Source organism: Glycine soja, chromosome 2 (genome assembly GCF_004193775.1).
Source record: "Glycine soja cultivar W05 chromosome 2, ASM419377v2, whole genome shotgun sequence".
Lineage (NCBI taxonomy): Eukaryota > Viridiplantae > Streptophyta > Magnoliopsida > Fabales > Fabaceae > Glycine > Glycine soja.
This window is the reverse complement of record NC_041003.1, coordinates 32404305-32476393: the sequence shown is the minus strand read 5'-3', so window position 1 is coordinate 32476393 and position 72089 is coordinate 32404305. Positions and strand designations below refer to the sequence as shown.

The window sequence follows — 72089 nt, the reverse complement described above, 5'->3', positions numbered from 1 at the left end:
GTTTTAACTGGTTGAAGAAAAACAATGCAGAATGAGCATTTTTCTGTCTTTGTTAATTGGTATGTGTACAAGGTACACGTTACTAATAGCAAGGTAGTTCATAGGTTCATACCAGATTATGCATTACCTGTAGCTTGGTGTGTAAAGGGTAGGACTAGAGTTTGACTTGAAATTTTAAATCACTGTTATTCCCTTTTTATTCCCCCGTCCTTTATTCCTTGGCCATTTGAAATTTTCTCTTTACAATTGGCTGTGATAGTGCTGAGAAAATACAAATGATTCTCTGCTTCCTTTTTGCTTGAGTACAAAGATTTGCCCGAGTTAAATGCTGAATACCTATGTAAAATCTTGGAAGAAGGTAGTTGATTTTTGTTTTTTCCTTTCTTAACTTTTATCTTTAGTTGGATTAGAATCTGATCATTTAATGTGATATAAGGCAGACTACGTTAACATGGTTTATTTATTTAGTTTATGCATACTTGATATGGCTTATTATATTTTGAATTTCGGAGATTGCTTAGTGGGATGAATTCGTGTAACACGAATTATTGTGTATAACTGATCACCTTCGAATTTTTCTTTTCTTCTTAAAACAATTTCTTACCAACATGTTTCGTATCATTTAGTATTGCTTTGCTATTAAAGATTAAAAGCAAATTTTATTATTTACAGTATTAACATCAATGAATGGGAAATGATGATAACATTTGGTTTCATGGCTGCAACAAGGTAAGGACGCCCTTTACCTTTTTATGGTTGTAACAATTGTTTTTGTCATCATCTACCAAATAAATAGTATATATATATATATATATATATATATATATATATATATATATATATATATATATAAGAAATCACAAAAAAATCAATTAGTTGTCATTTAATTTTCTATTTGTTTTTTGTTTGCTACTGAATATTAACTTTATAGTTCTAAATTTGCAGTGTTAGAGTGGCAAATGAACTTGGAAGAGGAAACTCACAACCTACTAAGTTCCCTATAGTTGTGACAATGCTTACATCATTTGCAATTGGGTTTATCTTATTTGTTCTTTTTTATTTTTAAGAGAAAAAAGTAGCTTATCTCTTTCCTTCAGACGAAGATGTGGGTACTGCTGTGGGGGATTTGTTTTGTAGTTTTTGTTTGCTGCCCCTCTAGTAGATATTGATGCTATTCGTGAGCCTGTTTCTCGATCTCTATTTTATGGAAACAATGTCATTTCTGGTGCCATTATTCCTACTACTTTTGCGGCTATAGGTTTCCATTTTTGTGTATTTGACTTTAACTCTATTTTACTGTTAATCAACATTTGCAAACTCGCTTACCAAACAACCCGTGCATGTGCACGGGTTGCAGACTAGTTTTAAATAAAGAGGCTCAGAATGAAGATTTATTCACATTAATTCAGTTGTGATGTCCGAGATACATAAATATGAGTTAGATCCGCCTGCAGTGTCGCGTGGGAATAAAGATCTCTGTCTTACCTTTTTTTTTTAGTAGTAGATTTCATTTTGGGATTTTAAATATTTTTTTAGGTCTCACATGGGTTCCACTTTTAAATATTTTATTTAATTAATTGTTAAATTAAATATAAATAATTAAGTAATTAATTTTAATGAAACATTGAAAAAAATTAGTAAATATTAAGAAATAGAAAAATCAACATAAATTTAATTTTTATTTATAACTAAATGTTAAAGAAATAAATAATACATAAATTATATAATAAAAAATTGAAAAAAATTAATATTTAAGAAAAATTTAATTTCATTATTGTTGTGACCGTAACGTTCCCAAATATGTTCCACCAAATCGGCTTGAAATTGTTGATGAATTCCTCTTGTACGCATAATGTGTCTTCTTTGCAAGTATGTAGCAAAGTCAGGAGGAGTACCACAAGATACTTCAACATTTGAAATGTCAATTTTTACGTGATCATAATCAGTATTGGCATTACCATTGAACGTATCTCGTTCATCTTTGACAATCATGTTATGCAATATAATGCATGCCAACATTATATCCTTCATTGTATCTATGTTTCAGGCACGCGATGGACCACGTATAATTGCGAATCGAGATTTGAGCACACCAAATGCTCATTCCACATCTTTTCTTGCTGCTTCTTGACATTTTACAAATAATTTTATTTTAGGACCTTGTGACATTGGTATGGTTTTCACAAATATGGGCCAATCTGGATAAATACCATCTGCAAGATAGTACCCCATATTATATGGAGTTCCATTAATTGTAAATTGTACTAGATGAGCTCGACCTTGCAAAACGTCATCAAACACAGGTGATTGGTTTAACACATTAATGTCATTATTTGAACCTGCAACTCCAAAAAAATGCATGCCAAATCCACAGGTCTTATGAAGCGACGACTTCAAGTATTATTGTGGGTTTGCGATGATCACCTCTACGATATTGTCCCTACCATGCAACTAGACAATTTTTCCACTCCCAATGCATGCAATCAATAGAACCTAACACACCTGGAAACCCTTGTGCATCTCCAATATGTAGTGGGAAATTGATGTCATTGTTGTTGGGTCTTCTCAAGTACTCTTGTCCAAGTATCTCATTGACACCCCTTACAAATTTTTGTAAGCATTGAGTTGCAATGCATTCATCAATTATAACGTACTCATCAACACAATCAGCAGGTGATCTATATGCAAGTATACAAATAGTTGTAGTGCACTTTTGTAATGGCGAGAGACCCATTCTACCATCAACATCATATCTTATTTGGAAACACTCATCGTGATTACTAAGAGCGTTGACAATTTGAATGAACAATTGTCGCCACATTCAGAACCTATGTCAGAATTGAGTCTCAGTGTATATCAAATTTTCTGAGAAGTATCATTCATCAATCGTAGATGTCCATCTTCATGATTGCGATTAATGAATTTTCTAGGCCTTCTTTGTTGACTGTTGTTGTCTCCTTGTTGTTGCATCGCACGTAAGTAGCTCATGATTTGTTCATCACTATTGTCTTCAAGTGTTTCGTAAATAATTTGTTTCCAAGCTTGGTCGAAGTCATTATTTTGACCTATTGTATAAACGATTGATTGCGCAAATAAGTGAAAGAGTATTGTTTGAAGGAGATGTACAACAATAAATGATAATTGAACAATTAAATACGAAATTGTACAACGACTAGTTCCATCACGGCTAATTTTATAACGACTAGTTCCATAATGGCTAGTTTCAAAAATTTTAAAAAATTGAACAAATTATAATACGATTAAAATAAAAAACAAATCAAACATGATTCCTAAAATACAAATTAAAAGATGGTTACAACAAATTAAAACTACCTAACAAATTATAACTAGATTCCTAACTTACTTCGAATTATTTTACAAAAGACTTCATGGTCTTTAAGTTGAGTCTCAGACATTATAAAAGTGTCCTTCACTAGAATGTCGTTATACTCATTTTCCAATTCTTTCACCCTTAAGGCTTCTAGTTTGGCATTGACAACATTTCTTTCCCTCATTGCTTCCTCCACACCACTCAGATCAACAGGTTTGGTAGATGTTCCTACTCCTTTTCCCTTGCTCTTCCTTTTGGTTGCCTTTTGACCCATTGGACGGATAATTGGAGACGGTGTATTAGCTTCGACTGGTGTTTCTGGATTAGATGATGAAGAATATGCCCCAGATGTCGAAATCTTCATCCTTTTAGAGCAATTTTCTGTAAACTACTCTAACCATTTCGATTGATCTTTCAAGAGTCTTCAAGCATGTTCCAAACCAAAATCGGTTCCTTCATCTTCCTTCCAAATGGCATACACATTAAGCATGACATCATTTTCCGTACAACCACTTTTCTTCAATGATATTGCTTGCTTGTATTGACCCTTGAATTTTTGGACGTCCAGATTAATTTTTTGCCATTGTGATTTCAATTGATTAACTGCTCTTTCACGAAGTTCACCTCGAAATTTGTTGTAATTTTCCGTGACTCTCAACCAAAACTTTCCTTGACTAACACCAACAATTGGATCTTTGAGATGTTGAGCCATGAACTAATGAAGTGTTTATCTTCTTCAACTGCAAAGGCTACTATAGGCTTCTTTTTTGTCGAAGACCCTCCTATTTCGTCAACGACAATCTTGTCTAGCCCAATTTGGGTAAAAATTGTGGAAATTGCAAACCAACATCATCGTTTGAAACCTTCTTAGGACTATTTGCTCGGATTGTAGGAAATGTATGCGAACTCTGAGAATTAATGGTACAAGGGGTTTGAGTATTTGACATAAAATAATTTGGTGGTGGTGGTGGTAACAAAGGAGGGGGGGGGGGGGAAGTAGGACGATTTTGTGAATTTTGGGTTGAAGGAGACATGTTGCAATTTTGTAAAAAATTTATATAACTTTGCCAATCAAATTGATTTGGATCCATTTGAAAAAAAAATTAAGAATGAATATGAAAAATAATTAACTAAGATTGAATATGAAAAAAAACTAAGCTAGAGTTTAAAATAAAAATAATTAAGATTGAATTTGGCAAAAAAAAATTACCTTGAATCTGGAAAAAAAATAACAGTGATTGAATTTGTAAAATAAAACTAAGCTTGAGTTTAAAATAAAAATAATTGAGATTGAATTTGGAAAAAAAATTACCTTGAATATGGAAAAAAAATTGCGATTGAATTTGGAAAATAAAATTAATCAAGCTTGAATTTGGATACTAGAGATTCACAAATGAAAAATTAGAATGTCAATTGGGTGTACAAATTATTACTGTTTGAACCCAATTTATATCGTGCAAATCTCTTTCCGACCATTAATTTTTTTTTCAACCGTTACACTGTTTTCTTTTACCGTTGCACTGTGTCGTTCGCGTTTTCTTCTAAAAAAATTTTACTGTTACTGTAATGATCACCCACATGCTCCATTTCCTTTTTTTTCTCCTCATTTTTTCCTCTCTACTGTCTCTTTACCTCCCCACTCATTTTCACCTTTTTCCTTTTCCTCCCTGTTAGACTCCAGACTCTTCATCTCCTCTTCATTTTTTCTCACTTTTCCCCTTCCCTCTCCCCCTCACAAGACCTCCTTTCTCCCCCTCCTGTAACGACCCGCCTCGTCGCTACGATATCCACACTCTAATATACACTAATTTCAATTTTTATAAAAAGAACTCCCTTAATTTTGCTTATGAAAATAGAAGTAATTTCATCCCACATACATTCATCCAACAACACACCATTACTTAAGTGAATATACATAATTATATAGAACAATAACTCGGTACACGTCATACACATAACGAAAATTAAATATGTTCATAAGTATAATTAAAATCCAAGTTTTACATCTTTAACCCAACAAAATAGAACTTGAAAACCAACTACGGAGGAGTTGATTACAAAACACAACTCTCTCCCAAAATAACGTCAACGTCATCACGTCAGCTCGGTGGCTCCTCACCAGAATCTTACTTCTTGCACCCTGCTGCTGTCATTCTGCTCCCACGAACAATGTTCGTGATCATCACAGGTGTCAACCACACGATACAAAATTACAAGGGTGAGTTCATTATAAAAAGAACCAATACCAGTTCCAAATAACCACAATTACCATGGAACATAGGCAAACATGATGAGCACACACAACACTCATATCCAACAAATATTCATCATCCACATCCAACAATTACTCATCATTCATCCATGGACCAAATCAAGACAGCACAAAATGATGCATGCACCTGACTCAACCACTCAGATGCAATATAGTACACACCAACAATAACCAAACCTCAGGAAATAGCCTAAGCGTGTCCACACGACACTTTCACTTAGGGAATTGTGCTAAGTTTGTCGAGACCACCCGGTTGTGCACGTAACAGCCCCCCTCCCATAGGTGATCAGCCTGGGAGCCCAAAGGTGTTCCCTACCAGGTGACAGCCCCATAGTACAAAGTACACTTGACCACAGTTACTCTATTTCCTGTGTCGTATGAGCTATGATCACGGCCAAAAGTAAGTGCCAAAGACCATGGACCAATTAAAGCGCCTAAACATCCCCTCAGAAATGTTTAGATTCTCTAACCACACTAGTTACCCACGTCTGGGCCATCCGACAAGGTCAGTGCACTCTACCTCCCATGACATACACTCCATACGACGTATGATCGTGGCCAAAAGCTAGTGCCAAAGACCATGGAAGGTCAGTGCACAGTGCCCCCCACAAATATAGACAACATCCAATGTATGAACGTGGCCAAAAGCTAGTGCCAAAGACCTTGGAAGGTCATTGCACATTGCCCCCCACGAACATATACAACATGCACATGCCAATGCATTTCCAACATCAATCAACATTCCATTTCCATGTCATTCACAACATAAATATCATCTCATCTCAATGGCGTTATCAACAGCAACCTCATTTCATATTCACATATTCATCAATAATAACAATTCATGTTGACATGGTCTTTATTAACAACGTCATCTCAAATCAATATCATCATAATTATCATTATCATCACATATCAATTAAAATCCTTAATAGCGACATCAACAACAAATCGCATTTTGTACATATATATATATATATATATATATATATATATATATATATATATATATATATATATATATATATATTTCTTTCATGCCTGAGATTCACACTCACAGTTCTTCAAACAACACAAATCAAACAAACACAACAATATCATTCATCACAATACATATATATATATCGCATCCCATTCGTCAAAAACATAGGTTCTCCTAAAAAAAAACAGCATGCATATCAATAACAATTTTATCGCATCCCATTAGTTAAAACGTAATTTTTTTTGAAGAAAAATCAGCATGCAATAGGGACAGGCAGATATCATCATAGTTAGGTTCCCTGACCCTAGCTATGGTGTTAAAACGGTAAATTTTATAATAAACTCCCCTCACCTATTGTGAGCTATCCGCAGTTTCCTCGTCACGTCACTTGGAGATGTCTTTTTCTTTTCCGCTCGTCGGTTCCATGCAATCCTCTACCATACCAAAGCGAAGGAGGCTTAATATGGATTTCAGAAAACAAAGCTAATAACAATGCTCTGGGTCAAACACCCACATCACTACATGAAAGAGCTGAGAGCACTTCGGGTTTTACAAAGGAATATCATTTGGAAATTCCGACCATGCCAATGTGACCGGGGTTCAGTGTAGGTTACGAAAATAACATGCATTTCATGAAAAGATAACGTTTACAAAGTCTCTTTCTCTAGGGTTTTTCAAAGAAAACGTAAAACATGCAATGGTGGTTCCAAAGTCAGAAAAGATGCAAAGACAAGCTGAAACTAACAAGGAACAAGCATAGAACCATGGTCACCTTGAAAGAAAATGAAAGGTCAGATTAGGGTTTCGTTCTCTACCGAAACTGCAAGCCAAGTTGGAAGATTCCGCTTCAGTTGAAGGGTTCCTCTCAATGTGGGGTTGCAACGGAGAACAACAGCGGTTTGTGGTGGCTAATGGTGGCTGTGGATGATGGAGAAAGTGCTTGGGACATTATAAATGGTTTTGGAAGAAAGAAAGAAGAAGAAATGGTGTTTTTCCTAAGCTACACGAAAGCAAAGGCTGAAAACGCTCAAATGAGAAATGCTCTCGGAAACGGAAACTTCGCGCACAGTCCAGACATATTATCAAAGATCCCAACGGTCAGATTGTGTAAAATTGTCTTTTGAAGCTGCAGACCAAATTTCGAGAAGATCCAACAGTTAACAAAAGCTGGGCAGCATTTTTACCGAAGCAGCTCATGTAGCTTCCTTAAGAAGTTTCATTAAGAGGCTTCCTCAAGAAGCTTCTCGTGGCTTCTTTGAGAAGCTAGATCCTTATCTACCCACACCCCTCTATTAACTAAATTAACCTCCTTGGAAATAATTACGGATAAAATAACACAACAAATACAATCAAACATCAAACATAATTATTAATATATATATATATATAAGGGTGTTACACCTCCCTCCCGACACTAGCGACCTTCCTTCTCCCTTCCGGCACATAGACTAGACTTTGATGCAAAATTTAAAAAGTTGTCAAATATTTTCTTCTTCACTTGCTTCTTCTTCTTCCTCAAATTAGGGTTTCTAATTGATGGGCTGCATATACCATGCTGAACAGTGTGTTCTACTTACTCTTTTTTTAGTGTTAATAATGTAAAACAGAATAATCTCTTTTTGTTATACTATACCATGCCTGCTACACCACTCAAGTAGTTCTTATCAATTCAACATCATAAGGAAAAGGTAATATAATTAAACAAACCAAATGATCAACAAACTAAAAGCACTCATCATGAATATGCCACCATTGTGGCGAGAGTGCCTCTCACCTGCGTTCCGAACAGCCCTAGCATGCACCATAGTGAGTTGTATCACCCTCATAGCCTTCCCAGCATTCTCATTATCATAAACGATGTGCTTTGGGAGACGCCTTCCACGTCTATGCCACCCTTCAGAGCACAGGCCCCGCCATCTTGAGCTTATGGGCTGTCGGACCAGGGCCGCTCTCTAAAGCCACAACCGCTGCGGTGGTGGCGCTCGCCACGTTTGTGGTGGTTCTTTCTTGGCCTCAGAGCATGAATTTGATAGCTAAATTGGGTCAGATAGCACCACCATGTTGGAAGTGAGAGGAGAGAAGCTTTAAAAACCCTAATTTGAGGAAGAAGAAGCAAGTGAAGAAGAAAATATTTGACAACTTTTTAAATTTTGCATCAAAGTCTAGACTACGTGTCATAATCTAGGACAATTTGCTAGGTTGGATAGTCTATGTGGCACTAAAATTGCCAATAATACACCTCACTAACAGTATTACTTTTAAATTTAATAGCAAGGACTATTTTGTAAAACTTATTCAAAGATAAGGACTATTTTTTATATTTCAAAAAGATAGGGACTAATTTGCAAAAGAGATCAAAAGTCAGGGACCAAAATACCTATTTACTCCAAAATTAACATGCACGATTTAACCTATTAGGGAATAATGAAAACTTTGACACGTTAAAAACCTAAAGTATGGTTCCAATATACTCTCCCACAAGAAAATGAAGGTCCCAACAAAGAAAAATGATGATTTGGTTGAGAAAAATCACCAAACCAATTGCTTCTTATAATTGTTAATTCCACTGCATACTATGAATCCATGTATTCTTCATAACCTTTTTGGTCATCTATAACATAATGTGACATGATGTGAATGTGTTATGGGTGGTTATTGGTATTTTACAAGGATTTCTTTCAAGAATTAATATATGATTTATTATTTTTTAATTTCATTCATGAATTTGTGACAATGTTATATTTGGGTACAATTTTAGAAATTACAAACCCTCCTTTTTTTTATGTCAGGCGATTTTGATTAAATTAATTAAAACAATATGTTGTCAAAGTAATATTTATTTGAGTAAATTAATTTAATTAGAATTACATAGATATTAGTGTGAAATTATTTATGTGAATTGTGTTCGGCACAAAGGAAAATGCAATTTGACTAAATAATATTATACTTATGATGATTAATATGTAACAATTATAAGGTGTTTTCATGTGAATAATAGTCGGTCCAAATAAAGACTATTAGTTGATAGAATTTTATTGTCAACATTTGATCATTAGGTTGAGAGTACCAATTATAAATTAATTTATCTGTCCAAAGACTATGAATTAATGTGGGTCTAAGTATCTTGTGATGGGTTTATTAGGTGAACTATTTTGCACATGTCATGTTATATATATTTTATATAAGTTGGCCTATTTGATAGCATGTAATATTTTTTTTATTCATTTTCTTTGTTACCCAATTTCTTTGTTACCCGTGATGGATGGGACTGGAAGGAAGTGGTAAAAAGTGTTGTCAGTGGTATTGACTTGGATTTCTCTAATGTGGCAAAAATTGAGAAATGGGACCGTTCCAATCGAATGTGCATTACATGAAGCGCTTTATTCCATTGGCTTTATTTCTGAGGGTGAGAATGCAAAGAAATTTATTAAGAAAATTGAACAATACTTTACCAAAAACAAGAAGGAAGACACGAGTAACCTTTTGGCTAAACTCATCTTCATGAAGTATAAGGGAGTACATAATGGAAATGTCTAACTTGCATCAAAACCAAAAGCCTTGAAGGGTTGCAGTGGAGGTTATAGGAACTTTTAGATTATAGTTAAAAATTTGATTTTATTTGGATTTATTTGAGACTTTTGTTGTACCGTCTTTTAGACGAAATCTGATTTCAATTTTTAGTTTGGACAAATTTGGTTTTTCTTGTTCATTTGGAAATAATAAAGTTAGTGTTTACCAAAATTCAAATTTGATTGGTTCTGGTTCTTTAATTGATAATGTTATTTGTTCCTATAACGAAATACTGCAAACAAACTCATGTGGTACAAAACAAAATTAAATGAGAATTCAACCACCTTATGACAGAAAAGCTTAGATCATATCTCTAAACAGAGAATTCAGATACTTATGTCGGATAAAATTCTTGAACCTTTAGATTTATCAAACTTTGAAGTCTATGTTGAATGAATAAAGGGAAAACAAAAAAACATGAGAAAATTGGGTGCCGAAAAAGCTAAAGATGTCTTGGAACTAGTACGTACAAACAACAATATTTTGTCTTGTTCATAGATGACTACTCTAGATACGATTACCTATATTTGATACATGAAAAGTCTCAATCCCTAGATGTTTTTAAGAGTTTCAAGGATGAAGTTGAACTTCAACTTGGAAAGAAAATTAAGACTGTCAAATCTGACCATGGTGGTGAGCACTATGGTACGATGGATCATGAGAAAAGGTTTCTTAATAGTCAATTCCTTCCTTTTAAGTAAAACCTTTAGTGACTAAACGAGCCTTATATCTCTCAACATTTCCCTTTGAATCCCTTTTGGTTTTGAAATTCTGATACTGGGGACAGATGTCGTACCGGATGTCACGACATCACGCTTCAGAACATGCAGATCGTATGTGTCCGTATGAACAGATTTAAACAAGTAAATAACACAAGAGAATTGTTAACCCAGTTCGGTGCAACCTCACCTACCTCTGGGGGCTACCAAGCCAGGGAGGAAATCCACTAAAATAGTGTTAGTTCAAGGTCTAACAGCCACTGTTTACAACCTTCTCACCTAACCACTACCCGTGCAATCTCTACCTAAGAGCCACTCTTAGATATGAGAACCCCGCTCACTCCCTCTCAACCACACTCCCGTGTTTACAAATAAATCAAAGACACACCAGAGATCAACTCTGAACAAAACGGATCAACCCTACACACTAGAGATCAACTCTACACACTAGAGATCAACTCTACACACACAGGTCCAACACTTGATGTTAGAATAACATCAAGGTGGCTCACAAAACACTCAAGTCCCAAAACTCACAAAATAACTCTTCAATCCCGGACTTGGTACAGAACTCGTGCAGCCTCCATGATTATATAGCAATGTGCGTTTCTGGGCTGCAACTGCTTGTGCTGGATGAGATCTATCATTCTTCCTGAAAATCTGCACTTAAAGATCTAAAAGATACAGTTTGATCTTTTAGTTTTTATCTTTAATCTTTAATCCCTGAACGAACTCTTCTACTTTGAAATTCGAACTTTAATTATCTTTTAATTCGTTCCTAAAGATAGATCATCTTATCTCTTGCTAACTGCACAATAATCTGTTAAAGATATAACAGATTTATATGTCCAGTATTATCGGGCCGGATGTCAGGACATCGTATCCGACATCGTGGATCCTGCAGCTTCACTTCTTCACTTGACTTTTATCTTGCATTGTACAGCAACTCCAGTATTCTCGGGCAGGATGTCCTGGACATTGTATCCGACATCGTGGATCCTGCAGCTTCAATGCTTTTAGCAATTCCAGTATTTTCGAGCAGGATGTCCTGGACATTATATCCGACATCGTGAATCCTGCAGCTTCAATTCTTCATTTGACATTTCATCTTGCCTTGTGCATTGTGCAGCCCGATCTTATTCTTTGACATAGCGTTGGACATCATGTGCAGCAACTCCAGCTTTCCTTCATTGTCTAAGTGCTTATGTTTTAACAAAATCTTAGCCAATCTTTTAAAACTCAGTAGAGCTAAACACTAACAATCTCCCCCTTTGGCAAATTTTGTCTAAAACATACTTAGACACTTCCTGAGCAGGTACGAGCAGTTATGCAAGTGGGATCAGCAACTTTCATTATCAGAGTAATCAAGCACAGCGGAAATTCTTCAAGTTGCAAATCTACAAGTCTTCTCCAGGATGTCAAGACATCTCACGTGACATCAGCTTTCTGCTTCTGCTCCCCCTGTCTTCATGCTTACTGCAGCATCTTCTATCAGCTACTAGTCTTTTCCAGGATGTCAAGACATCTCATGTGACATCCGCTTTCTGCTCCCCCTGTCTTCATGCTCTTACTGCAGCATCTTCTATCAGCTTCTAGTAGCTTACATCAGTCATCATCAGCAGCAGTCTCCCCCTCAAGATCATATACATACAACTCCCCCTCAAAATCATGAATCATGCATACATCGTATCCTACTGCCATACATCGTATCAATCATGCATGCATACATCGTATCCTACTGCTCAAAATCATGCATAATACATACATACTACTACTCCCCCTTTTTAGACATAAATTTGGCAAAAGTAGAATGCATGAGCTTAAGGTGCAAATATTACAGACCAATAGTAACCATTGTTCAAAGGGACATGCCCCTTTAGCTAATAACAGTAAAAGCAAAAAACATAAAGGTCTGATGATCATGGGGTGGCTTCAGAATCATCATCATCATCTGAATCTGTATCCTCTGCTGCATCTTCCTCTTCCTCAGCAGCTTCTTCTTCTTCCTCGGCTGCTTCTTCCTCTTCTTCAGCTGCTTCACCATCTTCCTCAGCTGCTTCACCATCATCAATGCCACTTTCTGAGAGCCTTTTGATCAGCCGTTCCAGCTCCATCTTCTTCTCTGTGTTGGCTTTGATGGTTGCTTCCAGCACCTTGCATGTGTCCTTGAGTTCAGCAATCAAGGCATCCTTGGACACAGCACCTGAAGCAGCTTTCCCTGATGTCGAGACAATGTCTGGGACATGTGTCCCCTCAAACAATTTGTAATGCAGGGATAGAGGAGATTCTCTCTTCATCACAGAGTCAGTGTAGTTTAACATATTGGGATGTTGACTCAACATAATGCCACACAATACAGTAGGGAAGGCAATGGGTAATTTGACAGCAAAAGATTCTGAATGCTTAACAGTTTGATCAAAAATATAGTTTCCAAAATTAAATTTGGACTTGGTTCCAACAGCATACAGAAATTTACCCAAACCTGTGGCAACAGTGGAAGTATGATTGGTGGGTACCCAGTTTGCAGCGCCAATCCTATGCAGAATTGCATACTTCACACTCAGCTTCCCTGCAGAAAGCTTCCCTTTCTTTGGCCAATGCTGGACTCGTTTGGCAGTGATTTCCTTGGCAATCTGATGCTCAGAAACATCAATATCCACCACTCCTTCAATAGGTCTGCCCAGGTACTTGTTGATCACAGCAGGGGAGAATCTAACGCACTTTCCTCTGACAAACACCTTTTGATACTCATCACTCTTTCTGTTTGTTATGTCAGAGGGAATGTTGACAATAAATTCCCTGACTAGACTTTCATAGCAATCTCCCAACTTGGTAACTGTCTTCAGTAGTCCAGCAGCCTTGATGAGTTCCATGGTCTCCTTGCAATCCAAGGCATTTCTTCCCAGTTCTCTTTCCAAGGCAAGTCTGCGTTGATACACGTATTTCCACCTTTCAGCATTGCCAATGGAGTGGAATGAGATGTTGTCCAATGGTGCATCAGGAACATTTTCAGGCACCTTTCTCCCAGATTTCTTGGCCCTCTTTGATGTCGAGACATCTAGTTCGACATCATCATCAGAATCAGATGAGGAAATTTCTTTCCTCTTCTTGGAAGGGATTGCAACTTTGCTCCGTCTGGATGTGGTAGGAGTGATTGGAGTGCTTTTCTTCTGGGCCATAGTCTTGATTCGTCCAGACCTCTTAATGGGGGTTTTTCCTTTTCTGCTTTGTAGTCTTTCCGCAATGCCAGGTGCCAATTTGTTGGCAATGGGTTCCTCATCAGATTCTACCTCTTCTAGGTCAATGAGGTCACCTGGAGCAGGTTCTGGTGCCCGTGGTGCAGGGGTCTCCTCTGTGGCTTGATCATCTTCCTCTGTTGATCTCTCTTTGCTGGGGGAAGAGAGTACTTCAGCATTTGGGCCGGAAGATGTTGGAACATCTTTCTCAACATCAGGCACAGAAACATTCGGGGTGGAAGATGTTGGGACATCTTTCTCAGCATCAGGAACAGAGGCGTCTTTCAAAATGCTACTCACAATACTGCGGATTTTCTTGTCCATCTCCGTGTCTACTTCCCTAGGACTTGTTGCAAGGCTAGGGTTTTCAGCAATCTTCACTCCCTGTTGTCTTCTGGGAACCAGTTTCTCAGGGACAGAAGCTTGACCAGGAATTATTTGTATGGGTTGGATGTTGAATTCTGATTGTTCCTGGTGCGGAGATGATGGTACAGCGGGTGAACGAGGAGCTGAAGTTTCTTTTGGTGAGGTAGCCATGGAAAAGCAGAGCGTTTGGAATGATTTCGTAAATTTCTGAGAGCTTTGGGGAGTGCAGAAAACGAGATTAACACGAAAATATAAGTTTGAATGAGGAATGTAGAGGGACGTGTGAAGCAACGGTCGAATTTGCTTTGTAGTGAACGTGCTATTAATGTTAAGTGATACGTTTGAGCACGTTCAGATTGCAGTAGCTGCTATAATTCCTCTAGCAGACAAATGCCCAGCTTGCCCCTCAGTTTTTCAAACTGTTTTGCATCCAATGCCTTTGTGAAAATATCTGCTATTTGTTCCTCAGTGTCAACATGCTCCAGTGTGATAACTTTATCATCAACAAGCTCTCTGATATAGTGATGTCTAATGTCTATGTGCTTGGTTCTGCTGTGTTGAACAGGATTTTTAGAAATATTAATAGCACTCAGGTTATCACAGTATAATGTCATGACATCTTGTTCGACATTGTACTCCTTGAGCATCTGCTTCATCCAAACTAGTTGTGAACAGCTGCTTCCTGCTGCAATATACTCTGCTTCTGCAGTAGATAGGGACACACAGTTCTGCTTCTTGCTGAACCAAGAAATAAGATTGTTGCCCAGATAGAAGCATCCACCAGAAGTGCTTTTTCTGTCATCTGCACTTCCAGCCCAATCAGCATCACAATACCCAACCAGCATTGAATCTGAACAATGACAGTACATAATCCCATAGTCACTGGTGCCATTTACATATTTCAGAATTCTCTTTACTTGAGTCAAGTGACTTATCTTAGGATTGGCTTGATATCTTGCACAAACACCTACTGCATAGGTGATGTCGGGTCTGCTAGCTGTTAAATATAGTAAGCTCCCAATCATGCTTCTGTACAGACTTTGATCAACACTGGTGCCAGCTTCATCTTTTGACAGCTTCAAGTGAGTAGGTGCAGGTGTTCTTTTATGGCTGGCATTTTCCATCCCAAACTTCTTGACAATGTTCTTTGCATACTTGCTTTGTGAGAGGAATATGGAGTCTTCCATCTGCTTCACTTGGAGTCCCAGAAAATAAGTCAGCTCTCCAACAAGACTCATCTCAAATTCAGATTGCATCTGTTGAACAAAATGTCGAAGCATCTCATTCGACATCCCTCCAAACACAATGTCATCAACATATATCTGTGCAATCATCAAGTTTTCAGCATCTTGTTTGACAAAGAGAGTCTTGTCAATTCCTCCCTTCCTATACCCTTGCTGAGTAAGGAACTCTGTTAGCCTTTCATACCAAGCTCTTGGAGCTTGCTTCAATCCATAGAGAGCCTTCTTGAGCCTGTATACATGATCTGGATGAGTTGGATCTACAAATCCCTTTGGCTGCTCCACATAGGCTTCTTCATTCAGGTATCCATTCAGAAACGCGCTTTTCACATCCATCTGGTACAGCTTGAATTTGAGGATGCAAGCTACACCAAGTAACAATCTGATGGATTCAAGTCTAGCAACAGGAGCGAAAGTTTCATCAAAGTCTACACCTTCAATCTGAGTGTAGCCTTGAGCAACAAGTCTGGCCTTGTTTCTGGTTATAACACCTTCTTCATTGGTTTTGTTCTTGAAGATCCACTTGGTGCCAATCACATTAGTTCCCTCGGGTCTCGGAACTAGCTCCCAGACTTCATTCCTTTTGAATTGCTCCAATTCTTCTTGCATAGCATTGATCCAGAACTCATCAGTCAGTGCCTCTTTCACATTCTTGGGCTCAATTTTGGAGACAAAGCATGAATTTGAGACGATCTCAATCTCCCTTGATCTTGTAGTGACCCCTCTGTTTGGATCTCCTATAATCAGCTCCTTGGGGTGCATCTTCTGGATTCTAATGGAGGGTCTCTTGTCAGGTTGGTTGATGTCTGATTCATCTGTAGCAGGATCAGAGTTTTCTGCATTTTCTGCACTTTTAGCTGTATCTGCTACATTGTCTCCCGATGTTCTGACATCTTCTTCGACATCCTTCTTTCTTGCTGGAGTTAGATCATCAACAACCACATTGATGGATTCCATCACAGTTCTGGTTCTGGAATTGAATACTCTATATGCTCTGCTGTTTGTAGAGTATCCCAGGAATATTCCTGCATCACTCTTGGGATCCATCTTTCTCCTTTGCTCTCTATCTGCTAAAATGTAACATGGACTTCCAAAGATGTGGAAGTGCTTGACAGTTGGCTTCCTCCCTTTCCAGATTTCATACAGTGTGGTTGGAGTCCCTCTTCTAAGTGTGACTCTGTTGTGGATGTAGCATGTTGTGTTCATGGCTTCAGCCCAGAGATTATAGGGAAGTTCTTTGGCATGGAGCATGACCCTAGCAGCCTCTTGCAAAGTCCTGTTTTTCCTCTCAACTATGCCATTCTGTTGTGGTGTAATGGCTGCAGAGAACTCATGAGTGATGCCTTCAGATGTGCAGAATTCAGTAAACCTGCTGTTTTCAAACTCTCTGCCATGGTCACTCCTGATTCTCTTGATGACACAGTCTTTTTCTCTTTGAAGTCTTAGACTCAACTCCTTGAATACTTCAAAGGTGTCTGATTTTTCTCTGATAAAGTTGACCCAGGTAAATCTAGAGAAATCATCCACGACCACATAGGCATACCTTTTTCCTCCAAGGCTTTCAACTTGCATAGGCCTCATCAAATCCATGTGAAGTAGTTCCAGCACCCTGGAAGTGGTCTGATGTTGAAGCTTCTGGTGGGACATCTTGACTTGCTTTCCAATCTGACATTCACCACAGATTCTGCCTTCTTCTATTTTCAGATTGGGAATGCCTCTAACAACACCTTTGTCAATGATTTTCTTCATGCCTCTTAAGTGCAGATGTCCAAATCTTTGATGCCATATTCTGACTTCATCTTCTTTGGAGGATAGACATGTGGAGGAGTAACTGGTTTCTTGAGGTGTCCATAGGTAGCAGTTGTCCTTTGATCTGCTGCCCTTCATTAGAACTTCACTCTTCTCATTTGTCACCAAGCATTCTGACTTTGTGAAGTTTACATTGAATCCTTCATCACACAGCTGACTGATGCTGATCAAGTTTGCAGTCAGTCCCTTCACCAGCAGTACTTTGTCCAGACTAGGAAGTCCATCATGGACTAGCTTTCCCATTCCAGTGATCTTTCCTTTAGAACCATCTCCAAATGTCACATAGCTAGTGGAGCAAGGTTCAATGTTCACCAGGAATTCTTTGACTCCTGTCATGTGTCTGGAACAGCCGCTATCTAGGTACCAATCTTCCTTAGCTGATGCTCTAAGTGAAGTATGAACAACAAGACTAACAGTCTTGTGTTTTGGAACCCACATCATCTTCCTTCCACTGCTGCTCCCTTGAGTTCCATGATGTGGATGGCCATGCAAATGATAGCAAAAGGGCTTTATGTGACCATACCTGCCACAGTAGTGACACCTCCACTTCTTTCTTTTGCTCCTTTTCTGCTGCGTTCCATGATGTCGAGACCGATGTTGTGACATCGTGGCTCCAGTGCTGTTTTTGGCAGGAACAAATTCTGTCATGGTTGTTCTGCCAGCAGACTTATGATTAAATCCAAGTCCTCTCTGGTTTCCAACATTCTTCCCAAGCTGTAGCACCTCATCAAGCACATCTGAGCCTTTATTCAGCATCTTTATTGACTTTGTCATATTTTCCAGTTTAGAATTCAGAAAGCCAATTTCTCCTTTAAGTTCAGAGATTTCCTCTTCATGTGCCTCCTTCTCAGCCTCCAGATTTGCAATGACCTTCTTCAGTTGTGCTTCTTGCTGAAGAATCTTCTCACTTTTGATGCATAGTTTTCTATAGGATGTAGCAAGCTCATCAAAAGTGATTTCACTGTCTGTATCACTTGAATCTTCAGCAGATTCAAATCTCCCAGTGAGTGCATTCATATCTCTGTCAGAGTCACTTTCTTGTTCACTCTCTGTATCATCTGACCGACTTACAGAAAGACCTTTCCTCTGCTTCTTGAGATGAGTGGGACATTCAGCTTTGATGTGTCCAAAGCCTTCACACCCACGACATTGAATTCCTTTGCTGTGACTGGGCTTTTCATCTGACCTTTTCTTGTATTCACTACCTTTCCTGATGTCGAAAGGGATGTTCTGGACATGTGGTTTCTGCCTCCTGTCCATTCTGTTCATCACTTTGTTGAACTGTTTTCCAAGGAGCACAACTGCATTAGTCAGACCTTCATCAGTATCCAGGTCATACTCATCTTCTTCTCCTTCATCATTGGACACGAAAGCCAGATTCTTGCTCTTCTTTTCAGCCCTATCCGAGAGTCCTAGCTCAAAGGTTTGAAGGGAACCAATGAGTTCATCTACTCTCATGTTGCAAATGTCTTGGGCCTCCTCTATTGCAGTGACTTTCATGTCAAATCTCTTAGGCAAGGATCTGAGGATCTTTCTCACCAGCTTTTCATCTGTCATCCTCTCTCCCAAGGCAGTGCAAGCATTGGCAATTTCAAGAATGTTCATGTGGAAGTCATGAATACATTCTTCCTCCTTCATCTTCAGATTTTCGAATTTTGTAGCCAACAGTTGCAATCTGGACATCTTCACTTTGGAGGTTCCTTCATGAGAGGTTTTCAGGATCTCCCATGCATCCTTGGCCACTGTGCATGTGTTGATCAGTCTAAAGATATTCTTGTCAACTCCATTGAATAGAGCATTCAAGGCTTTGGAGTTTCCAAGTGCCAATTCGTCTTCTTCTTTTGTCCAGTCTTCTTCTGGCTTCAATTCATTTGAGGGCTTTCCTTCTGTGTCCAGCATCTTGGGATGTTCCCAGCCTTTGATGACAGCTTTCCAGGTTCTGCTATCCAGTGATTTGAGGAAGGCCACCATTCTTGCTTTCCAGTATTCATAGTTGGTTCCATCAAGAATTGGTGGTCTGTTCACTGGTCCTCCTTCTTTCTCCATGTTCATCAGAATTTATCTCCCTAGATCTCACTCAGTGATTTCGAGTGCCTGCTCTGATACCAATTGAAATTCTGATACTGGGGACAGATGTCGTACCGGATGTCACGACATCACGCTTCAGAACATGCAGATCGTATGTGTCCGTATGAACAGATTTAAACAAGTAAATAACACAAGAGAATTGTTAACCCAGTTCGGTGCAACCTCACCTACCTCTGGGGGCTACCAAGCCAGGGAGGAAATCCACTAAAATAGTGTTAGTTCAAGGTCTAACAGCCACTGTTTACAACCTTCTCACCTAACCACTACCCGTGCAATCTCTACCTAAGAGCCACTCTTAGATATGAGAACCCCGCTCACTCCCTCTCAACCACACTCCCGTGTTTACAAATAAATCAAAGACACACCAGAGATCAACTCTGAACAAAAGGGATCAACCCTACACACTAGAGATCAACTCTACACACTAGAGATCAACTCTACACACACAGGTCCAACACTTGATGTTAGAATAACATCAAGGTGGCTCACAAAACACTCAAGTCCCAAAACTCACAAAATAACTCTTCAATCCCGGACTTGGTACAGAACTCGTGCAGCCTCCATGATTATATAGCAATGTGCGTTTCTGGGCTGCAACTGCTTGTGCTGGATGAGATTTATCATTCTTCCTGAAAATCTGCACTTAAAGATCTAAAAGATACAGTTTGATCTTTTAGTTTTTATCTTTAATCTTTAATCCCTGAACGAACTCTTCTACTTTGAAATTCGAACTTTAATTATCTTTTAATTCGTTCCTAAAGATAGATCATCTTATCTCTTGCTAACTGCACAATAATCTGTTAAAGATATAACAGATTTATATGTCCAGTATTATCGGGCCGGATGTCAGGACATCGTATCCGACATCGTGGATCCTGCAGCTTCACTTCTTCACTTGACTTTTATCTTGCATTGTACAGCAACTCCAGTATTCTCGGGCAGGATGTCCTGGACATTGTATCCGACATCGTGGATCCTGCAGCTTCAATGCTTTTAGCAATTCCAGTATTTTTGAGCAGGATGTCCTGGACATTATATCCGACATCGTGAATCCTGCAGCTTCAATTCTTCATTTGACATTTCATCTTGCCTTGTGCATTGTGCAGCCCGATCTTATTCTTTGACATAGCGTTGGACATCATGTGCAGCAACTCCAGCTTTCCTTCATTGTCTAAGTGCTTATGTTTTAACAAAATCTTAGCCAATCTTTTAAAACTCAGTAGAGCTAAACACTAACAGGTTTTAAATATTCATTTGTAACCAATAGGTTTCACATCTTTCGGCAATTCGACAAGATTCCAAATGTCATTGCCTTGCATAGATTTCATCTCATCCTTCATGGCATCGACCCAATTTTGAGAGTTAGAACTACACATAGCTTGACAAAATTTGATTGGATCATCCTCTGTTAAACTAATGTCATCCTCATGATCTTGGAGAAAGATAGTATAATCATCTGGGATTGAACTTCTCCTCTCTCTAATAGATCTCCTTAATGACACTTCTTGATGTTGTTAAGGTTGTTGTATAGGTATTTGAGAAAGAACTTCATTGTTGTCTTGTTCTTGTCATCAACAATAATTGAAACATTGTTTTCTATTACTCGAGTTATTTCATGAACAGTAATAGATATGAGGACTTAAGCACTGTTAATAACATGTTCTTCCTTAAAGATAACATTCTTTATGTTCTCTTCCTTCCCAAACTCAACTTCCTCAAGAAATCTCGCATTTTCTATTTTAGAAAAGGATCTTAAATTGGGATCGTAAAACTTATAGTCCCGAGAGCATTCCACATAGCCAACAAAATATTAGCTAATTATTCTTGAATCCAGCTTGTTTTCATGCGACCTATAAGGTCGTGCCTCAAGCGAACAACCCCAAATATGCAAGTGTTTAATGCTTGGCTTTTTGTCACTCCAAAGTTCATAAGTGGTTTTTTTGACTACTTTACTTGACACCTTATTAAGGATGTAAGCTATGGTCTTTAAGGCTTCTCGCCAAAGCGACTCTGGCAAAGAAGAATGACTAACCATACTTCTCACCATATAAATTAAGAGTTTGGTTTCATCGTTTTGCTACACCATTCATTATAGGTTTTCCTGACATGGTGTATTGCGGAACAATTTCACACTCTTTTGAGAAAAAAATGCAAAAGGTCTTGGACGTTGTTCTCCCGATCCATCATATCTGTTATAGTACTCACCACCATGGTCAAATTTGACAGTCTTAATTTTCTTTCCAAGTTGAAGTTCAACTTTAGCCTTAAAACTCTTAAAAACATCTAGGGATTGAGACTTCTCATGTATCAAATATAGGTAATCGTATCTAGAGTAGTCATTTATGAACGAGATATAATATTTTTGCCCATTCCAAGGTGTTGGAAAAGTACCACAAATGTTTGTATGTACTAGTTTCAAGATGTCTTTATCTCTTTCGGCACCTAATTTATGTTTGTTTTTCCTTTATGCATTCAACACAAACTTCAAAGTCTGATAAATCTAAAGGCATCCCCCACAACCCTTTTACCATCACACATAAATATGAATCTTTCATCATCACGTGATAGTCGACTCCACATGCAACCTGTATGGTTACACTATGTGAGTAGTAGCACCATAATCCACCCACCAAGTATCTTAAGGTACAAGATCTAAACTAACTTCAAAACAAACAAGAGCACTTTCAAATCTGTCTCTTTGCCGCCTCTCTTCCTCTTGCACACACAATGAGATGCACTTGTCCTTCTAAGTGTTATAACTCACTTTGAATTGTCCAAAGTGTGCAGGAAGTGAGATCAAAACTAAATGCAAGAGCAGGTCTTCACCATGCTCTAGTTTGAGTGCTTTTAGTTCTTCATGCCAATAAATTCTACCAAATAATAATCTTTCTTTGTATCGACTATTATTCACATGAAAATATCTTATAATTATCACACATTTATCATTACATCATTACATGTACAATATTATTTGGTCAAATTGCGTCTTCCTTTGGACCAAACATGATTCGCATAAATAATTTCATACTAATACTAATATCTATGCAGTAATCAAATTAATTTATGCAATAGAGATTGTTTTGGAAACATATTGTTTCAATTAATTTAATCAAAATCATCGGAGATAAGAAAAGGAGAGGGGTTGTAATTTCTAAATCTGCACCCAAATATAACACTGGATTTGTAAATGCAAAAAAACATAAATTATATATGCAATTCATAAATAAAATAAACAAAAAAAAAACTAAGATTTTATTCTCTTGGATGGAAGCAAATGCATATCAGTGTTAAAATTTCAAAACAAGACTTCAAAAATAAAATCTCAGCAAAAGACAGTACTAACAAGTAACAACATGAGCTTGAAATTGAAAATAGAAATACATATCTAAGAAAGCAACCAATAACTTAAATTGTCCCAGACTCAACGTAAATTGAAAAGTTTCCAACGCAAATATTGAATTCGAACAGCGTGTCACTTATCTAATGGCGTAGGGGGTTTCGTTAAGCAAGCGTATCACCCCGCAATATCATTCCATTCGGAACAATATGAGGTAGGTGTTGCAGCAATGGGATCCGGAGAAGTAAAAAATTACGGGGTGATATTGTGGGGTTATAAAGAATTCTTGGATCCATAGTATGCAGCAGTTATGAAAAAAAAATATAAAAAAGATTATGAAGAGGGATTACCAAGAATACTTGGATTCGTATGGAGTGGAACTAGCAATTATAAAGAATAATCAATTTGATGATCTTTCTTAACTAAATCATCATATTTTTTTTTGAGAATTTTATTTTCTCATTAAATGGGAGAAGATAAATTATTTCTAAATTTAATATAATGAATATTATAATCGTATTTTAAATTTTTAACCTGTTAAAATTCTTATTATTCTGTAACGTACCAAATTGATTTTCAATTATTAATCCATATCAATTTTTCTGATAATAATTTAATATACTTACCAAATTAAATTACTTATACTTAACTTATAAAAAATATAAATAATTAATATAAATATTATATAAATTAATTATTTAATTAAAAATTATAAAATTTCCAGTAAAATTGACATTGTTGTCATCGTGTTCAGGTAACTCTCAAAATGTAAGAGAATGTCATGGGACTCTTCAAATCCAATTGGATTTTCTCGGGCACGTAGGGCAGCGGAAACTTCCTTATAATATGTTATTCACATTAATTTAATTGTGATGCACGAGATACATAAATAGGAGAATTTGTTACAGGCGACAAAAAGATAATGACCGGAGATAAACTAGTAGTTCAAAACTAGAGATAATCACAAAAACTACAGATAATGACCGCAGATGACTGCTAATAAATCTAATGTTTGAATTTAAACACACTGAGAGATAAGTGATAACAAATCTGGATATGTTATTATCCAATATTAAAATGGTCATTAAATAATATTTTATATGAAAATAAAATAACTAACTCAAATCAGTTATGATATGAATTGAACTTAATTTTTTCTATCAGGATGTGTATCCGGGCATGCGCAATAAGATTATAATAGTGAAATTATCCGGTAAAAGAGAAAAATATTTTTTTTCAAATGTTTTTCATTAAAGATAACCGTATCTAAGACATATAAAATTATAAAATTCTTTCGTAACGTGGTCATATATTTAAGACTTAGACTCAATATATCGCTGATTAAACTAAAACAATTCATTCTTTGTAACATCTTCTAAGTATTTAATGTAATGGTATTAATAAGTCCACACTACACACACTTGTGCATAGGGGGCTACAATGGCCTCACCTACATAAATGTTTTATTATAAATAGAGCATATACAGATATAAATATTACATCATATGTTCAATCATACAGTAATTTATATATGCTAAAACGAAATTAAGTGAATCCATAGTAACATGGATAGCTTCCTTTAATATAATATTCTTCATTACGTTAATGTCCATAATTTACCTTTATGTAATTTCATCATTTTATGAAGAAAAAAAATCAAACTTAAAATTTCAAATTTTCATTTTTATCAATGAGAATTCAACATGAAGCTCTTTGTTCTTGATTTTGTTTTTATCAAACACAACCTTCGAAATTTTTTTTTTTTTTCAAGTCACACTACCTTAGAAGTAAAGGTGTGGTGGGAAAAAAATATAAAACAAAAATGGACAATATATGTATCAATTCTACTATTTAAGTTATAGAGTTAGACAGCCCGAAGAAACAATTCGACTATAAATAAACCATAAGCAGAAAAAGGGAAATAAATCCCAATTTGTCAAGGCATTTGTGGATGGATATATTATTTAGTATTTACTATTTATTTTTCTTCCTTTTTTCGGTCAAATGGATTATTAAAACATGTGCACAAACATAGCAACCGGTTGATACAAAATTTCTGTGCCACATATATTCCTAGTCCAACCAACACTGGTCACAGAAACCTTTTAAGCCACCCTAAAACCTTGCAAAACCACACATGCATGACCCTTTCACAGCCAAAAAAATTGGACCTTACCCCAAATAGCTCCAACCCCTACCCTATATATCCCTTTCCAACACCCCCATTCTCCCTCAGACCTGCAACAAAAGACAAAAAAATAACCACCAAATAAACATCTTTCTCCACAAACCTAGCGGGTCTCCACTTATCCAAAAAAAGAATTCACTATCCATCATGGACATTAGGAAGGTTACCTGTGCCGTTCTCATTGCCGCTGCCTCCATGAGTGCAGCATTGGCTACCACAGAGGTCTCTGCACCCGCCCCTGGCCCTAGCAGCGGTGCCTCCGCCGCCACTGTTGGCTCCTTGGTTGGTGCCTCAGTCTTGTCCTTCTTTGCCTTGTTCCACTAAAATGTGCAGGGTTATGGGGAAAGAATGTTGAAGGAACATGCAGCTCAAGGAAGAAGGCTGCATATATTTACTTAGATACACTTATGTATGGAATAAAGTGTGAACACAAGAGTTATGTGCATTGATATGTATCATCAACATTGTTAACAATGTAGTTGATTTGTGTTCATAATGAAAATTTTACTATACTAAATATTTGTTAGTTTCTTTTTATCTTATAGCTTGTTTGGTTCCACATCCACCGGCAAAAACTTGAATCTGTGTCGGGCAAAATCTGAAGCTAATATTTACTTATATTAGCTTTTAGGTCAAATGCAAGATGGATGTGGTTTTTGAAGGAAATTGACGCAGATGCAAAATTAATATATCGTTCAACACATATATCTCTTGATTATGGAAGATAGCTTACATCCTTACACCGGCTTAAGTTTTTTTTTCTTTTTTTGTGCATAACTATCATAATTATGTCCTATGACTTCTAGGAAGGATTCTGAGATATCCTCATAATTAAACTAGGTATGAAATTAATTAGATCCGAAACTTTCACAACCTTTAGGATTAAAATAATCATTCATTTTACCACAGCTTTAGCTATATTATATACACAAAGGAAGCTTGTAAGAAGGTTGCAGTAACAAGCATTAATTAACACGGTAGGAGAAATGATCATTTGTTCTTTGAAACTCACAAAACAATTAAATATAAATAAAAAAAATTCAGATCAGTTACAAAAATGACTTTTATGTTCTTTTCTTTTTCTTGTTTTTACTGTTTTCTTCTCAAAATATTAAAATAAAACGAAACACAATTCAAGTATTGCTTTAGTGTTTTCAAACCATTGAAAATTTACAAAACTACAAAGAGATAAGCATGGTAATACATCAAATTAGTTCTTCAAATTACAAGCATCAATTAATTTAATAATTCAACATGTCATTTTAGTCTCTAAAATAACGACAACATTAATTTTTTTTTAACCACCGTAATTAGAACCTTTGGCTTCCTAGTGAAACCTCAAAATATTCCAACAAGCTTCAACTGATAGAGGGTTATCCAAAGAGCATAAGGACCTAAAAATACTTCATGAGTTGAAGGGTCCAATGACAAGGTCTTGAGGGAAGCTTCTACAAGAAGAGATAACCAAGAGGATCAAGGATGGAATACTCATCAACGGCAAGGAAGGGGAAAATCATGAGGAGCCGAATTGGAGCACGTTGAAGATTACTGAACTGCTCGCTTAGCAGCAATTAGGCTTAGTGCGAGTGTCTAGCTTAGCACCTGGGCTTAGCGCGAGCTATCTAGCTTAGCCCAATTCCAACCCAAGGAAAAACTGGACTTAGCGCAAGATGTCTGGCTTAGCGCAAACCTTCAGCGTGAATTTACGAAAATTCTTAGTTCTTGTTTATTTGTGTAATGGGCTTGAGCTTGATGTAAATAGGCCTTATTAGAGGCTTGATTATCTTTTTAAGCCTAGTTCTATAAATACTTAGAAACTTTTAATATTGAAATTAAGCTTGTGACTAGAGAGAGCTTAGCCTCTTCTTTGATTTTTGACTGAAAACCAAATTGATTCTTATCAAGGAAGCTATTTCTTTGTGACAAATCCTCCTTCGTCTTATTGATTCTCCGTGGATCGTGGCGTCGTTTTATCCATCTTCTTCATCTTATCCATCTTTTATGTTTTTTTTTCTTGAGTTCTTGGAAGGTCAATAATAGGGGTTCTTGAATTTGCATCCGGAACGATCTAAACCAAGCATTTATGGCTTGGATTGCATCACATGGTATCAGAGCTTGAATCTGAAGAGCAATTCAAAATTATATCCATCAATTAGGTGCAGTTTATCATTTTCGTTTTTGAGTTTTTTCGAAAAATGAGAAACTGTTTTTCATTTGATTCTTGTTTGTTTATGTTTAATTGTTTCTTGTGTGTTTTTGAGTTAATCTTGCATGTGTCTTCGATTTCCCTATCTTTTTTGTTGAATTTGGAGTTGATTTGGTCATAATATGAGTTTGGGTTGTTCTTCATGAAATTCATAGCATTGTGGAAGAATTGTGAGTTTGATCCAAAAAAAATTGTTGGAGAGCATTAGGCATTTATGCAAATATAAAACATTTCTAGTCCTAAAATAGAAAAATATGAGGGGCCAAAGTGCAAAAAGCAAAAATATTGTAGGTCAAAATGAAAATATAAGCAATCTGAGGACTCAAGTGTAAAAAAAGTTTTAAAAAATTACAATAAAAATTTAATAGCCTTCTCTATTAGTGTGTGCTTATTTTTTCTTTTTAATTCTTTCATTTGTTTTGCATAATTGCAGTGATTTATACTTAGCAAAAAAAATTTACATTAGAGAAGAAAATTTTGTAATTCTTATATCTTCCTATTTGTCTTTCTTTGACATCCCTTTTTGAGTTGTGCTTTCTTTTTGAGCTTTTACTGCTTATCTTCTAAAATTCCAAGATTTTGTCTTAGAGTTTTCTTTCTTCTTTGACCTCTTAAGTCAAGTTTGGATTTGTTTTATCTTTCACTTTGGATACTCCTTGAATTGAAATCTTTGGTTGATCTCAAGGACTGAAGAAGAGTTAGAGAGTGAAAAAAGACAAAAGTGAACATTATAGAAAAAAGTCTTATAAGTGTGAAACACGATTGTTGAAGAGTGTAAACACTTAGTGAGTGGTAAGGTCCAATATTTGTTTTTACTAACCTTTTTTCTTGTAGCAATGGTTTCCGAAAGCGATAGTGATCCACCTTCCCCTAGGTCCGCTAAGCTAATGGCTTCATTGGCTAAGCAAATGGATAAGTTGCAAAGAAATGTTGAGAGGAGGATGGAAGAGAGGTTTGATGAGATACAAAGAAGCACTCAAGAGTTGAGTGGGAGAATGGAAGACATAGAGAGGAAGAGGCATCATAGGTCACCTTATTCTTCTCAAGGAAGTGATGATGACTATGAAGTGTTAGACAAGTGGTCTCAGATATCTTAAAAAGAGGGATTGAATTAAGATATCACAAACTTTTCCTAATTAAAAATTCTATTTTGATTTTAACCCAAATCCCAAGATTCCTTTCAAAATGAACTCCTAAATAATTATGCAAATCAAACTTACTGAATAGAAGCAATAGGCAATAAGCAATAAAAAAATAAAGGAGTTTAAGGGAAGAGAAAATGCAAACTCAGATTTATACTGGTTTAGCCACACCCTTGTGCCTATGTCCAGTCTCCAAGCAACCCGCTTGAGAGTTTCACTATCTTGCAAAAGCCCTTTACAAGTTCTGAACCACACAAGGACAACTCTTCCTTTGTGTTCAGATAACTTTACAACAAGAGACCCTCGGTCTCTTAACCCCTTTTCAGAAATAAGATGAAGAGAAGAAGAAATTTCTCTTGAAAGAGATAGATTGAACAATTGAGCACTCAAATAATTCCTTATTGAATTGCAAGTGTATTGGCCAAGGAATGTTTAAGAGAATAAGATAATTTTGCTTTTGAGAGACTAAAACTTTTTTGTTCTGAAAAACTCTAAACAAATTCGTGTTCCAAGTCACATATAAATAGACCTTTGATGATCATTCAAAAACCTTTTGGACAGATGTGACTTTTGGAAATTATTTTCTGAAATTTTCCTCTAGTAATCAATTACAAGACTTGTGTAATCGATTACAGGCTTTAAAATTTGAATTAAAACGTTCAATAACTATTGGTAATCGATTACCATCCATGTATAATCGATTACACAGTGTAAAATTTAAATTCAAATTTCTAATGGATGTTATAAATCATTTTGGCCACTGGTAATCGATTACATCCTCTGGTAATCGATTACCAGAGAGTAAATCTCATAAAAAAACATTTTAGCTTAAATTCATTGGCCAAACCTCTTGTTGTTTCAACTTGGAATTCCCTTCCTAAATCACTAGAGATCTACTTGATGATGTATCTTGTATTTCTTGGATTTTTGTCTTGAATTAAACTTGAGAAGCGCATGACCACATGGCATCATCAAAACATCAAAATCAAAGTCTTTGCTTTTGCTTCTACACGAAGAAGGTAGAAGGCATAGGCATAGAAGGAATAGGGATGGGATGGATGATGTGAAGGTCAAAATTCTCAAGTTCCTAGATACTTGTGATCTAGAGGCTTACCTTGATTAGGAGATGAAAGTGGACCAAATTTTCAATTGCAACAATTTTAGTGAAGAAAAGAAAATGCAGTTGGCTAGCTTAGAATTTGAAGGATATGCATTGGTGTGGTGGAATCAAATCCAAGTGGATAGAGAAAGATTGAGAAGACATAGAGTGGACACTTGGATGGTAATGAAGAGAATCATGAGGGAGAGATTTGTCCCACCTCACTATGTAAAGGAAATGCATAACAAATTACAAAGGCTCTATCAAGGAAGTAAAAATGTTGATGATTATTACAAGGAGATGTAGATTTCTTTGATAAGAGCAAACATTGAAGAGACCAATGAGGCTACGATTTTTTAATGGCTTAAATAAGGAAATTCAAGATGTTGTAAAGCTTCAAAGCTACAACAAAATGGATGAATTTATACAAAGGGCTGTGAAAGTGGAGCAACAATTGAAGAGGAAACAAACCTATAAGAAGATTTCATACACTTATTCAACTTAGAAAGATAAAGACACTTCCAAGAAGGATGGTTCTTCTTCACAACATCTTGAAAAGAAGTCTTCAAGAGGTAATCCTACTTCTCCTACTCAACCCCCTCCCAATAAAACTAGTTCCATTAAATGTTTTAAGTGTTTGGGAAAGGGTCATATTGCATCCCAATGTCCTAACAAAAGGACCATGATTGTGTTGGAGAATGGAGAGGTGGATAATGAGTCATCTAAGAGTTCTCATAGTTCCTCTAGTTAAAGGGAGGATGATGGTTTTCTTCCACCAAAAGAGGAAGATCTTTTGATGGTAAGGAGACTCATGGGAAGCTTGTGGAAATATAGAGATGATACACAAAGAGAAGAAAAAAAAATCATTCTAGATGTTTGGTGAATGAAAAGGTTTGTTCTCTAATCATTGATGGCGGAAGTTGTACCAATGTTGCAAGCACTAGATTAGTGGAGAAGCTTGGCTAAAAAACCACCCCTCACCCAAAGCCTTATAAGTTGCAATGGCTGAGTGACAATGGTGAGTTGGTTGTGGATAAGCAAGTGTTACTTACATTCTTCATTGGAAAGCATGTTGATGGTGTGCTTTGTGATATGGTTCTCATGAAAGTTGGACATGTTTTTCTTTGGTGACCTTGGCAATATGATAGAGATGTTGTCCATAATGGGGTCGTCAATCGATATTCTTTCTTGCATAAAGGTAGTTTTTTCACCTTTGTCTCCAAGTGAGGTGTGTCAGGATCAAATAAAAATGAGATTGAAAAGAGAAAGAGAAAGAAAATCAAAAAAGGAAAAATTCCTTTGAGAGAGAAAAGCCAAAAACAAAAAAAAAGCCAAAATAGTGATAATAAAGAACAAAAGAAAAGAGGAAAAAGGGGTGAAAAATAATTAGTGATAAAAGAGAGTTTGTTCCTAAGGAGGTAAAAAGAGTGATGCTAGCTAGACAACCAATGTATTTACTCATTCCAAATTACATGTGTTTGTCTTCTAGTGCCCTTGAGTTGCCTTAAGGTTTTGATACACTCTTAAAGGAGTTTGAGGATGTCTTCCTACAAGACATTCCCCATGGCTTGCCTCCTTTAAGAGGAATTGAGCATTAAATAGATCTTATTTTGGAAGCTTCACTTCCTAATAGGGTCACCTATAGGAGTAATCTGGAAGAGACAAAGGAGATCTAAAAGCAAGTTGAAGGGTTGATACAAAGAGGATGGGTGAAAGAAAGCTTAAGCCCATGTGCAATGTCGGTCATCCTAGTCCCCAAGAAAGATTGCATGTGGAGGATGTGCATGGATTGTAGACCCATCAGCAACATCACCGTGAGGTATAGACATCTTATCCCTAGACTTGATGATATGTTGGATGAACTTCATGGTTTTTGTGTTTTCTCCAAAATAGATTTGAAAAATGGTTACCATCAAATTAGAATGAGAGAACGTGATAAATGAAAAATTGCTTTCAAAACTAAGTTTGGACTTTATGAGTGGTTGGTTATGCCTTTTGGCTTAACCAATGCACCAAGCACTTTCATACGACTCATGAACCATGTTTTGAGGCACTTTATTGGCAAATTTGTAGTTGTTTACTTTGATGATATCTTGATTTATAGCTTAACAATGGATGACCACATATACCATGTTAGGAGTGTCTTGGAAGTGCTTAGACATGAAAAATTGTTTGCTAATAAGGATAAATTCACCTTTTGCACTAATCAAATAGTGTTTCTAGGATTTGTTGTGAGTGCTAAGAGAGTCCAAGTGGATGATGAGAAAATTAAAGCTATTAGAGATTGACCCATACCCAAAAATGTGAGTGATGTGAGGAGTTTCCATGGGTTGGCTAGTTTCTATAAGAGATTTGTCAAAGATTTTAGCACCATAGCATCTCCATTGAATGACATTGTTAAGAAAAATATGGAATTAAAGTGGGAGAGTGAAGAAGAGAAAGTCTTCAATACATTGAAGGAAAAGTTGACAAATGCACTCATTCTTGCTTTACCAAAATTTTCAAAATCTTTTGAACTTGAATATGATGGTTCCAATGTTGACATAGGTGTTGTATTGTTACAAGAAGGTCATCCAATTGATTATTTTAGTTAAAAACTTAGGGTGTCATCTTGAACAATTCCACCTATGACAAGGCACTCTATGCACTTATTAGAGCTTTGCAAACTTGGCAATACTACCTCCTTCAAGGAGTTTGTGATTCATAGTGACCATGAGCTACTCAAACATTTGAAAAGCCAAGGAAAGCTTAATACGGGGCATGCCAAATAGGTATAGTTCTTGGAACAATTTCCTTTTGTGATTAAACACAAGCAAGGCAAGGCTAATGTTGTGGCCGATGCACTTTCAAGGAGATATGCTCTAATCTCCATGCTTGAAACAAAGATGTTTGGATTTGATCACATAAAAGATTTGTATTCTCAAGACCATGACTTCTCTAAATTGTTTGAGTAATGTGAAAAGGGGTCTCATCAAGGTTTCTTTAGGCATGAAGGATACTTGTTTTAAAATAACAGGTTGTGTTTGCCTCAAAGTTCCTTGCGTGAACTCAAGATTTGTGAAGCTTGTATAGGGGGGTTAATTAGACATTTTGGAGTTCAAAAGACTTTGAACATTTCTTTTGGCAAAAAATGAAACATGATGTTATCAAGTTTTTTTCTAATTGCATTGTGTGTCATAAGGCAAAGTTCAAAGTCATGCATCATGGTTTGCATACTCCATTGTCAATTCCTACCTCCCCTTGGACCTACATTTCCATAGATTTTGTGCTTGCTCTTCCAAGGTCCAAGAGGGACAAGGATTCGATTTTTTTGGTTGTTGATAGGTTTTCCAAGATGGCACACTTCATTCCATGTCATAAGGTGGATGATGCTTGTCATGTGGCGGATCTGTTCTTCAAAGAGGTAATGTGTCTTCATGGATTGCCTAGGAGCATTGTGTTGGATAGGGATTTCAAGTTTTTGAGGCATTTTTGGAAAACATTGTGGGGAAAACTTGTCACCAAGCTTCTTTTCTCCATCACTTGCCATTCTCAAACCGATGGGAAAACCGAAGTAGTAAATTGAACACTCTCACAACTCCTAAGGTGTTTCATCAAAGGTAATTTGAAAACTTGGGAAGAGTTGTTGCCTCATGTCAAATTTGCCTATAATAGGATAACCAACTACCCTACCACTTCTTTTTCTCCTTTTGAGGTTGTTTATGATTTTAATCATTTATCTCCTCTTGATTCAATTCTCTTACCTAATGATTCTTCTATTTTGATTAAGGATGGGCTTTCTAGCGCCACTTTTGTTAAGGATCTTCATGAAAGAGTGAGAAATGAAATTGAGAAGAAGATGAAGCAATATGCACGTCAAACAAACAAAGGGAGAAAGTCTATGGTATTTGAACTCGGAGATTGGGTTTGGGTACATCTAAGGAAGGATATGTTTCCTTCACAAAGGAAATCTAAACTCCAAACTAGGGGTGATGGACCTTTGAAGGTCCTTGAGAGGATTAATGGCAATGCCTACAAGATTGATTTGCCAAGTGAGTATAGGGTGAGTTATACTTTCAATGTCACTGATCTTTCTTCTTGTGATATAGGTGTTCTAGACGCACATCCGATGATAGATTCTTTTCAAGAAGGAAGGAATGATAGAGGGTTATCCAAATAGCATAAGGACCTAAAAACACTGCATGAGTTGAAGGGTCGTCCAATGACAAGGTCTAGAGCCAAGCTTCTACAAGAAGAGATGGCCAAGAGGAACAAGGATGGAATACTCATCAAAGGTAAGGAAGGAGAAAATCACAAGGAGTTGAATTGGAGCACGTTTAAGACTGTTGAACAGTTCGCTTAACAGCAAGTGTCTAGCTTAGTACCTAGGCTTAGCATAAGCTATCTAGCTTAGCTCAATTCCAACCTGAGGAGAAATTGGGCTTAGCACAAACCTTCAGTGTGAATTTACGAAAATTCTTAACTCTTGTTTATTTGTGTAATCGGCTTGAACTTGATGTAAATAGGCCTTATTAGAGGTTTAATTATCTTCTTAAGCCTAGATCTATAAATACTCATAAACTCTTAATGTTGAAATTTAGCTTGTGCTTAGAGAGAGCTTAGCCTCTTTTATGGTTTATGACTGAACATTAAATTGATTCTTATCAAGGAAGTTATTCCTTTGTGACGAATCTTCCTTCAGCTTATTGATTCTCCACGGTCATGGCGTCATTCTATTAATCTTCTTCATCTTATCCATCTTTTATGTTTTTCTATTCTTAAGTTCTTTGAAGGTCAACAATGGGGATTCTTGAATTTGCATTTGGAACGATCCAAATCAAGCGTTCATTGCTTGGATTGCATCACTCACTTTGGACCAACTATGAAATTAATCCTCGGTCTGAGATTTAATCACACATAAAGTCCATCGCTTCTCCCCAAGGATGTATTCTGTGGGAATTGAACCTAAGTCTTTCCCTACAAACACAATGTGTCTTACCAATTGAATTATATTTATTGAATAAAAAATGATAAAATTATAATCCTTGAAATCATAAATATAAGTAAAATGACCAATGTGTAGTAACCAGAAAACCATGTTAATCAGGTCAACTAAATCAAGATATTTTATAAACAATAAGTTCACCAAATAAATTAAGCTCAAGGCCTTATGTTTCCAAGTTTGAGAGGGGAGGGGGACTATGACGATATCAATATTCATGCAATCAATGGCCATATCTTACAGAAAAACACCAACGAATATCAATTTAACCCATTTACAAAACACCTCTCTAACAGCAAAGGATTTATCGGATGTTATTTTCCAGCCTCCAATCTTCAACCAAGCAGAAGTTTCAAAGGAACAATCTTCATGTATCATTTGGAAATACACAATTTTCTTACAATAATGTATAAATAATGAGGGGCACCACACTCTCAAACTATATCTCAGGATTAAGATTTTGTGAGGCCACCAGGCTTTTTGTAAGCCATATTGCTGTTTCTCTGGATGATACAGATACAGCATCTTCTCCAAATGGTCTCAGCACAGCAGCAAGCTCTTCAAGCTTTCCTTGCTGAAGTAGCTGCGCACATAACTCGAGCAGAGATTCCAGAGCATCAGCTCTTTGATGGCAAGTATTATCACCACCTCTTGATATGCGTGTCCTTAATGAAACGCCATTTGGTGGCTTATCAGCCACGACAGCATTGTCAACTTCTTTATGCGTTGAACAACTGATTGTGTGTGTATCTGCTTGGCCTTCATCCTTACCTGGACGCATTTCATTACTCTCAGAAGCCAAGCTGTCCATGCATGAGTCTTCTGTCAACACTTTAGGGTTTTCATTTTCCTTCAAGCTGTTTCCAGTGTCAGTGTCATGCTCAACCTTAACCGCATGTGCAATTGGTGATGACCTTTCCTCATCAATGGACCCCTCTTTATCGTTGCTGTTGCTGTCTTCACTAGACAATGAGTTACTGGAGTCCTCAGGTTTATCATCTTTCTCTTGTGTTTCAGCTCTATCAAAACCTTCTTTGGAAAGTTTATCTTCATCTTCTGTAGTCACTGCATTTATGTCAATTGCATCAGACTTCTGAAAGAGTTCAGCAGGAAGTCTTTTTTCTTCACCTACAGAATCTAGCATACTGTTTGATGTGATCTCATAGCCAGATCCATAGTCATCATTATCGTTTCTGTTTTCACAGGAAATTATTGATTTACTAGAGCTCTCAAGTTTGGCATCTTCCCTCTGTGCTTCAGCCTTATCAAATCCTTCATTAGAAAATTTGTCTTCAACTTTTGAAGCCGCTGCATTTATTTCAACATCTGACTTTTGAACAAGTTCAGCTGTAAACCCTCGCTCTTCATGCACATAATTGAGCATACTCTTTAATGTGGTCTCATCAACAGCAACAATATCATTACCGTCGCTGTTTTCACTGGACACTATTGATTTTCTGGAGTCATCAGGTTTGGCATTTTCCCTCTCTGTTTCAGTTTGGTCAAAACCTTCATTGGAAAAATTATCTTCAACTTTTGAAGCCACTGCATTTGGGTCAATCACATCTGACTTCAGAAAATGTTCAGCGGTAAATTCGTGTTCTTCATGCACAGAATTGAGCGTACTCTTTAATGTGTTCTCATCAATGGACCCATCGTTATCATTACCATCACTGTTTTCACTGGAAACTACTGATTTTCGGGAGTCATCAGGTTTGGCATTTTCCCTCTCTGTTTCTGTTTGGTCAAAACCTTCATTGGAAAAATTATCCTCAACTTTTATAGCCACTGCATTTGTGTCAATCCCATCTGACTTCGGAAAATGTTCAGCTGTAAATCCTTGTTCTTCATGCACAGAATCTAGCATACTCGTTGAAGTGATCTCATTAATGGATCCCTCATTATCCTTAACATCGCTGTTTTCACTTGACACTATTGATTTTCTGGAGTCCTCAGGTTTGGCATTTTCCCTCTCTGCTTCTGTTCTATCTTCACTGAAAAAATTATCTTCAATCTTTGTAGACACTGCACTTGTGTCAATCACATCTGACTTCTGAAAATGTTCAGCTGTAAATCCTTGTTTTTCATGCACAGAATCTAGAGTACTCTTTGATGTGATCTCATCAATTAACTCATCTTTATCATTACCGTTGCTGTCTTCACTGGACATTATTGATTTACTGGAGTCCTCAGGTTTGACACCTTCACTAAGTGCTTCATCTGTATTGAAATCTTCATTGGAAAAAGTATCTTCAACTTTATTAATCACCGTATTTATGTCAATTGCATATGACTTGTGACAATCAAGTCCTTGTTCTTCAAGCCCAGAATCCATTGTACTCTTTGAAGTGATCTCACTGTCAGCTGTGTCCCTTGTAAGTCTATTTTTAGAGTCTCCTTCCTTGCACACACTGCAGACAGTTGATTCAGATGTTGTTGATCCATCTTTCGAGCCGCTAATACTAGTAGAAAACTCCACAGTATAGCTGGTCAAATCAACCATTTTAGTCTCAAGGTTGTCTTCTGCACTGGTTGACACTGCTAGCTTGCCATCATTATGCCAATTCCGTGACTGTACATCTCCATTTCCCTCTAATGGATAAAGTCGATCCAAACGATTTACCAATCCAGCCAATGCTGCCTCCCTTTCCCAATGGTCTTTGCTACCACTACTAGATTTGGTTTTTGTTTTATCCTTTGAGTTACTATTTATAAGATGTACTGGTAGAAAAATAGATGATGCATTACGACAGCGTAGAACATAAGGTTGTAAATGAGGATTCTTTAATAATTCAGATGCCTGCCAACAAAGTGCAGTGTAAGAATGCACAGCTCCACATAAATGAGTTACACAGGAAAAGCTCAGTTGAACTCACTGTTGGTCTATGTTCTGGGTTTTTCCTCAGCATGCTCTTGATAAGTTGTTTCCTGTCAAACATAAAATGACAGAAGTCTTCTTGCTTCAGTTTTATTATTTCAATCACGTGTTTAAAGGAAATGAAGGGATTGGCTGGTAGATTTTTGTTGAATTTAAACAGATATAATAATTTTTAAAAGCTCAGGTGGGAAAAATCATGACAGTAGGGTGACTGCTAATGGTTTTTACGAAGTCATATGTGGTTTTGGTAGTGAATGAGGAAAAGAGAACAGGGACTCTAAATTACAGGTTATTAGAATCAAAAAGGTGTATTATGGATTTGTGATGTCTAATTATCTGATATAAAATGCTAATCCAATGATGCTATCTAGTGCATATTTGGTTCGAATTATATTGGAGAAATAATTGCTTACTTTTGCCGGCTTTCTGTTCTATTTAGTAAAGTGCTGATGTGGCACTGCTAGAACAAGCCAAAGCACACAGCACACACTAATAAAATAAAATTTCTAACAATGACTAAATAAGGAAACATAATAAAATTATGAAACAACTCTTGAGGTTGCTTCCTAAGTATATTATGTCAGATTAGATAATATCATTCTAAATATTTCTATAATATTTAGAGATATTCTAAAATATTTTAAGACACATTGAATATATTCTGAGATATTTAGTATAAATTCAAGCACTTCCCTTGAAGCTAATGCTTACAAAAGTTTTAACATTGTCACAATTAAAAAACTAAAAGAAAATAATTCTGAAAATAATGTCAGCTATAACCATAGACCATAGTTGAAAAGACAAGTCAATATATACATGGCTAGAATGACCAAGAGACAAGGCCCAAATTTCTCCAAATCCATCAGAATAAGCATTTGGAAGATTCAAACTGAAAGAAAATCTAGTAGCCCCCAAAACTTAAAAACTGAAGCTAAGTGTGAATCTCATCCATAGAATATAAGAGTTTGAGATTAAATCTAGTTCATATTGCAGCCAATAGAGAAATCATCAGAGGTATTACTCATCGAGGGCAGAAATCACCACCAATATGATTTGTCTGTGGGAACCTGGTTATATTGCATCCGATAGACAATTCATCACCAGTATGATTCATTAGTGAGATGGGAGGAATCACCACCACTACCAGTAATATGATTTACTATGGTAAGAAAACTCACCACTTGTATGATTGTTAGTGGTGGGAAAAGATCTCACTGCCAAAATGATCATTGGCAAGAGGTGATATCAACAGAATTATTGTTGGTAAGAAGAGATGTCACCATCAAAATGATCACTGATAAAAAGGGATGTCACCAGACTCACCACGTCAGTGGAGAGAGATGTAGTCTATCATTTTGATAGGTTCTCGACCACAGGCCCAAATGTACAAGGCCCACTTAGAGTCACCTTAGGTGGGAAATAGGGAAGGAGGGAAGAGTTAGTTATAGATAGAGAAAAAGGATATTGGAGCCTGTTATATAGGTAGGGGGAGAAGGAGCTTTTGCTCTGGGATTGCAAGGGTTTATCTTGTAATATTTCTTACATTTTCAATCGACAATACAGTTGTCGAATGTTTATTTATCCTGAATTAGGTTCGTATCACATTCTCACTCTCCATCAGTGCTATGCCAGCATTAGAAAATTAATTGTGACACCAAACAGGGAAGAAAGCAAATATGAAGATTTACAAATAAGGAAAAACTAGAATTTTAGTTTCTGTAATTGGTGCACAGCCAACAGTAAGGAATAATTATGGGGCAAAGATATGGTTTCAGTAGGGAAGGAGGAAAAGAGAGAACACAGACCATGAATAATAACATTAGATTAATATGGTGTACTATGATATATTGCAAAATACTAACACTGATTCTATTTAAACTGTTAAATTTAGAGGGAGAGATTTTGATGTTCTTCTTGTTATACATATATATAGTCTCTTAATAGAATTAGTGGAGACTTTCCTAGTACTATTAATCAACTTCAACTGTTAAACACTGATACCTATGAGTACTAAATGCATTTTATAAAGTGATACATTAACATACTATTTCCTAAGTGCATTAACTATGATTATTTTCACAGATACTAAAAAAATATCAGGTTAAGTATTGGGATAGTATTAGTATAAACCCAAGCAGACTAATACAATAAGAATAATAACCCTCATTAAATAAGAATACATAATAAAATTAGAAAAGAAAACAACTCATATGATCGTTTTCTCAATTAGATTCCTAACTGAGTACATAAGATCTTCTTAAGTTATTCTAAAACATTCTAAGATACACTAGATATATTCCAAATATTTTGTACATATTCTCACACGAAGAAGTTACTTACAGTGTGGAAGAGTAAACAATTGGCAGTGGAGATATGGATGATCTATTTATTTTATTGATAAGTCCAGCCCTGTCCTGTCAGATTCATTCATGATTCACCAAATTATTTCACTTAAAAATATATTGGAGACAACTCATTGTCAGTAATAACATCAAACTGTTATAGGTGGTTTTGTTCTTACTGGAGCACGAAATGCCGGTTGATGTGCAACAATTTCAAACATGCAGCAACCTTTACATGCAAACAGACATCATTCTTACACAAGGTCAGATATCATGGCATATGACTTTGTCAACTAGAATCAAGCATCTGTAATTCTTACCGAGTGACCACATATCAGATTTATAACCATAAGGCATACCAGCAAAGGCCTCAGGACACATGTAGTTTAGAGTTCCAACAACCTATGAAAGATATAAGACAGACACACAATAAACAGACTTCAATATGTAGATTTAGTTAAGTAGCATTATCATTAGTAATACAAGGTTTAAGGCATGAAGGCAAAGTTATTCATTTTTACTTAAAGCATCAATTACTTGGCATGACAATTCACTATCAGGAGATCAACTTCATAAAAGTTTCTTGAAGATGGCAGTAGATAATGCTAAGATATTACTATATACATTACCGGGGAAGTAAGGTCTTCAGTATTAAGAAGCTTTGCAAGTCCAAATTCACCTGTAGTGTTCATGTTATGCATATTTTTCTTTAGAAAATATGGTACATGGAAACCCAAAGTGATGAGCATTCAAAGGATAATGACTTCATACCTAGCCGAATGTTATTTTCTTTGGTAAGGAATATGTTGGAACACTGAAATTAAATGAAGTTTCATTAATATAAACCCCACGTAAGGATTTCTTTGCCAGGATATAAGAATAAGAAGTACCTTGATATCTCTATGGAGTACCCGATTGGAGTGAAGGTAGTCCACAGCCAGTAACAACTGAGTCAACCACTTGCAAACTTTCTATTGGAGAAAATGGCAATGCAGAGTGGATAAGGAATAAGGAAAAGGAATCCAGAGAGAACAAAGACAAATGGAAGATGAGAGGTTAAGTACAAAGTTTCCTTCCCCATTTTTTTTGGGCCAAGGGTTACATCATAATTCCTATTTTGCAAAGACTCCCAAATAAGGGGGAGGTTGACCTAAAAACTTACCCTCCCCTCCCTTTCCTTCCATTGTCCCCCAGCCAAACAAACACTAAGGAATGGAACATAAAGCCTAATTAGTTACCTCCTCTGAAAAATAAGATCCCCGAGCTTTCTTTATATTTGCAGCCCTGCTCCAGAAGAATGTAGTATTCCATGATTCAGACTTTAGGTAACAAGTTATAATGCTCCCAAGTGTCATATAAATGTACACTAAATGTATATGCTATGCTTTATAATGCATGAGACCCACGGAATCCCAAAGCCTTTATCCCAAGGTATTCCATTTCTTAGAATGCGATTAAAATTCCGACTTATAAAATGATCTTTGTCGATATACATATATCTGTATATAAGGTTCTATGCAGAAATGTCATTTATGTTATTGCAAAAAACTAAACATCAATCAACAAGAATCCTATAAGAATCTCCACATTTCATATTACAGATCACTTATATTCCAGGGTTCTTAAAAATTTTCTAGATCTCTGTCTAGAAGCTTAAACTTTTAGGTCAAGAATTTATTTAACATAGTATTACAGTCAAATTGAACAAATCTAAAGATACTTTCTCACCTCCTGTCTACAAATTAAACTTTTAAAATAATATTTTCCTTCCAAGGATATAACTCAGTATAAAATTCGGTGTAGCTTCCATACAAGATAGAAGTCTGTAATTTTTATCCACATTTCAAGTTTAGCAGGCTTTCACCCAAAGGACGGGTTAAGACTTTAAGATTTGTGAAAATCATTCTCGGAATCTTACCTAATGTTTAAGATTTTAGGTAAATAGGTTAGATGCAGATAGCTAATAAAACATTTTACTTCTTAGACTTAACTATATGGCATTCTCTCTATTCAGAAATAATGAATAACTCATACTTAATTTATACTAGAAACAATCAGTGCCGCTAACAAATATTACCATACTTACATGTCACCTCCTTCACAATAGCCAGTTATAATGCATATGTAGTCATCCTACAGAACATGAAAATAACAAATATTAAGGATTCATGAACATTTAAATAAGCCTATACATTCTATAGAACTTCAAACTTAAATTTTTATCTACATATAAAAGTATAAATGAAAATTCAATAAGAAAAAGAGAGAAAGACTGAATCTTACTGTCTTTACCTTCTCCACCCAAGCATCTTTGTACTCCACAATATATGGGTAATGTAGTTTTGCTATTAGGTCCATCTGAAACAAAAAGAGACAATATCACCATTTTTGTCACAACTAAGAAGGTAAGAAAGCAATCATTCAAAACCATGAAGGAAAACCTCTCAGCAATGAAGTCAGTGAAACTACCATTAATATTATATTTATAGAAAAATTAGCTTCAGAATTCAGATGGTACTAAGCTCAAATAAAAATGCCATATCACATGGTGCTCATAACATTTTGTAAGCATAATAAAAATTAAAAAAAAAAAAAATCCTCTACTCTAGAGTAGAAGTCTAACCAGTACTCTTCAAAGACGATGATGAGTAGCATAGAACCTACAAGATTTCATTAAATGAAATGAAATTCAATTTGAGTTTACTGTTATGTTTTTAACTTTAAGTCTCTGTCTGTGTCTTTTGCAGAAGAAATAATGCTTCTGGTATTAACTCGTATTCAGATGACTGGTTTATCTGTAGCAGGAAAGAAGCATAACCAGCTGGAGCATGTTCATAGATCATTATGGAAGTTACAGAAAGATATTGAGAAATACAAGTAACTAGTTAGGTTGAGCTTATTCAAACCACACATGACTCAAGATAGTAGGAAACGGATCAATCATTACTATTAATTCTTTGATGATGGGACAGATTAAAAACCACTTAAAAAAAAAAAGAAACAATAAAAGTAAAAGGCAGAACCAAAACAGTAGTGTTCATAATTTGAACAAAACAGTAACTTGTCCTATCAATTAGGATATAAAGTAAGAAAACAAGAGAAAATAACACCAATAACTAAATAATTGCCTGGTTGACACTGAATATATGCAATAAGAGAAAGGGTTGGTTACACCAACCTCTTGTTGTGCTGTCACTTTGGACTTGTCTGCTTGCTTGGCCAAGCGAATTTTCTTCAGCACATACCTACCAGTAAGATGAAATTTTCATCATCAAGAGGAATAAAGAACTGAAGATGGAAAGCAAAACTGGTATTGAATTAGCGCAGATTTTAGTCCAATACAATAGATTTCTTTTTTTCTGGGCTTGTCCATTTCTGAACTGAAAATGGATTCTTCAATGGGCCATGTTAACAGCTAACTTCTATTGAACTTGCAGGGCTTCAATTTCCACATTTGACAACCAAAACCTCAAAAAGATTGAAAATTTCTTCGTGGGGTTGTCCAATTTTGACCAAAGATCTTGAAGAGTTCATGTTGGTTCCAGCAATTACATTTACACAGAACACACACACATAAGGAAACAGTGGCATACCTCTTATTCTCAATCTTGTGTAGAACAAGAAAAGTTGCACCAAGTGCTCCTCTTCCAATTTGCTGGATCACTTCATAGTCTTCCATCTTGCCACTACTCTCCATAGAAACCTCCAGAAGAAGCTACAAGACAAACAGTGAAGCCCTGAAGCAGCAGATCCTGATTTGCAGAGAATCCAATTCACGAAACGCTTGATTCTTTATTTTAAGGCAAAGTCTTGCTGCTGTGAGTGTGAATTTCAGCTACCAACCCTTTTGCTTCCTCCAAATGCTGTAAATGAACACAAACCTATAGCTTCAATAGCATTAATTATTATTAGACTCACTTAGGTGATTATTGAATGAACTTCAGCAACCATGAAGGGGTTTCAACTTTCAACTTTCCACAACTATATGGCACTAAACTTAGCTTCTCAGGAGATTGAAGAGAAAGAGAGAGTGGAATATACCAAAAAAATTGAGAGTTTGATGACTTACGGAAAGAAAGTTGAGAGAGAGAAGAGAGAGATGGAAGGACAACAAAGTCAAGTAAAGAAATGCAGAACAGGCATGTTGCACTTTAATATTACTTTAATATTGATAAGCGTGTAATAGTGACTTAATTTAGTATAAGTTGTGGCTACCATAATTTATGGCCTGAATAAGGGATACTATTTTTTGCTAACTAGAGTTTTGCCCGTGAGAAAGTTCGGGCTGATATTCTTATTTGAATATGATTAATATGTGTTCATTCTTATATTTGAGGTTTCTTAATTATTAAATATTAATAATCTTTAAAAAAATGTATAAAAAATTAATTTAAATATTCAAACAGATAATACAGATAGAAAAGGCTGCTAATTTAAAAAGCTGTAAAATTGTCTGAAAAGATTGTTAATGTAATTACAATTCAAAGTACAATGTCAAACATACAAAACATATGAGGTTTCATCTTCAATTAGCATCTCTGATCCCAAATAATAAGTCTCGACAACTTTAATCAGTAGAGAGGAACGCACTACGAAGTGTTAGTGTTGGATCAATGGTATGCAGCAGTAAATGTATACAATAAGTAAATAAAAATCAATCACAAAGTAGACAAAGAAAGATAACTTACATGTACTTCAAGCATATGAAGTTCTACATTTCACTGTCCCTTGGTTCTGTAAAGGCGAACAACCACATTCACTAAAGTGCAGGCTTTTTTCGAAAGCCCAAGTGATATTATTTGAAAATAACCAACATTGAATATAACTAAATAATAAATATAGCATAGAAAAATTAAACCCACAAACATAGAATATAGCAGAATAATATTTGTAGTGTTGCTAGCAATGTTTAAACAAAAACAAAAGTAAAATAAAATTGTTCATTACCCGAGGGTAATTAAGTTACAAACATAATATATCAAAATAAAACAAAGATAAGTAATTAAATAATTCTTCAAGGGGATTCAGCTTCATCCTCTTCGGCATCCCATTTAACTTGCTTCCTATAGAGGACCTCCCATACATGTTGGTCAATGTTGTAGAAGAAGATGACCTCATCTCTAGGCTTCAAATGACAGTCACCTAAATAATGGATCCACGCGTCAACAACACATGATAGGCCATTATTCGTGGTGATCATCCATTTGTGATGCCTACCACTACCACGATCTACAATCATATATTTTTTTGATGTAGTTAAATAAATTGAAGCCTCTAGTGGCAGAACCTAGGTTAGAAGGAACACGGTGATTAAAGATAAGAAGTCAACAATAAATAATATAAAGGATTATGATTATATTAACAAAGACCTACCAATTGATAATTGTGTTGTATCATATCTTTAGAGACATCAATGGTAAAAACATGGTGCCTTATGGTTGTGGCTGCCCTTTGGTGTAGAGGTCCCACAACGTCCACACTGAAAGTAGTATTTTTGTCCCTTCCAACAAAACGCATCAGAACACTTTCATGAATGCCATGGGTTCTCCTAAGTTCCTTCAGTCCATCACCAAAAAAGAATCGGTTACCATATTTATGAAGCTTTATAAAGTGTTTGTCTCCTTCGTAGTCGAATAACACATAACTTGGATAATTTTCGGACCATTGTCTATGATAAGCAAAAGGAACCTCAATGACGTTCTACAGATTAACATTTGAAGCATATTATTTATTTGATATTAACATAAATAAGTAAATGTTTAGGGGTGAAAGCCGTGACCTGCTCAAGATGGAATGACGCGTCAAATTGGTGCACAATTCTCGGTACTCGTAAATTTGATGGGCCCTAGATGAGAAACGTTTATGTAATGAGTAAGTGAACAAAGATGTACCCATTGAAAGGAGAAGATAAATATGTGCAATATCAAACATGTACTATGAACGAAAAGAGCAAGCATAGAAGGATGAAGGATGCATGATGAAGCAAACTCGAACATATACTTATAAGAAGGTAAACATAAAGGATGGAAAAGTTAAACTTACAGCATCAGACACATTCGATGATGATGTATTCATAGTGTTTTGTGTTTGGAGAAGTTCTTCGACAAATGGGTGAAGATTTGGTGATACTGGGTGGTTATAGATATATATAATACTGTGTTTTAATTATATGAGGGGGAGGGTGAACAGTTATCAAGAACAATTAACAATGTACAAAGTAACCGATAACCTTTTAGACTTTTCGTGCTAGTTTATTATGGTTATGTTGTTGTGTTTTTATTGTGAGGCTATTACACTTCCCGTGTTGTTGTTGTGTTTTTATTATGATGTATCCATAGTGTTTTATGTTTGTATAATTAAATAGTAATAAATAATTACATACAAAGGTTAAATTTTAAAAAATAATAACAGTAACTCTTTATCAAAAACAGTAATTATGTGTATATGGAAAAGATGATGTTTTTTACTTCCCGATGTATGAATAGACACGCAGTGTTTTGGCATTGGAAAATTGCACCTCAACAAACATCTATTAGTCTATTAATTACAAGGGAAATTACACGTCAGGATACATTTGGTAGTGTACTCTAATAATTATGATGGATGTGACATCCCATTTCAAAGATTGAAATCAGAATATTGACAGTTACTACACAAAGACTATTAATATGATACATGCTAATATCCATAGGATAAAGTGTTAGTAGTCATTAGTACCTGTATAAACACAAATTTCAAAAAATTTGTTGACGGGATTTTGTAGGCGTCTATACGTTACCTTGATAAGACAAAAGAAAGAAACACAAAAAATCAATATTCAACAAACCTATACTTGAAATGCCAAACACTAAATACGAAAGTTGCAATTTAATTTTTCAAATATTCAACAGAAACAACCTAATATAATACAAATTCAAGCAGAAAAATGGTGCAACTTAATTTTTCAATATTCAACAGAATACAAATGGTGCAACTTAATTTTTCAAATACGAAAGTTGCAATTTAATTTTTCAAAATGAATACAAATTCAAGCCAGTGGCATCAATCATTATAAAGTGTTGAGGAACATAAATAGAACTCATGAAATGACATAGAAAGGTTAGGTAAAATCAAACAAATAAGGGGGAAAACTACAATAGAAACAACCTAATATAATACACATGATAAAAAATCACAACAACAAACCAATTCATAACACTACAGCTATGACAACAACATTAACAAATTCACAAAGGCATACAATAGAATAAAAGAAAGAAGGTACCGGTAAAGGCTATGCAAAAGATGCAAGAACACAGGTTTGGATGACAGTGTTGTCTTGCCTTGTGAAGGGTTGTCTCAACATGTTAGATTTCTCCAAATATTGCAACATGTTAGATTTCTCCAAATACTCTCCCAAATATAATACACAGAAAAAGTTAAAGTCTAAAGAAAAAAGAATCATAGACATGCACCAAAGTAGTGTTGAACATTGAGAAACATCTACAGGAAAAAATCATAACCAACATATGCTAAAGATAGCAAAGTAACCAAAGATTAGAGCTGACATAGACAGCTTAGGTAAACAACCTGAATGATATTGTGAAGGTTAAGTTAATATATACTTTAAGTTACGAAGGGCAACATGTTTCAGAGCATAACCCACCAATCAATTAATAATCATAGACATGCACGAAAAAAGTCATTCACAGTCGAGACAGAACCCAAATAAGCAATCTACTCAGCAGCAATGGATACAAAAGGTGCACTTTAATATTTGAAACAACAGAATACACACACAAATAATAAGTAGGTGTTTCAAAATGTACCACTACTACAAAAGCAAACAAATTATTATCTACAAATATAATCAAACGAATAAGGGGAAAAACAACAATGGAAACAACCTAATATAATACACAGGAAAGGTAGAAGCAAAAAATGGAAAAAAGTGAATCATAGACTTGCACGAAAAAAAGTCATTGACAGCTGAGGTAGAACACAAATAAGCAATTTACACAACAACATTGGATACAAAAGGTCCAACCAAATATAATATACACGAACTATCACATTGTAAAATCTGAAACAAAACCAAAAAAAGGATGTCAAATCACAAAAACTAACCAACTCATAACACTACAGCTATGACAACAACATTAAGAAATTCACAAAGGCATACAATAGAATGAAAGAAAGAAGGTACCGCTAAAGGCTATGCAGAGGATGCAAGAAGACAGGTTTGGATGAAAGGTTTCTCTTGCCTTGTGAAGGGTTGCCTCAACATGTTAGATTTCTCCAAATACCCTCCCAATATTTTAAGGTAACCATCCTGATAAAAGAATCACATGCCAAAACATAGGAAAAACAAAAGACCGAAATACAAAAGAATGACAATACCCTCACAGCTTTAGAAGAAACATGAACATGCAGTGAAAAACAAAAAACCGAAATAAAAGAATCACATGCCAAAGAACAGGAACCACAAAAAACCGAAATACAAAAGAATCACAATACCCTCACAGCTTTAGAAGAAACATGAACATGCAGTGAAAAACAAAAAACTGAAATAAAAGAACCACATGGCAAAGCACAGCAAAAACAAAAGACCGAAATACAAAAGAATGACAATACCCTCACAACTTTAGAAGAAACATGAACATGCAGTGAAAAACAAAAAACCGAAATAAAAGAATCACATGCCAAAGCATAGGAACCACAAAAAACCGAAATACAAAAGAATGACAATACCCTCACAGCTTTAGAAGAAACATGAACATGCCGTGAAAAACAAAAAACTGAAATAAAAGAACCACATGCCAAAGCACAGGGAAAACAAAAAACCAAAATACAAAAGAATCACAATACCTTCACAGCTTTAGAAGAAACATGAACATGCAGTGAAAAATAATAAATCGAAATTTCAAAATCACATGCCAAAGCACAGGAAAAACAAAAAACCCAAATACAAAAGAATCACAATACCCTCACACGTTTAGAAGAAACAATGAACATGCAGTGAAAAACAAAAAAAACGAAATAAAAAATGCATACAAATGAAAAAAGAGGTAAAAAGAAAACGCAGATCTGAACCCAACATGCAAGAAAACCAAGAGAAAGCAACGACGGAGAAGACTGAGGAACACAAAAAAAAATTGAAACTTTGAGAGAGAAAGCAACAAAATGAACCTGTGTTGAGGCAAAAATCAAAGCTTTTTCAGAAAACGAAGCACATGAAAACCACATCAATAAGGATAGAGGCAAAAATCAAAGCTTTTTTTTAGAAAAAAAACGAAAATGGGGGGAACCACGACCGAGAAAGCTCAGGAACACAAAAAAATTTAAGCTTTGATAGAGAAAGCAAGAAAACGAACCTGTGTACATGGAGTTTGGAGATAAAAATCGAAGCTTTCTGACATAAAAATCGCAGCTTTAGAAGAAACAATGAACATGCAGTGAAAAAACAAAAAACCGAAATGAAAAAACGCATGCAAATGCAAATAGAGGTAAAAAAAGAAAACATAGAAGAATCTGATGAGGGAAAACCAAGCAAGAAAATGAACCTGTGTACATGGAGTTTGGAAATAAAAATCGAAGCTTTATGAGATAAAAATCGCAGCTTTAGAAGAAATAACAAACGTGCATTGAAAAAACAAAAAACCAAAATTAAAAAACACATACAAATGCAAATAGAGGTAAAAAAAAGAAAACATAGAAGAATCGGATGAGGGAAAACCAAGCAAGAAAACGAACTTGTATCCATGAAATTTGGAGATAAAAATAAAAAATGGCGGGGGAAGCACAGCCACGAAGGCTCAGGAACACAAAAAAATTGAAGCTTTGACAGACAAAGCAAGAAAACCAACCAGTCTTCATGGAGTTTGGAAACGAACTACGTCGGAGAAGGTTTGGGAACACAACGGGGAGAGAGAACAGGTGAGAGGAATGCGAAAAAGCAAATGCGAAAAAGGGAAAAAAAATAAAAGTGTAACATTAAAAAACGTAAAAAAAGAGGAGAGAGAAAAGCATTTTTTATTCATGGTAACACTGTAGCATGATGTGATGTTTTTAGGCGGGAAACGGGGCCACGAACATTTGACACGTGGCCACTCAGGACCTTATTTGTATAATGATAGATGATTTGTTTTCGAAATTTGTTATGCATATAAATTAATTTTAAAACTGTTCATGTTATGAATAATCAATTTAGTCTCTGAATTTGTATGGGGATATTATTTTAGTTTCTAAAATTAAAAAAAATTCAAATAAATCTCTAAACAATTATAAGAAAATTAAATTTGACGAGTGACAACAACAAAAACACTGAAATAATAACAAGACTATAAAAGTTTAATTAAGTATATCATTTTTAATTAAAAATTTATTAGAACACATTCAAAATAATAGTTTAAAAATAATTCTTAATATAATATTGTTAAAATATATACGTAAGTCAGTCTATTATAATAATTCTTATTATAATAAAAATATTCTCATCCAATAAAGAAATCTTTGAAAATGATTCTATTAATACTTATCAATGATGTACATACATTTTAATATCACATGATATTTGATAATCATCACTAACAATGAATAACTAAATGAAAAAATGCCACATATATGACATTAGGTTATTGTTGGTAAACTATCTCAAAAGTTAATTAAAATTAAATTATAAGTATTAAGTAAAATTAATTATTGAAGTAGTTGAAAAGTGTAAAATAATATAAAAATAATGAAATAATTATTTGTTTAAAAAGAGTTATAAGAAAAATTGATAAATATATTAAGAATAATAAGGAAAAAAAATATAAAAAAAATTAGAAACCAACATTTTAAAAAATATTATTTTAAGTAACATTTCAAAAAAATATTAGAAATTATTTAAAAAATTAATTTATCAAACGATTAAACAATTTTTCAAATAATAAAAAAAAATTACAAATTAACTGAAAAATTGTGTCAACACATAGTCTTAAATGATGACCATAACAAACATTTTTAAAAATTCACAAACACCCAAATAGAAAAGAAAGACAACCTAAATTTGGTCATATTTATAAGAAAAACATATTTAAACCTAAAAAGTATTTAAATTCTAATGGATTATATTTTTTTCTAAAGACTTAAATATATTTTTACCACCTGAAAAATAAATGAATTTTGATTTTAGTTCTTATATAAAAAAATTAGATTCCCTCTCTCAAAAAATTAAAATTTTGTTAACAAAATACTTGATAGGGACTAATATCAAATGAATAAAATTTATTAGGGACAAAAATAAAATTCTCTAATTTATTAGAGACTAAAATCAAATATTAAAGGCTAAAATATAAATATTTTGTTTTATTAGAGACACGATGTAAAAAAAATTAAAGATCTAAAATAAAATTTGTTAATTTATCAACAACGTAAAATATATTTTTAGTGTATTAAATATTACAGTTTTCATTGTGTCCAATGAAGGAATAGGTATTGTATTTCTTATCTTAGACAAAAGTCAATACCTTTAGGGTATTGTATTTCTTATCTTAGACAATGTAATATACGGATTAAATATACGGATCAAACGATACCTTTAGGGATACAAAGATCAAACCTTTAGGGATACAAATATCAAACTTTTGTGTAACAAAATTATTCTTGTGTTGTAATTGTTACTGGAGTAGAAGTGTAAGGTAAAGTCTTACATCGGGTACAAGTGAAAAAATAACTTATGACTTTCAAGTTATTAATACAACACTCTAACCAATTAAGTTAATGAGTCAATTATGTTATAAAATAAATAATGTTGTTATACATAACACTAAAATTTATAATGTATATTTAATGCGCATGTAAATTTAAATAATAAATTTTGTGACAATTAATTTTGATATAAATCATACGAATTATTTAATCCGTATATTTTTTTACAATTAATTTTTAACAAATGTGAGGTATAGTCTCACATCGGGTAAAAGTAAAAAAGTTAAGTGCCATATAAGTAGGAAAAAGATCTATAAACTAAGATTTTGGATTAAAGTATGATGCCAAATTCTCTTAACTAGTTAAAAATATTAAAAAAATAAGACATTAGAAAATAAAAGAAATTTTCATAAATAAAACTATTATTAATTATTTACTTTTGTCTCGTAATATTATAACATTTTATAAATTTATCATAGAAAATGAAAGTAATTTTTCATTTTGAGGGAGTTTATAATTTGCAATATAACGATATACTTTTCCTAACATATCAAAGTTTGATAGGGACAAAGCAATATAAGAATTAAGTGGATTACCTATAATTTGCAATATAACGATATACTTTTGCCAACTTTTTTATGCTTTTATGCGTTCTTGGATGCTAAGGACACATAGGGGTCTCTATATTATGAGGATGAGTGAAAAAGTGTGAAAAATTATGAGAGAATGATAGCCTTGAAAGAATCCAAGAATGACTGAGAGAAAATAAACATTTTCTATATACCCCACATCAAAGAGTCAGAGAATGAATGGATAGGAACATATGAAAAAAAATAAAAGACGTTGTTCTGAGTCTTTCATCCCCATGAATCTCAGTGTCACCTAACAAAATTTGAATTAGAACAAATCAAATAATAGTGTCGAGTCATTTCTCTCCTTGAGGCTTCCTAGAGGCACCTTACTTTTATCTATTTCGAATTCATTGACTAATGATTTAATTGAGTATCATTTTTTATAGATAAAATTATAAATTTAATTTTTTTATTTATTTCAAAATTTGATTTTGATTTTCTAATAATTTAATTTATGAATTTAATCTCTCAAAAATAACAAGATTCTAAAAAATTAAGGAACTAAATTCATCAATTAAATTATAGAAAGATCAAATTTACAATTTTAAGACTAATAAGAAGATCAAATTTATAATTTTTTTCTTTTTCTATTATTATTATTAAATTGATCCCAGGTCTTTATATTCTTACAAAAATTTTAGTTAGGTCTTTTAACTCTTTTTCAACTGCATCCTTTTATTTAATTGTCGTTATAAAAAATTAATCATAAATACTTAATTAAAAGTAATGACAATGGACTAATATTTTTGAAGTGTGTTATAAATACAATTGAATCAAATGTGAAAGTTTTTTCTTTTTTTTTTACAAAATTTTACGCTTTCAGCAAGTCAATTAAACTTAATTGTGCTTACTGCCCGATGAAAAAATATAGGTTGTGTGCAAAATTCTTATTATCCTTGTTGGGTTAAACCTAACACTAGGTTTTCAAATAATATCGGTTCTGAGGTCTGTTTCTTTTTCAATTGGTAAAATTTTATACTCAAAAGGTCATTGTTTTGGTACAGATTTCTTGTGTTCAAATCCAGCTTTTGCTTCCACGGTCAACCGAGCTATCGATGCTACAGGTTGGTGGACGAAGATCTCTTTTATGGTTAACATGGTGAAATGATCCAAGTTTGAGAGTTGGAGGAAATGAAAGTTCAACATATATAATATCATGGTTAAAATAAAAAGAGTTTTATATTTTTTTCCTTAAACTTTTATAGATTTATGCTTTTAGTTCATAATTTAAATTTTGACAGATCATAATTCTTTAACTTTTTTTATTATTATTTTTAGACTTTGCTATCAAATACTAGATGATGTAATAATATCGATATTAATTATCAAGGATTATGATAGAAGTATATGTTTTTAATTCTTCACCAACTAATCAAACATCATCAATTGATGTAAACAAATGAGAGTAAAAATATAATTTATAAAAAAAATTATATATATTTTATCTTAACTTTTTTATACCTTAACAAATCATTAGATTATTAATGTCATTGTTATATCATTTAGTTAGGGACTAGAGGCGGTAAAAAAAAAGGTGCTGACACTTTAAATGATCAAAATTTAGATTAAGAATTAAAAACAAAAATTCAAAAAAATTACAAAAAAAAGTATTAAACCCAAATAAAAATTTATAGGACACGAGCCATGGACTACATTAATTAAACTACTTAAAATTAAGCAACTATAAATAACGTTGACTCCACAACGTTAGACAATTCCCCTCCGGCTGTGATCGTGCGATGTGCTAACCATAATCAATCATGTTTTCTTGAATGTATATTAAATATTAAATATAAATCAGCATGGAAAAAAAATAAAATAAAATATAAATTAGTCACCTAATCATTCAAAAAAGTTAGCCGTTATAAAAAGTGGCGGATCCAAAAAAAAAAAAATTCAGTCACAACAAAAAATAATCTAATATTTTCTCTAATAAAAAGTTATATAAGTTTTATTAAAAATGACAAAGAAAGTTGAAAAAAGTAAAACTTAAAGTGACTAAAATTAGTATCAATTTATTTTTTCTTTTATCTTTTACAACTATTTACATTCATCTTATTAAAAAATATTTTGTGATCTATTTTTTATGAGGACAAAAAATATTTATTCAATATATTCAAGTAAAAAAAATTTACTTTGTTGGAGCAATTATCCTTCATATGGATCCACCACTGTCATATATATATATATATATATATATATATATATATACTTTAATATTTAATTTAAATTTTACAAAAAAACATTGAACAAATTGGTCATTGTAAAAAACATTCAACAAATTGGTCATCTTTATTAACTTGGTTAATTACATTATTTTTGTCACCATGACATTGGTGGTTAATTATATTATAACAGACAAATGTAACTTAATGAAACTAAATTAAGAATCACTTGAACCAATAATTTATTGGTGGTTAATTATATTATAATATGCTAATGTAACTTCACTTTTTTCATGCCTTCTTTGAAAAATGTCTCCCGAGTATACAAAGTTACAAAAATCACTCGAGCTACGTGAGTCATCTTAAATAAATATTTAAGGGTGTATTTGATTAACTAAAAAGTAAGAATTTGGACAACATAAAAATATTTGTCCAACGTTAGATTTAAAAAATGAATGAGGGACCGTACAAAATAAAGTATGATGAACCGGAAAAATACCTAAAAGCTTGTAACTCACTAAACCTCATACAACTTTTTATCTAGTGACTAATAAAAGTAAAAATAAAATATTATTCCTATTTTCTGACTTTTCATTATCTCACTTTTTTTTTTCATGTGCCTCCTTCTCTAAACCTTTCTCTCCAAATGTCGCACCTTGACCGCCAATGAGGGTTGTATGACCTACTGTTATTTTCTTTTTGCTCATTATTTCTTTCTTTTCATTGTTAATTTATTCAAATGTTTTCATAGTCATTTTCCTTCTTGTCACTATGTTTTTTTTTTCTTTTGGCCAACTCTAGTGAGGTCATGTCGTGCCACTGCCGCCATCATCGTGATCCTATGGCGGCCTCGAGCCACCAAGCCCTGCTCCTGCTGGCGTTAGGGGCCGCACCTCCTCGATGGAGGTGTGATGAGGACATGACCAAGAGCAAAGGCAATGATCCACTTGAAGGACTTGGAAGACCTATGACAAGGGCTAGAGCAAGAAAAGCCAAGGAAATTCTTCAACAAGTGTTGTCCATACTATTTGAATACAAGCCCAAGTTTCAAGGAGAAAAGTCAAAGGTTGTGAGTTGTACCATGACCCAAATGGAGGAGGACTAAATGACACAACTTTGTCTCAATTTTAGAGTGTTTAATTTGTCTAAATAATGGTCCAATCCTTGTAAAGTTGGCTGACCAAAAATATATTTTGGGTTAATCAACTAAAACGGCTTTAGTTTGGTTTAGTTCAAGTTGTAATAAGGGCCCAATTGGCAACCTAGGCATAAGCCTTTTGGGAGACCAAATGGTGGCAGACTTGATGGCTGTTGGGGTGACTTTTGGTTGCCACAATTTCAGTTACACTCAACTATTAAGTTCTTTTAATTCCCTAGGTTAGTGGCATTAAGTTCTTTTAATTCTAGGTTAGTGGATCATTACTAAAATCTGATGTAAAGCTTCTATATAAGCTGAACTATTTTATCAATAAACACAAGTTGAGTTTTATTCAGAAAATTAGAGTTTATCTCTTTTATCTTAGTGAGAGTGATTCTCCTAAGTTCTTGAGTGATTCAAGAACACCCTGGGTATATCAAAGGACTTCCACAACCTTTGTGTGTTGCCCTCGCTGGAAAGAGTGATTCTTTCCTTCCTTTCATCTTCAACCTTGTTCTTTCAAATCACAATTCCAGAAAATCGACTTCTGCCTAGAATTATCTCGTGGTCATAACTCCCGTTTTACGCACTCAAATTAAGTGATTCTTGAGCCTAAATTGAATTTCAAAACGAGATCTTTTACCTCGTTTTGGAATCACCTCATTTAGAGCCCTGTAGCTTGAGTTATTCCCATTTCTATATTTCTGTCCAGCCACCACTTAACATACGTTTTATCATCTCATTCTTCCATTTTATGCCAAGAACCACCTTATTAAGGCCCAAGAAATTTGCCACCGCCCAACCCTTAAATCTTGTCAATCTTCCATCATTTCCTTAATCAATTTCCACATTTTTCATCAAGGTTTAATCCTAGACGATCCTAAGTCAGCCTTTGTGCAATGAAGGTTCGTATCAAGGTGTCTCTCCTTTGTTGTTCTGTCAAGGTGATGTTAATGCACCTAGGGTTTTATAATAAAATTTACATCATTTTGTCCAATACATAAGCACATCAAACAAGATACAATACAAAATTACTTCTACTGTGTATCGACCACCAAACAACGTAGAGTATAAAAAGTTATCCAGTGTCTTAGTTACTTATTTAGAACTATTCTGTCTGTCCTATCTTTTTAGTAAATCAAATGCACCTAAGTAACATAAATGATATATCTTCCAACAATGAATGTTTGAAACCGTTAGAAACAACGTTCAAACTTCAAAGTCTTTTTTTTCCACGTTCAACTGCAATTGGAAAGTGAGATAATACATGGCGAACTCACGTACGTTGTTGCTATTATGGGGGGGGGGGGGGTAAAAAGAATGAAAACAAAAATAGAGGTGCAACAATGTCACATGAAATGCTCCAAGTCACACTTGTTTTTTATAATGAAACCAAAAGGGTCATTGAATAATTAATACACAGATGACAAGGAACACATCACATGCAGGTGTCAACTGATAGCTTCAATGGTTTATTTTTAAACTAACGGCTATAATATATCAGCCCTGCACTTCATCTCTCTCAGTTTGTGCACGTGTTTATAAAAAGAATCAGTAAATAGATTAATATATAACTTATCATAGTTTTCCTAAAAAAAATAAAAATATAACTTATCATAGTTTGCGCGTTTGAGATAAAGTATATGGCATCACTCAAATGGCAAATTCATGTAAGCCCGTAAAAGCAAAATATTGGTACATACTACATCCAAACTTCCCATTTGCAGCATAAAACAACGTCATAATGTAAATGTTCTTCACCAAATTTTGCCATTTTGGAAGTGCACCAAGTGATAAACTAGCTTTTGCCCACGGTTGTTTTAATGCATAAAACATACTGAGAACGTTGAAGAAGGTAATTGACATGTCATTTGAATCAAGGATCAGAGAAAATTGATGGAAGATAACATATAATCCCTAAAACTTTCAGGAAAGTTGCGGCTATTTCACCATTGACAGTAACCGGTACTATTAACATACACATGAAAATAGCTAACTTCCCATACTCAGAAAAGAAGAATTTCCACTAACAAAGGATGAAGTATCATTCGCACTCAAACGAATTGTACACAGCCTTTGCTATTTTTGCTTCGACTTTTTTGAGGACCTTCCGCTTTCCACCTTTCTCTGTGCAGCTTCAAATTCCTCTTCAGAGGGTTCTGGCATTTGACCCCCACCATACTTTGAAATTAGAGATGAGAACATAGAATCAAAGCGGTCTTTCCTCTCATGTTTGCGTTGTGATATGATAGCATACAGATCTTTTTCTGGTTGCTTATTTGATGATCTGTAGAAGATTTAAACATGAGTATTCCTAAATTATAGCATAACTAAACAACCAAGCCCGACTGATAAACTTACTTTGCCTGCCTTCTTAAGGGACTAGTTGGTGGCTTGATTTCTGATATTTTCTTTGCCCATTTCTTGTAGGCTTTTGTTTCCTTTAGTTCTCCTACATATATGAACAGAGGAAATTAGGCATCAAGGAAATTGTTGAACAACCCAAGTAATATGCTGAATCTCTCTGCTAAAAGTAAAAATAACTGCATGGTCTCCCATTATGTTATCAACTTTGAGAAACGAGATCTATCCCATATATTCAAAACTCTATACAAAACTTTTGTAACAGTGAAACCTACATCTAGATCAAATGTCTGCGTGAAATTTGGGGCAAGAAGAGATAGTGATATTCTTACCAGCAGCTATAACCTCATCAATAATATCCTTGAATCGGTGAGAGTCAAGTTTAGGATCTGAACAAAGCATTGAACAGAATAGCCTGCAAAGGGAATATCAAACTGAAATTCTGTATCCAATAAAAGGTTCTTCCTCATCACAATGTTTTTACCTGTTCATATTACCCTTGCACTTCTTGTACAGATCAATCAAATCATTTTTCTCAGAGTCAGACCCCCTATAGTTTGCTTCAAACTCCTCAATATCAGCTTCAGTGACCTATTAGCATATATTACAATATATCAGCTACACAGATGACAAGTATACCATAAGGCATTGGGAGAAAAAGGGATCATGTTACCTTCTTGTACATTGCTCTGAAATATTCTTTAAGATTCTGAACAACATCCCCTGCAAGCTCCTGATTTAAAGAAATAAGTAAGCAACTGAATTGTAAATGTCCAGGACAATGCTAAAGTATCCTGAAATTCTAATCTTTCATTTTGTTGTGCTGTTGTACAGTGAAATTGTTAATAGTAAGAATAGTTTCCTGACTCCAATGTGAGTTAATAGACATAAAGATAAACCATGTATCCAGACATTGTAAATTACAAATCAAGTATAATATGGCTTTACTTAAACACTTACAGCATCATCAACACAACCAGTCTGATCATAAACAGCCCGTTTTTCTTCATCCCCAAGAATAGCGATAACGTTTTGCAATTGCTGAAACTTTGCTTTAGCTTCCTGTAAAAGATGATCAATTACAACCGCAAACATCTATAACTTTAATAAATCAATTAGAGGACAACAGGAAACACTAGACAAAAAACCTCATCGCCGGGGTTCTTATCAGGATGCAGCCTCAATGCCAACTTGTAGTATGCCTTCTTTATTTCCTGTTGAGATGCTGTTTTCTCCACACCAAGAACCTAAGAGAAATAACAAGCAACGGGTCACTATTCAACACATCCTTGTTCAAACATCACCATGCCATGTAGCACCAAGAATAGAACACCAATCAGATGAACACCCATGAGCTTCAGTGTGCCAAATGCAAAAGAGACTAGGAAACATTGGAAATACTGATTTCTCCTTTGGTAAAAGTGATAACAGAGGGAAGAGGGGAGGAGCAAACTGAACTAATAAACATGGTTGTGTGGCTGTGGTCCTTAAATTCTTGTAACAAAGGAAATCAGTGCAATTATTTTTCAAGGAGTGCTAGTAACATGCTCTCCAATTTACTCCCTACTATTGGTTAAAATTTATTGACAACAACAAAAATCGTAAACAAGACTTCTAATACTCTCCTTACTATTCGCTAAATTTTATTAAAACTGCAAAGTCATAAGCGGGACTCATTAAATAAGGAGTGAAACCCACAAAATAATGATTTCCAACAACTTTCAGCAATTAACAGCGTGTTCAAAAGAATGTGTTAAAAAAGTGTATTGTTAGCATTCCTCTTATTTTTATTGGTTCCTAGTATATCCCCCACCCAAGAAGTAAGAGACTAATGTCCAACGATACGGTCAGGACCACAATCACATCCCTTAGAACCCAAGGTTCTTTCACTCTGACCAACATTGGCGAAATCAATCTAATTCGGTGTAGGGGACTTTAGGGATATACAAATACATAAGCTCGGCATATAACTTCTTCACTACCTATAAGAGAGAGATGTTATGATGTTTTTCAACTTACAACATTATGTTCATTCATTCACTCCAAACACTTATTATGTTACACATTACTCCCAACAATGTGAAAGTATAGAATATGAATCCTAACAAACAATACCCCAAGAGTTAAAAACTGAATCAAGAGAAGATTAAGTGACTAATTATAAAAAGAAAAGAAAATTGGCTACTTACATAAACTGAATTATACTTTTACACACCGAAAGCTACCCAATCAGAAAAAATGGCAAAAAAAAGCGATTTGGTAACGGGGTATGACTTATAATAGAGATTATTTCCAAAAGCGGGTACAAATTAAAATTGAAGAGAAACGTAGTTGAAGGATTAAGATAATGTAAAGTACCTGGTAGAGAGTGTGTTCGTTTTGATCGAAAGGGTTGGTGTCAGATTCGATTTCCTCGTCTTCGGAAACCCTACTTCTCTTCTTCTTCCCCATTTTTTTTTTCTAATTCAGTGATATATTAGTTTTGCTTATAGGTTGGTTTGATTTAAATCAATTTTATGGGTGTAAATAATAGAGATAAATTTAAAGGGAAAATGAAAGGGATTTGCTCGTCAATTTGTTCCCGCCATTCTCTTCTGCTGTCAATCTTTTCCCGCTGTCATGCTCTGCTGCGGACTGGTTTATAATTAAAGGTATAGTTTTTTAGACTTAAATATGTTTTTATTGTTGTAAGTTAGTGATTTTTTTTTTCATTTCTTTGTAACTTTTTTTAATCTTATTTTCTGTTAAGATATTTTGTTGATTTTAATTTTGTAAGTTTACCTTTTTCTAATTTTGATTTTTGTATATGCTAATTTATGGGACTATAAGTAAAAAAATAAAAATAGAATCTTATAGTTAGAGGGTTAAAATTGAAAAAATAAATACAAACTTAAAAGAATTAAAAATAAAAAAATATTTTATAGGAATCAAAATTGAATAAACTCACTAACACATACTAAAATTAGAAAAATGAATGTTTAAAGATTAAAAATATTTTATCCGTAACCATTGAATATCGAATTATTTATAACCACTCACGTATCTTAATGAATTAAATACTTGATTTAATTTAATTAGGATATACTTATATTTTCACACTTTCTTTCATAAAATTAAAATGATTCGTTTCAGAAAATAATTTAAGTAAAACGATTTCGTAATTACTATATTATTGTATCACAATATTAATATTAAATACATATAATATTTATTACAAGAACTCTTTATATATATATATATATATATATATATATATATATATATATATATATATATATATATATATATATATATATATATATATATATGGCTTTAATTAAATGACTTATTTCATCTACATATAGAATTATTAACAATACAAATTTTACCGTGACTTACCATTTGCGTCAAAAATGTGGAAAGTATCTGTAAATTGGGAAGAAAAAAAGTTAAATTTTAATTTTAGTCTCATTATTTAAAAAAAAAAATTCAACTATGGTCCTTCTCTTTTTATTTTAACGATTTTAGTCCATTTATTTTAACGTTGTCTGGTTAATAGAAAGATTAGCTAGTGAGATGTATTAAAATAAAAGGATTGAAATTATAGATCAGAGGTTACATATTGATGACTATATAATTTCATAGTTACTAGGTGTTTTTTGTTGGTGTTGAGAGGAGCTTCACTAATACAACAAGACATGAAAATATTAAAAGATATTTTATGTCAAAACAATTTTCATGTCAAAAATATTATGTTTGATGGCAATATTTTAAGATGGGTAGTATTTAGTTGAAAAGTAGATGCAAGATATATAGGGGAAAGTTAGGAAAAACATAATTCGTGAAAACTAATCTCTTTTATTGGAACCAGCCTCTATTAATCATTACCTCCGATATTTGATTCAAGGCAAATTATTACAATTGAAGTTGAAATTCCCCAATACAACAGTTCCCTTATGGCATCAATGTAAAACGAAAAATAACAAAAAAACACTTAACAATATGTAGAAGAAAACGTGAAAAAAAAGACACTTAAAAAGAAATTTATGGTCGTCTAATAAAAATATCCAACTCCAATTAAATGTCGATGCAAAGAACATAATAGAGGGGAAAAAACCCTTAAAATAGTAAAATGTGCATATATATATATATATAAAACACAATTATCATGAAAATAAAATATCATTTCATGATAAGATAAAACCTTTAAATAATATAATCATCTAACTTCTAAATTTTGCCTTACTTGCATAGCACAAAATATAAGAAATAAAATAACTAAAGTTTTTCTTCTTCTAATTCAAACGCTTGTATTTAATGAGCCTGGTCACGATGAAGTTATGCACGGGTGAACAAACAAGTGAACCTATTGTTACCCATAGTATCAAGTAACAAAAATTTCGTAATTTTTTTAATGGTGATATAAAAAAAAAGGGTTTTTTTCACTCTCTCATTCCCCGTTTTGGAGGAACACATCCTTGACCCTACTTCCATGACGTTCATGTGCCATTTTATGAGATTCTTCCGTTGACTCATGGCACAACCTCTTCGGCGACAAGTTCACTTGCGTGTTCATGTGCAACACCATTGTTTAGGGTGTAAGCTGAATCATCAAACTCAACCTCGACTAGATGGATTAGTGTGTTTGATGACTCAACTCACACATTAAACAATGGATCTGAAGGAGCAAGCCAAGTCAACACACATGGATTTGAAGATGTTTGGAAGAATTGTTGTGATTTGACAACTAAAAAATGTGTGTATTGTTGGATTGGATCACTGTGTTGTACAATTGGATCCGAAGACAACAAATTCACTTATCGCAAACAAAGTTACTAATGAAACGCACCGTTTAAATAAAGGAAAGAGAAAGAAAATAATAATATAATAATATAATAAAACCCACTCCCCTGCAGTTTTTTTTAAAACTCCCGAGAGCTCCCCATTTCTGAAAAACTTCTTTTCTTTTCTTCTTACAGCAGCCCACACCCCTCTTAACCTCATCTCTTCCTTCCCCAAAACTTTAATCTTTTGATCTCTCACTCATATCCTCCCACGATTCCGAAATTTATAAGCTTTTTACACCTTTGGGTGTTTCCAAGCATGAGGAGGTGACGGGAAAAAAAGGGAAGATACTACGCGTTTTCTAGGTTTTTCTGTTTGATCTCTTTAAGGTAAATGTTTATGACCCATTATGTTAGATGAGTATATTATAGCACTGATTAATCATGGGCTGTGAGAAAAAGAGTAAGAAGCTAAGTGTTAGAGATTATTGTGATTTTCTCAAAACCCTAGGTTTGCTAATTGGGGATTTTGTCTAATCCCTTGTTCTATTATTTGAATGCTTAGGTTTTGTGGAAAATATAGCGGTTGACCCTCCTAACAGCGGTAGAAGTCAGTGATTGCATTGTTTAGGTGAGTAGCTAATATACTTAGCGATTTTCTCAAAGTTCATTTAAAGAAAAGCAAGTATACTTCCGAACATATATATATTTTTGGTGAGCTTTGAAAGTTATTTTGAGATCTTGATAATGGATAAGGATGAATGTTGAACTGTTTGTTTAATTTTATTTATGTTGAGTTCATGAATGATATGTGCCGTTTGCTACAACGAAGAAATAATATAGCCTATGGGATGATTTCTCATAGTATAATGATATATGCCGTTTGCTACAACGAAGAGATAATGTAGCCTATGGGATGATTTCTCATAGTATAATGATATATGTCGTTTGCTACAACGAAGAGATAATGTAGCCTATGAGATGATTTCTCATAGTATAATGATATATGCCATTTGCTACAACGAAGAGATAATGTAGCCTATGGGATAATTTCTCATAGTGTAATGATATATGCCGTTTGCTACAACGAAGAGATAATGTAGCCTATGAGTTGATCCCTCATAGTACAATGATATATGCCGTTTGCTACAACGAAGAGATAATGTAGCCTATGAGTTAAATTCTCATAGTATATTTATATGTTCCGTTCGCTGCAACGAAGAGATAATGCAGCCTACGAGCTAAATGCCGTAGTTATATAATTATCGTTCACCACAACGAAGAGATAATGTGGTCTATGTGCACATAGTAGAATAAATACTTGATTATTTAAATTAATTATGTTGAATACTAGATTATGAGATATTCTGAAATGTATATTCTTTGCGTACAGTGATTTCTAAAAGCAAGTCTATTTTCGTTCATTGCTTTCAAGAATGTTATTTTAATATCTTTTGGGAAATGGAAAGATTCATGTTAAATGGTGCTCTCTTTAATGTATGCTTAGTATATTATGCTCTCACTAAGTCCTTGTGACTTACCCCTTACTTTACTTCTTTTCTCAAATACCCAGTAGTGGAGTAACCGATTTCATGGGATTCGCTGACACACCCAGGAACTTGATTATCTTTTTGGTAGGTCCCCATTGTGTCAAATGGATATTTTGGTTGTAACTCCAGTATAATGCAGCTATAGGGACCAGGGTAGTACTAGATTTAGAGGGGACTCCTTTATTTTGGAAATGTAAATGACTCTCCTTTATAGATATGATGATGATGCACTTGTGATGTTTTGAGACACTTGATGATTAGTGGTTATAATCCACTTTGTTATTAAATGGATGAGATGAGATACTAGTACATGAAATTGTCTATATATATATATATATTGTGTTCTTTACAGGTTAGGTTGTATAGGATAGACTCACCAGACTAAGGAAGACATAGTCTGTGCGTCGGTCATGGCCAAGAGTGGGTCGTGACAACTAATATGATAATAATGAATTTCACTTATCGCAATAGTGACACATTCTTTAGGGTCCATATCAGATGTCACAACCATTATGAGACTCAAACAAGTGAAGACAACAAATCTTTGTTCCGGTGAAAATAAAAAAAACCTAATTAATATTTTAATTATGTTTAAATATTTCTTTTTTTTACATATTATTTATTTGGATGGTTAATTTTGTGTACATGTTGTTGGACACATGATATGTTTGGATTTATAAACTTAACAGTGTTAAGGGATGGTGTTAGTGTAATGAATAATAAAATGATAGAGGCTTTTCTGTAGTGTAAAAAAAAAGGAGATAGATATGAAATTAGAGTAAAATTGAAAAAGTATTAATGCAATTTTCTCAAAAAATTATAAAATTTTATTATTAAATAATATTGCTGGTCATAACCTTGTGTAGCAGGTAAAATCTACTTGTTTATTATAGCAAGTAAAATTTAATTGTTCATCGTGCTTCAATTTTAAACTACTCCACCGTAACTATACCCATAATTAACATGCACTTCAAAGCATAAAATACGGTAACAAGTAACAACAGTCTAATGCGATGAAAGATGATGGGAAAAAAATGCAACACAAAGAACATCCACCCAAAATAAAATGCGACTTAAAGAACATAATCCAAGAAAAAGGCCTGACCTCTGAATACGATGAGCGATCATGAAAATGCGATGAAAGATGATGGGAAAAAAAATGCAACACAAAGAACATCCACCCAAAATAAAATGCGACGTAAAGAACGTAATCCAACAAAAAAGTCTAACCTCTAAATGCGATAAAAGATTATGGAAATGCTATGAAAGATCATGGGAAAAAAATTCAACATAAAGAACATCCACTCAAAATAAAATGCGACGTAAAGAACGTAATCCAAGAAAAAAGCCTAACCTCTTAATGTGATCAAAGATGGTATTGGACGGTGGGGCAAAAAGCACTCAAAGAAAACTGTCGAAACAAAAAAAAAAAAAATCAAATTAAGAAAGAAAGAAACGAAACACTTCAAAGAAATACGAAACAAGAGAAAATCATATAAGAAAGTTTTTTTTTTCTTTCTTTCTTTTTTCTGGTCTAGTTCGAATGAACAAATTAATAGAAGAATACAACTTACTCAGTTAGAAGAGCAAGGAATGACGAGAAAGAAAGTTTTTTTTTTTTTTTGACAGCCAGAAAGAAAGTTGAGAACAAATTATCGTGCTATATATCTTACTGGTTAGATTTAATTTGAAGTAAAAATGGAATTAAATAAACTCATCTTGAATAATCAAATAGAATTTAGATCATTATCTTACTCCAAAACTTTATCATTAATGTTATAATTATCACAATGTAACATCTTTAGTTTCTCATTCATATTATTTATGTGTAAAATTAAAATTTTATATTTTTTAATTAAAATTATAATAAAAATTTAAAATATTTAAATCTTAACAATTATATTTTTAATTCACTTTAAGTAAATAGTCATTATAAAAAAAACAAACTTTAGGTAAATAGTTTCCATTTATTTCACAACTTCTTAGTATAATACTTTAAATATTTTTCCAACATTTTCATTATAATTTTTAATTAAAAATTATAGATAAAGAGTATAAATTTTAATTAAAAGTTATAAATAAAAATTATAAAATTAAAATGACAACCATATATATTTTTCCTAAGGTGAATAAAGAATATAATGATTAAAAAATAATTATTAAGGATTTTAATATTTTATTACATATATATTTATGTATTTAAGTGTAATTTTAATTATTAACTTTTAACTAACAATTATAAAATTTTAATTTTACATATAAATCACACGAAGAAAAATTAAAGATGATGCATTAAATGTTATTGTCATAGCATTAATGATAGAGTTTTAGAATAAGACAACGGTCTAAATTCTATTGGTTATTCGAGAAAATAATTCCATTTTTACCTGGGTTCAATTAGACAAACCTTTAATTTGATTATTTGTTACATCATGAGAAATAAGAGAAGCCCTTCTGACCTAACCTTCTCTGCTTCCTCTCTCGATCGACGCTCTCCTCCGGTCACTTCGTCTTGCTAACAAGTTTGTCATGTTCTTCGCAAAAAGAAATTGTTTCATTCTTGAGACGCACAACGAGGTCGTTGAGCTCACGCTTGAGAGTAGAAACCTCATAGTCCCTCGCACTTGAGAGGAGGAAAGAGGAGGCTAAGGTTTCACTCTACATGTCGCAAGTTCTGTTAGCTCTTTGTGGTTTAAAGCATTTGACAAGGATTGTTTTTCATATATAGCAAAGTATATCAGAAGTTGTGGGAAGGAGGAAATCTCACCTCGTCGCCGTCGCGAAGAGTTGTGAGTGAGAGCGAGATCGAGACTAACACCGATAATGAGAGCGAGAGTGAAACTGAGAATGAGGAGTGCAAGTGCCGTGGGAGTGAGAGTGAGTAAGGGAGTAAGTTTGCAATGTCGAGGGTTTGGGTGCCAAAGTTTAGTATAAAAGACCCAACAATAATGGTTTTTAAATAAAATTGTTTTATTGGGATTATGAAATTGTGATTGAGATTATGTGTAAGTGACAAACATTTATTATGTAATGAATTGTGAAATACACGGGTGTTGAGATGTTGTATGTATTGAGTTGTGAGCTATGAATTATGCAATCACACAACTGTAAGACCCTTTAAGGGTGACGAGTTAATGCGCGATGAGTTGTGATGGGTTCCACAGTGGAAACTTGACGAGTTTAATCACTTGAGACACGATGAGTTAAAATAATTTTGGAAAATAATTGAGATTTTGAAAACAATTGAGTAGTTGTGTGTATTGCATAATTCATAGGTAGAGTCTGTGTGTTAAAATATTTTATGGGTTGGACCTTGTTGAATATCTTTTGGGGTTTCTAAATTAGATTTGTATGCATCATTACTAAATATTTTTTCCTTGTTTTAGAAGTTAACAGACATAGACTAGACTAGGCTGTCACATAGACTAGGCTAGGCTGTCTTTTCCCCCTTTCTCTCTCTTATGTTTTGTACTCTATAAATTGTAAGCTGAAACATGAATATCAAGAGTTATGTGAGTGAAATTTCCTCACACTTAAATTCAAGTTGGTATCAGAGCGGGTCCGGCCATCATCGTCGCCGCCGCCGACCACCGTCCGCCGCCTCCGGCCACCGCTCGCCGCCTCCGACCACTGTCTGCCGCACTCCGGTCGCCGAAATCTCGCCGGATTTTTTTTTTGGGGGTCAAAATGGCTACTTCTTGTCCTGTTTTTTCATTTTCTGGAACCCCAACCATTGCAACTGCCAAGCTCAACTGGAAAAATTATTTGTCGTGGTCTGCTTCAGTTGAGTTGTGGTTTCTTGGTCAAGGGTACGACCACCTAGAGAAAAACATCAATGTTGTTCCAAACGACAAGAAACTTGAATGGGAGAAGGTAGATTACCAACTATGTGCTGTTCTGTGGCAATCGGTCGAGTCAGATGTTTTGGAAATTCTCAGATCTTTTAAAACATGTCATCTTTTTTGGAAGAAGACCCAAGAGATCTTCGCCAACGATATTCAAAGCCTATTTGATGCGATTGTGAAAGTTACAGCTCTCAAGCAATCTAACCATGACATGATTGCACATATGGGTAAAGCTTGGGCAGCAGTAGAAGAACTGAGAAGGTTTCTTGTGGCTGATTCATTGGAAGAGGTGAATAGGAAATTGGACAAGTTCTACATGGTCCTTATCTTGAGGGGTCTACACTCAAATTTTGATAATGTACGTGATCAGGTCCTAGTTGGAGATCAAGTCCCATCGATGGATTCTCTCATTACTAGGCTTCTCCGTGTACCTCATGCGTTGAAGGATGAAAATCTCACTGATGCTGTGGAAACATCAGCCATGGTGGCACCTCGTGGGAGAGGGGGAGGCCGTAACAGTAGAGGAGGTCGCAATGGAAGAAGTGGACGTTCTCAATGCACATATTGCAAGAGGATGGGCCACACTCAAGAAAATTGTTACTCTTTGCATGGCTTCCCCGACAAAGTGGCACAGGTATCCAAGTCAGAAAAATCTGACTCTAAGTTTTCTGATGAGGAATACCAAGAGTATTTGAAGCTCAAGTTCGAGAAATCCAGCAATCAAGCATCATCTTCATCAGTACCATGTTTCTCAACAGCATGTGTTTCTCAATCAATTGGAAGTCCTAGCCCTTGGATACTTGACTCAGGTGCCTCTGATTATATCTCTGGTAACAAGTCCTCCTTTTCATCTATTTTCTTTCCAAAGATTCCTCACCTTGTTACTGTAGCCAATGGGTCCAAAGTTGCGTCTTAAGGAAGTGGTCAAGTTTCATTATCTCCTTCATTGAAATTAAATTCTATATTATTTGTTCCTCAGTGTCCATATAATCTAATCTCATTAAGTCAGTTGACTCGCTCATTTTCAGTAACCTTTACCGCTAATTCCTTTGTTATTCAAGAGCATGGGACAGATCGACTGATTGGAGAAGGACGTGAATCACGAGGACTGTATTATTTATAATCCAGCTCTCCGATATCTTGTTTTGCATATTCAAAATCCAAACTTTTGCATGATCGTCTGGGTCACCCAAGTTTATCCAAGCTGAAAATAATGGTTCCTAGTCTTAAAAACCTTCAAGTCTTAGACTGTGAGTCTTGTCAACTAGGAAAACATGTTAGGTCATCATTTCCTCAAACTGTACAGAGATGTGATTCGGCTTTTTCTACCATTCATTCTGATATTTGGGGACCAAGTCGTGTTACATCTTTTGGTTTTCGATATTTTGTAACCTTCATTGATGAATTCTCCAGATGTACTTGGGTTTATTTAATGAAAGATAGATCTGAACTTTTGCCCATATTTAAGTCGTTTTGCAATGAGATTGAAAATCAATTTGGAAAAACAATCAAGATTTTCAGAAGTGATAATGCAAAGGAATATTTCTCTCATGATCTTTCCTCTTTTTTATCCTCAAAAGGTATCCTACACCAGTCCACATGTCCTCATACACCTCAACAAAATGGCATAGCTGAAAGGAAAAATCGTCACCTTCTTGAAGCTGCTCGTTCCCTAATGTTAAATTCTAATGTTCCTACACATCACTGGGGAGACGTAGTGCTTACTGCATGCTTCTTAATTAATAGGATGCCTTCTTCTTCTCTTGAAAACCAAATTCCTCACTCAATTATCTTTCCTCATGACCCATTGTTTCATGTCTCTCCTAGAGTGTTTGGTTGTACTTGTTTTGTCCATGATCTTTCCCCTGGTTAAGACAAACTTTCAGCTAAGTCAGTAAAATGTGTCTTTTTGGGTTATTCTCGTCTTCAAAAGGGTTACAAATGCTACTTTCCAATCACAAGATGATATTATATGTCTGTAGATGTAACCTTCTTTGAAGACACACCTTTCTTCTTAGCCTCTGTAGATCATTCTTCTTCTCTCCAGGAAGTACTGCCAATTCCTTGTCCTCTAGGTAACTCTGACCAAAATGTCAATGAAGTCCCATCTTCTCTACCAAATTCAATTGAAGTTGTCTCTCCACCTCTGCTTACATATCATCACAGGACACGGCCAGCTGATTCTACAGTACCTGAAGCCTCCCCTCGTGATTCTCATCCTTCTCCAACTAGTCCTCCAACCATGGATCCTGCTTCCTCACCTGTCTCTCATCACTCTGAGTCAGACTGGCCCATTGCCATCCGAAAAGGTACTCGATCCACTCGCAACCCTCATCCTATTTATAACTTTTTGAGTTACCATCGCTTGTCTCCTTCATATTCTTCCTTTGTTTTCTGTTTATCCTCACACCATGTTCCTTCTAATGTTCATGAGGCACTTAGTCATCCTGGATGGCGACAGGCTATGATTGATGAAATGCAGGCCCTTGAAAATAATGGTACTTGGGAACTTGTTTCTCTTCCACCTGGCAAGAAGACTGTGGGTTGTAGATGGGTCTATGTAGTTAAAGTGGGGCCTAATGGTGAGGTTGATCGGCTTAAGGCTCGATTGGTAGCTAAAGGCTATACTCAGATTTATGGCCTTGATTATTGTGACACCTTTTCTCCTGTGGCTAAAATCACCACTGTTCGTCTGTTTCTTGCTATGGCAGCCATGCGTCATTGGCCTCTTCATCAGCTTGACATTAAGAATGCTTTCCTCCATGGCGATCTTGAGGAGGAGATTTATATGGAGCAACCTCCTGGGTTTGTTGCTCAGGGGGAGTATGGTCTTGTTTGTAAGTTGCGTCGATCTCTCTATGGGTTGAAGCAATCCCCTTGGGCTTGGTTTGGTAAATTCAGTCATATTGTTCAACTTTTTGGGTTGAAACGAAGTGAGGCTGATCGTTCTGTTTTTTATTGTCATTCATCCCCTTGGAAATGTGTTTATTTGATAGTATACGTTGATGATATAGTGATTACAGGGAATGCTGCTACTAAGATTGTTCAGCTAAAGGAGCACTTATTCAGTCATTTCCAGACCAAAGACCTGGGACATTTGAAGTACTTCCTTGGTATTGAGGTGGCTCAGTCAGGAGATGGTGTTGTGATCTTTCAGAGGAAGTACGCCCTTAACATTTTGGAGGAAACAAGCATGCAGAATTGTAGACCTGTTGATAGCCCTATGGATCCAAATCTGAAGCTCTTGGCAGATCAGAGTGAAATGTGTCCTGATCCCGAGAGATATATAAGACTTGTGGGAAAACTCATTTATCTCACCATTACAAGACCTGATATTTCCTTTGCTGTTGGAGTGGTGAGCCAATTTATGCAAAATCCTCGTGTTGATCATTGGAATGCTGTTATGCGTATTCTTAGATACATTAAGAGAGCTTTAGGACAAGGATTACTTTATGAAGACAAAGGTAATACACAAGTATCTGGGTATTGTGATGCAGATTGGGCTGGTTGTCCTATGGATAGGAGATCCACATCCGGATATTGTGTTTCCATTGGAGGGAATGCTATCTCTTGGAAGAGCAAGAAGCACACTGTTGTTGCCCGGTCCAGTGCAGAGGCTGAATATAGATCTATGGCCATGGCTACATGTGAACTTATGTGGATCAAACAACTACTTCAAGAATTGAGATTCTGTGAAGTTGGCCAGATGAAGTTATATTGTGATAACCAAGCCCCTCTCCATATTGCTTCAAATCCAGTCTTTCATGAGAGAACCAAACACATAGAAATTGACTGTCATTTCATTCGGGAGAAGCTATTGTTCAAAGAAATTATCACTGAGTTCATTAGCTCTAATGATCAGCTAGCAGATATTTTGACTAAGTCATTGTGAGGACCTAGGATTCAATCTATTTGTTCCAAGCTTGGTGCATATGATCTATATGCTCCAGCTTGAGGGGGAGTGTTGAATATCTTTTGGGGTTTCTAAATTAGATTTGTATGCATCATTACTAAATATTTTTTCCTTGTTTTAGAAGTTAGCAGACATAGACTAGACTAGGCTGTCACATAGACTAGGCTAGGCTGTCTTTCCCCCCTTTCTCTCTCTTATGCTTTGTACTCTATAAATTGTAAGATGAAACATGAATATCAAAAGTTATGTGAGTGAAATTTCC

General features: G+C 34.8%; 3 protein-coding genes and 2 long non-coding RNA genes across 9 annotated transcripts; 2 read left to right on the top strand and 3 right to left on the bottom strand.

The window, feature by feature from the left end:
- Window positions 1–34664: 34664 nt before the first annotated feature.
- LOC114392619 (serine/threonine-protein kinase Nek7-like) lies at window positions 34665–43959 on the bottom strand. Of its 5 annotated transcripts, none has more exons than XM_028353846.1 (14): window positions 43857–43959; window positions 43381–43650; window positions 42966–43032; window positions 42071–42145; window positions 41874–41920; window positions 41026–41071; window positions 40678–40758; window positions 40559–40601; window positions 40417–40466; window positions 40108–40189; window positions 39967–40016; window positions 39786–39859; window positions 37444–37495; window positions 34665–37367 (listed from the first exon to the last, which is right to left on the bottom strand). In XM_028353846.1, the coding sequence occupies exons 2-14, from the start codon at window positions 43482–43484 to the stop codon at window positions 35007–35009; spliced, it is 3132 nt and encodes a 1043-aa protein (XP_028209647.1). In that variant the 5' UTR covers window positions 43485–43650; window positions 43857–43959; the 3' UTR covers window positions 34665–35006. The 5 variants fall into 5 exon arrangements, with proteins under 5 accessions (XP_028209647.1, XP_028209639.1, XP_028209631.1 ...); XM_028353838.1 differs by having other exon boundaries at window positions 43381–43668; window positions 43857–43934; XM_028353830.1 differs by having other exon boundaries at window positions 43381–43674; window positions 43857–43929.
- LOC114392650 lies at window positions 42993–44126 on the top strand. The gene is made up of 2 exons (XR_003662357.1): window positions 42993–43097; window positions 43225–44126. It is a non-coding gene; the product is annotated as an uncharacterized LOC114392650 (long non-coding RNA).
- A 526-nt stretch (window positions 44127–44652) lies between these two features.
- On the bottom strand, window positions 44653–49729 carry LOC114392612. The gene is made up of 4 exons (XR_003662351.1): window positions 47052–49729; window positions 46505–46565; window positions 45161–45632; window positions 44653–45074 (listed from the first exon to the last, which is right to left on the bottom strand). It is a non-coding gene; the product is annotated as an uncharacterized LOC114392612 (long non-coding RNA).
- Window positions 49730–57183: 7454 nt separating this feature from the next.
- On the bottom strand, window positions 57184–60390 carry LOC114392605 (chaperone protein dnaJ 6-like). Its single transcript, XM_028353803.1, has 8 exons — window positions 60115–60390; window positions 58905–59003; window positions 58717–58818; window positions 58430–58489; window positions 58241–58347; window positions 58089–58171; window positions 57754–57844; window positions 57184–57679 (listed from the first exon to the last, which is right to left on the bottom strand). Exons 1-8 carry the CDS (start codon window positions 60205–60207, stop codon window positions 57472–57474), a joined length of 843 nt encoding a protein of 280 aa, XP_028209604.1. The 5' UTR covers window positions 60208–60390; the 3' UTR covers window positions 57184–57471.
- Window positions 60391–66501: 6111 nt separating this feature from the next.
- LOC114375178 lies at window positions 66502–71806 on the top strand. The gene is made up of 5 exons (XM_028332942.1): window positions 66502–66578; window positions 66798–66946; window positions 67614–68215; window positions 70337–70474; window positions 71045–71806. The coding sequence occupies exons 1-5, from the start codon at window positions 66502–66504 to the stop codon at window positions 71804–71806; spliced, it is 1728 nt and encodes a 575-aa protein (XP_028188743.1).
- The last annotated feature ends 283 nt before the right edge of the window (window positions 71807–72089 follow it).

What these genes read in the sequence shown, in the direction of transcription:
- LOC114392619 (XM_028353846.1), bottom strand. Translation starts at nt 43,484, where the DNA reads ATGGAGAGTAGTGGCAAGATGGAAGACTATGAAGTGATCCAGCAAATT. An exon ending in TACTCCATAGAGATATCAAG is followed by an intron (nt 40,602 to 40,677) that starts GTACTTCTTATT and finishes ATTTAATTTCAG; the next exon opens with TGTTCCAACATATTCCTTAC. An exon ending in ACCCAGAACATAGACCAACA is followed by an intron (nt 37,368 to 37,443) that starts GTGAGTTCAACT and finishes CTTTGTTGGCAG; the next exon opens with GCATCTGAATTATTAAAGAA.
- LOC114392605 (XM_028353803.1), bottom strand. Translation starts at nt 60,207, where the DNA reads ATGGGGAAGAAGAAGAGAAGTAGGGTTTCCGAAGACGAGGAAATCGAA. An exon ending in CTGGTTGTGTTGATGATGCT is followed by an intron (nt 58,490 to 58,716) that starts GTAAGTGTTTAA and finishes TCTTTAAATCAG; the next exon opens with GAGCTTGCAGGGGATGTTGT. An exon ending in TGCAAGGGTAATATGAACAG is followed by an intron (nt 58,172 to 58,240) that starts GTAAAAACATTG and finishes TTCCCTTTGCAG; the next exon opens with GCTATTCTGTTCAATGCTTT.
- LOC114375178 (XM_028332942.1), top strand. Translation starts at nt 66,502, where the DNA reads ATGAGAAATAAGAGAAGCCCTTCTGACCTAACCTTCTCTGCTTCCTCT. An exon ending in CGCTCTCCTCCGGTCACTTC is followed by an intron (nt 66,579 to 66,797) that starts GTCTTGCTAACA and finishes TTTCATATATAG; the next exon opens with CAAAGTATATCAGAAGTTGT. An exon ending in CAAGTGCCGTGGGAGTGAGA is followed by an intron (nt 66,947 to 67,613) that starts GTGAGTAAGGGA and finishes CTTAAATTCAAG; the next exon opens with TTGGTATCAGAGCGGGTCCG.